At 36.2% G+C, this 72,089-nt stretch overlaps 2 protein-coding genes and 1 non-coding gene across 4 annotated transcripts; 2 read left to right on the forward strand and 1 right to left on the reverse strand.

Moving 5' to 3' along the window:
• Positions 1-2,707: 2,707 nt before the first annotated feature.
• Positions 2,708-2,814, forward strand: LOC131174188 (small nucleolar RNA R71). The gene has a single exon (XR_009144436.1). It is a non-coding gene; the product is annotated as a small nucleolar RNA R71 (small nucleolar RNA).
• A 13,405-nt stretch (positions 2,815-16,219) lies between these two features.
• Positions 16,220-19,075, forward strand: LOC110656488 (homeobox-leucine zipper protein HAT5). Of its 2 annotated transcripts, none has more exons than XM_021813309.2 (4): positions 16,220-16,799; positions 17,038-17,180; positions 17,636-17,875; positions 18,522-19,075. In XM_021813309.2, the coding sequence occupies exons 1-4, from the start codon at positions 16,715-16,717 to the stop codon at positions 18,876-18,878; spliced, it is 825 nt and encodes a 274-aa protein (XP_021669001.2). In that variant the 5' UTR covers positions 16,220-16,714; the 3' UTR covers positions 18,879-19,075. The 2 variants fall into 2 exon arrangements, with proteins under 2 accessions (XP_021669001.2, XP_021669003.2); XM_021813311.2 differs by having other exon boundaries at positions 17,041-17,180.
• A 1,090-nt stretch (positions 19,076-20,165) lies between these two features.
• LOC110656487 (methyl-CpG-binding domain-containing protein 9) lies at positions 20,166-40,263 on the reverse strand. The gene is made up of 10 exons (XM_021813307.2): positions 39,567-40,263; positions 33,383-34,100; positions 32,111-33,211; positions 31,303-31,989; positions 30,674-30,982; positions 29,132-29,467; positions 25,610-25,708; positions 24,574-25,005; positions 21,532-23,808; positions 20,166-21,044 (listed from the first exon to the last, which is right to left on the reverse strand). The coding sequence occupies exons 1-10, from the start codon at positions 40,088-40,090 to the stop codon at positions 20,742-20,744; spliced, it is 6,786 nt and encodes a 2,261-aa protein (XP_021668999.2). The 5' UTR covers positions 40,091-40,263; the 3' UTR covers positions 20,166-20,741.
• Between the last annotated feature and the right edge of the window lie 31,826 nt (positions 40,264-72,089).

Raw genomic sequence — 72,089 nt, forward strand, 5'->3', positions numbered from 1 at the left:
GGTGCTAGAGTTCACTATTCCATTAGACCATTCTACAGTGAGAATTTGGCCAAGTGTTCTTAATCAAAGTTGTTGTTTATTGTGTCTAGTTACATTTCACTTTTTGAATCACCCCATTTGGAGTTTTCTAGCTCAAGATATGCCACTTTGAGTAAGGCTGGGCGGATTGGTGTCTACCTAAAAATTCTGGGCAGAATACCATTCTGCCAGATTTGGTAGTTCAATTTTGGCCAATAATTTCATTTGGTTAAGTCGAGTATTAGAGTTTGTGTTCAACATAAAAGTTGTTCTAAATTGTCTAAGCTTTTCATTGATATAAATTTCAGGTCAATTGGACCTTTCTACACTGAGTTATGACCAAATGAATGAACACTATTCATTTGGTCATTTTGCCCAGGCAGAATTGGTGCTACCCAGATTTGGTTAATTTTTAGGGCATCCTAAGTTTGTTTTCTGGATAGGGTTCCTTCATCAAAGTTGTGCCATTATGTGTCTAATTTCATGTCCAATTGGCCTTGCACCAATTGAATCTGCACAACTCAATAAACATGCTGGACTCACATCCAGACCTGCAGGTCCTATGAGGCAGCATACCCAACCTCAAATCCAAAGCCACAATTCACTTCAATTCCTCATCAAAAAGAGCCAAATGGTCACTAATTGACCATTAGGACTTCCATTCACCAACACATGAGCAAAACCTAAATTTTACCCCAAACCCTAACTCACCTTCTCCCCTAATTCATGCAACTCGTTCAATCTTCCCTTCTAATGCATATATAAACATCCTTCATCATTCATAAACCTATATAAACTCATCAAACACATCAAACTAGCCACATACCAAGGCTGGCTGTAATTTTTATGTTGTTTCTTCATGGACATTTTCTTTGGTTTTTCAAGTAATTTCCTTATAATTCTACTACATTTCAAAGTTGGAAGAAGGAGAAAGGTAAAATTAGCACTAACCTTTTTTGAAACCAAACTTGAGCTTGTTATTCTTCAAGATTTCTCCTAGAATCATAATAATCATAATAAATTATAACTTCACTTTTCCAAATTAAATATCCAATAAAAATTCAACAACATTTCCCCTTAAATTGGACTAAACTCCTATCATAAATCTCAAATCCACAAACCATTAATACCCAATCTGGCAGCTAGTGCATTCAAATTTATATATAATGATCTAACTGTCAGATAAATTCCAAATTTTAACCATATATTCAAGACATCCCTATACAATATCAGTAAAAATTTTAGCATCAAACCATCACTATATCATGAGATATCAAAATATTCATTCAACCCTTTAAAATATGAATTTTTACAGAAATCAGTCTTACTCAGATAGCTCATGCAAAACAATTTATATCTCATAAACCACAAGTCTAAAATTCACTAAATTTTAACACAATAGCCTCAACATCCCAAATATCGTTTGTACCAAATTGTATAATTTTATAAGCATCCTAATTATTTATTTTTCTCAAATTTAAGTAGCCAAAATTTAGAATTCAACTTGCAGACAGCCTGTGTTCAACAATATATTTCTCCAAATCCAACTGTTGAACAATCACCAAATTTTAACCATAACTTCTACACATACATACCTAAAACATATCCAAAAATTAACAGTAAAATTTGAGCCAAACTCACTTGGACGGAAGAGAAACATGCTGCCCCTGCTGAACCCCTGTTTCTGCTACTGTTCATCTCCTTCTCCTTCTTCCTTTCTTTCTTTCTTTTCCTTTCTTTTTCCTCCTCTCCTCTTTCCATATTCTGCTATCCTCTTCTTCTCTTTTATGTATTTATTTATTTCTTATCCCTTAGTAATTATTTGTTAACATTTAATTGGTTACCCATTTTTATGATGTCATCCTTGTGTAATAATTAACTTAAATTTCATTTTTGTTTTTACTTTCTTGTTCTTCTTTCTTTTATCATTTTTAATTTAAGTTTCCTCTCTATTAATTCATATTTTAGGCCATATAATTTATTTACTTAAATGGACAAGTTGGTCAAAAATCGTCTCTGAAGGCAAAATGACCAAAATGCCCTCCATTTGGCTTATTAAGCCAAAATCATTTGTACCGATCTAAAAATTTTTCTAAGCATTTTCTTCACATTCTAATGCCATCGAAACCTCAATGAATCTTCTCTGGAGTCCCAAAATTATTTCATGAATTTTCTCCTGGGTTTAGGGTTTCTAGCTGCGAGGATCGCAACTTCCCACTGAGTTACCCATCGCTAGGGCACCGGCTCATTTAACTTAGTTGTATTTTATTTCTAAAATTTTTCCTAAATTTTTTTTATTATTATTTGAGTTATTTATGACTCCTCACTCTAGTCTAAATATTTTTCCAGACGTTCTAGCTGTCCAGACCGACACCGGTCACCAGGACAGTAGAGTGTACGTAATTGCTACAGTGAGGGTGTTACATGCATTCTGTCGAGTCTCTTTGTGAGCTGATCAAATTGAGCATTTATCATGCTTAGGGCATCCATTTCCAGGACCCCTGCTATTCTCCTTGTGGTTCCTCTTTCATTTGACCATTCATAATTATGGTATGCAACCCTCTCTAGAAGTTCAAGTGCTTGTGTCACTATTTTCTCCATTAGGTCACCTTCTGTAGCTGAATCAACTGTGCTCCTTGTAGAGGGTAGCAACCCATTATAGAAATTTTGCACTAGTAGCCAATCCTCTATGCCATGGTGTGGACATTCCCTCTGCTGGTCTTTATATCTTTCCCATGCGTCATAGAGTGATTCACCTTCCTTTTGTCTGAAGGTGTTGAGCTCAAGCCTCAGTCTTGCAGTCTTTGCAGGTGGGAAATACCTTGCTGGAAAAGCTTGTGAGAGGTTTTCCCAAGTGGTGAATGTTCCAGTTAGTTGAGAAAGTAACCACTTCCTTGCTCTGTCTTGAAGGGAGAATGGGAATGCTCTGAGTCTTCTCTGAGTCTTATGGCTTGATCAGAAACTCCATTCATCTTGAATGTGTCACATAGGGCAAGGAAGCACTGGAGGTAATAGTGTGGATCTTCTGTTGGTGAACCTCCAAACTGGGTTTGTTGAATCATTTGAAGCCATGCTAGTTTTAACTCAAAGTTGTTGGCTTCCACTGTGGGTCTGGTGACACTGGGCTGAAATCCTTAGACAGATGGAGCTCCGTAGTCTCTCAAGAGTCTTGGTTTGTCATTATTATTGGCCATGGTTGGAATTTCAAGATCTTCTTGATCGTGCTCTTGATGTTTCCTTTCCCTCCTGATGGCTCTCAGAGTTCAATCTATCTCCGGATCACAGTCCAAAATTTCTTCTTCTGGCCTTGTTCTTGTCATATACCAGATCAGGCACTTGAGAGAAAAGAAAAGAAATAAAACAAATCAAATAAAATTAGATAATAAATATAATTGCCTAAATCAGCTAAATTGCCTATCGCTTGATATTACTAAAGCCAAACTCCCTGACAACGGTGCCAAAAACTTGTTTTGCTGGTTTTAACCCCACAAGTGCATGGATTGCTAACAAGTAATAAAGTGATGAGTAAAGTATCGTTCCCACGAGGAATTTGATTAGTAAGTACTAATCTACACAGTAATTTTAACTGTTTAGGCTATCGAATAATGCAGTAATGAAAGTTGTTTATTTTAAAACACTAAAATGATAAACTTAATATGAAGTAATCTATTTGAAAACAATTCCGGAATTAAGATTTCACACTTGAATCTTACTATGGATGTTATCTTGTTTATTTACTGGATTGAGAATCATTTGCCTTCATGGAAATCAGTCCTAAGGTATCCTAAGTCCTCTCTCAAGGCACCTAGGGTATATTCTAATTAACTTAAACCCGACTTTCGTGGCAATCAAATTAATTAAAATCTTTTAAGGTCTTTAACCAATTTTGAAATTCTACAAAGATATCAGCCTATGTCTAGGTTAGGATTTCTAGGTTCAAGATCTTGATTTTCTAATATTAATCTTCACCTTTCAGTCCTTCAATTAATATCTACAATCAATACTAAGTGGGTACCGGCACATAGCATGCATTAAGATCACAAGAAATTAAATCAAGGAACAAATTTCAAATCCATTAAATAAAACTTAATGTTTACCCATAACAATGATTACAAGCATTACTCTCACAATTCTAGAATATGAAAACTACTCACTCATGAGTTCAGCAAACATCATGATAAAAAGGTAAAGACAGTAAAAAGAAATCATATAGAAGAAATAAAAATAATAAAATCCATTTAAGGAGATGGAATGAAGGAATCGAAGAGAGTTTGCAGCTTTGATCTTGTGGAACTTCAGCTGAAAAACTCCTCTTGATACTGATATTCTTCTCCTCAAAATGGCTGGAGAGAGTGCAAAATGCGAGTCTCTTTAAAACTCCTAAAAAGTGCTATCAATGGATCGATCTCTCAATTAGATGTTTTTTGCTTCTATTTATAATAGATGTTCTAGGGTTAGGTCATTTTGAGTCCAAAAAGCCTTAAGAGTCTGATTTGAATGTGTAAACAAGAGTGGGAACTCGATTTTAAAAACTGGCTGCTGCATGGTACACGGCCCGTGTGTCACTACACGGACCCGAGCCGTGTAACTTACTGGAGTGGAATTGCGGAGTCTTTCATTAGCATAGAGACTTACACGGGTCTGTGCTGGCTACACGGGCCATGTACTTTTGTTTTCAGAAAGTTCTTCAAGCTTGTGCCTGACAGAGACTTACACGGGTCCCTGCAGATTACACGGGTCCAATTACACGACCCGTGTACTTGTGTTTCTCCATTGGTTCTCTTGGCTTTCTTCTGGTAGAGAGTTACACAGGTCTGTGGCTTTGCTGACATGACCCGTGTACTTTGTATCAGCAGTAATTCTCAGTCTTTTGACCTCTCCAAGCTTTCCTTTGCACTCCTATACTATGGGGCTTTACCCAAACACCTGAAATGATGCAGAAAACATGGAATTAAGGGCTTAACAATAGAAATTATAAAAAAAAAAACTAATGAAATCAACTACTATGCATGAGATTACTTACCTAAATGTTATGAGATAGTATACAAATGTGCTTAAAAACATCTATACAATTCAAATGTATCACATATTCGGCAGAGTATGAGTCTATGTGCTATGCTAGTTCTTTTTGTGCCAAAGAAGGATAATTTTATGCACATTTGTGTGGATTGTAGTGCTATAAACAAAATCACTATAAAGTATAAACATCATATCTGTCACACCCTACCCCTCCGTAATATGTAACATGATCCCGTAGTACACCTAATGAATTACCGTACTTCGCCTACCGGTAACCAATTAAATATGCTACAAGGGATTTTAAAACAATTCTCGTGAAATTTAAATCATCGATTAAAATCTGGTGTTACAAAAATTTTTCAAAATTTCGGCAGAGTGCCGGCTGTATTTTGAGAAAACAGTTCTTCAAACCTGAAAAGTAAAACACTCCCAATATATTTTCTCAAATAGAACTCCAATAAACTTCATTTCATCTCATAATTCAATCTCAATAATCAAATCATTTCATTTTCAAACCAACCTCATCATAAAATCTCAATAATTAAATCATCGATTAAAATCTGGTGTTACAAAAATTTTTCAAAATTTTGGCAGAGTGCCGGCTGTATTTTGAGAAAACAGTTCTTCAAACCTGAAAAGGAAAACACTCCCAATATATTTTCTCAAATACAACTCCAATAAACTTCATTTCATCTCATAATTCAATCTCAATAATCAAATCATTTCATTTTCAAACCAACCTCATCATAAAATCTCAATAATTAAATCATCGATTAAAATCTGGTGTTACAAAAATTTTTCAAAATTTCGGCAGAGTGCCGGCTGTATTTTGAGAAAACAGTTCTTCAAACCTGAAAAGGAAAACACTCCCAATATATTTTCTCAAATAGAACTCCAATAAACTTCATTTCATCTCATAATTCAATCTCAATAATCAAATCATTTCATTTTCAAACCAACCTCATCATAAAAGAAACATATCATTGATTACAAGACTTAAAAACTAATATTACAAAACTATATAAGCAAATGAAATCACAAATTTACATTACAATAATTTGCATTTAATTACATACCAAAATATTTTACAAGAGTTTTTATACAACTGCTCAAATAATTTAAATACATATTATTACATGCATACATTAAAGTTATGTAGATGGGCATACCTATGATATACCTGGAGCTGATCTGAATGTGTTTTCAAAGAAGCTTACTCAACTGCTCTATGCTCTTTTCACCTACAACAGCATACAAAGCTATCGCTGAGTGGTGAACTCAGTGGTGCACAACTATAATTTAAAACATAGTACAATATACATTGACAAAATTATAACAATTAATTTGAAAGTCTCGAAATTCAACAAAATTCCAAAAGTCAAAATCTTCGTTGTCAATAATATAAATCATTAGTTAAAATGACTTTGAGCAAGAAATTCAATTTATCAAATCACAACTGGACATTTAAAGTAATTCCAGCAATCATGAAAATAAAGATTTATTCTAACAAAATCAATTATGCATAAATCCCATTTAAAATCGAAATTTTTTACTATTCAAAAATCATTCTTTATCTCACTAACTATGCAAGACTAATCTGCAAGGGCCATCTTCGGGGTGATTCTAACTCCCTATGGTCAGGGAGGTCGAATCATCGTGCACAGTACACACCACATTAATGAAACTTCCGAAAGGGCCATAACAAATAAAAACTTAGATCTAACCTCTAATAAGAGGAGAATCTAAGCCTGTGCACGTACCATGATAATCAAAACAAAGCTAACTCCATTGTCTCCTCAACAAATGAGAGAGACGGGTAATAACCTAGTCAAGTATCTATAGTAAGATATAAATCAATATCATGAATCTCTTTGTCCTTTTTGTGAGCATAAATCACAACACAATTCGATTCAAAGTCAATTCCAATATCCAATAATTTTTATGCTCATCACAATTCAAAACATAAATTTATATTTTTCCATGCAAATTGCTCATCACAATTCAAAACATATTCTATCACAATTTTCCAAAACATAATTTATTCAATCCACAACAATGCTTAATACTTGTTGAAATACCATTTCACAAAGCTAAATTCATACATACTATAACAATTTCAATAATCATTAAATTAAATCCAATACTTGATAAATATAATACATAAGGAAAATACGTCATTTAGTCATATGAAATTTTCAGAACAAAATCAATTAAAATTTAGTTGTGCACAAACCTCTGATGAGTTGCCTCTTGGCCTTAACTCAATGTTCCTTATGCTTTTCAATATTCTTTTCAACTGAAACACACAATTCAAAGTATTTGAGTACTCAGTTAAATCGTTTCTGACAATAAAATCCAATATCTAAATTTTCTTGATACTATTTCCTTCAATTCATTTCATTAGTCAACCTATAATGTTGACCTTTGATGCACTTTAAGTGAGTCAATTTTAATGTTCCCAATTTGTCACATTTTATAGTCTCTAAGTGTTGGTATATGTTACCAATTTCATCTTAAAGCTTATTGCATTTTATTGTAATTATTCACATTTCATGGCCAATGTTTACTGTCTATTGGACCAAGCTACAGTGTAAATTTAATAGATTTCTCTTCATTAAATTGTTTCTCATTGTGTCTTCTTTAATTTCCTTTTTAAATGATGTCATTTGGATTTGTATAACTCAAGTTATGGTCAATTGACCATAACTAGGTCAATTCTGAATTTTAATTCCCTTACTAGGTAGTTTTAGTATTACACTTTTCCAATTTTATTTGAGTAGGTTGCTGCCATATTTAGGTTTATTACTCTTCATAGGATATGTTACCCTATGTCTTATGGTCACTAAGAATTTTTTATTGTAATTTTTCAAGTCTTGTAGAGTTACTTATGGTCAAGTAATTGGACTGGACTCAATGGTCTTATAGTGACAGGATGTTCAACTAAGGCAGTAGCTTTGACCCAATATTTGAGCTTCTTACATTCATAAGGTGAGGGAGAGGTCTAAAATAAAGTTTAAGGTCTATTTCCTAGCTTTCCAAAATGGTATGACTCATTTTGTTTGAAGACTTCTAGTGGGAGTTATACTTAAAATACTTTACTGGAGTTAATGGTCATTTGAACCATTTCCAGATTTGGTATGCCAAATTAATCAAGTTAATTGACCTAGTTCCCTAAGTTTTTGGGTTTTGGTCAAAATACCATTATTGTAGGCCTATGTCTTAGTGAAAATTTGGCACTAGTTTCAGGGCATTTGGAGTTATATGGACCAAGTTATGGTCATTTTACTATTGCTGGTCAAGTTGCACTTATATTGCAAAGTTTAGGTCATTTTTAGTTCAAAGTCAATTCGGCCAATTTTTGTAACCCAAATTGTGCAAGCATTTTGACTTGGTTCTGGTCATTTCTAGGCTTTGGTGTTTTCATAAGAGTTGTAGCTCTATGTCTAAGCTTTCCATGGTATAAATTTCAGGTCATTTGGACCTGTTTTGAGTGAGTTATGGCCAAAATACTAACTACTATTCATATGATCAAATTTTGGGTTCTTATGTTATGCTAATCCGGATTTGGTCATTCTTTCAGGTCACTTCTAGGCAGAATTTGGGTAACACTTCTACATGAAAGTTGGCCTATTTTATGTCTAGTTTCACTTCCAATTGGCCACATACCAATTAGAGTCACAACTTTACACTTATAACCTAATTTATATACTACCAACAATCACAACCTGCATAAGAGAATTTACACTCCCAATTTGGCAATCCTCCTCCCAATACTTCAATATTCATTCTTGGCACTTCTATATTTATTCAACACAATTCCAGAAAAGTAAATTGGACATAATACTCAAATAATATAGGCTCCCATGGCTATCTAAAATTGGGCAGTCCAATAACTCAACAATTCCATCAATTTTCATCACCAATCAACTCATCTCAAGCTAAACATAAAATTTACTTAAGAAATGAAGTGAATTGGACCCTTACCTCTTTTTGGAGCTTGCTCAAACCTTAACAAAACTCCTTCTTTTTGCTCCCAATATGCTGCCCAAGGTATGAGGATAAAGTTTAATGAAAGAACCTTAAAGATTTCATGGCTTGATCTTGGTGGATGAGAGCTTGAAGCTTTGGCCATCCATGAAGTTTTTGGGAGGATTGGATTCTGCTTGAAGATGAAATGAAGAAGAAGAAGTGGCTGAAGTGGGATATGATTTCCACTTAATCAATATACAAATCCATAGTGCTCCACTAAGGTGGATTAAATGTTTAATAATCCAAATTTTTCCTTAATTGTAATTATGCCCCAAACTTCCATCATTTATTTTATGTGCCATATTTTTAATTTTCATGACATTTTCAAAGTGTGCTATCACTCATTTTTAATGGACATTGAAGTCAAAAGGCAACTCTATGTGTCAATTGACCAAAATGCCCCTATTCGGTTTGTATTCCCAATTTTTCGGTAACACATATTTTTGTTTGTTTCTTAATTTTTTATTTTTTTTTGTACTAATTTATTAATTTTTGTTTGACATTTCTAATTTCATTTATACCTCAATGGATGTTTAATTAGGTCCCAAAAAATATTTTCCAGGGTTCCCTGCAGTCCAAGGCTAGTCAACAGTCCTCGCCATAGCTTCCCGGTGCGGTTACCCATCACTATGGTTTTTGGCTCGTTTAACTTAATCACATTTCATTGCTCTTATTTTTTCTTTATTTTTCTTGTATTTTCCTCTATTGTATTTCATTATTTTATGTCTCCTCACTAACATTTAAGTATAATTCTAAGCATCCTAGCTATCCGGACAGACACTGGTCACCGGAACAGTAGTACGCACTACCGAATATAGGAGTGTTACAATATCCCTCAACTTGATGACATGCTTGATGAGTTACATGGTTTATGCATATTTTCCAAGATTGATCTAAAAAATGGTTACCATCAAATTAGAATGAAATTAGGGGATGAATGGAAAATTGCTTTTAAGACCAAATATGGACTGTATGAATGGTTGGTTATGCCATTTGAGTTAACTAATGCACCTAGTACATTTATGAGGTTGATGAACCATGTCTTGCATGCATACCTAGGTAAATTTATTGTTTTGTACTTTGATGGAATTCTAGTGTATAGTAGGAACATGGGAGATCATTTGCACCATTTGAAAATGGTATTTGATGTGCTTAGAAAGGAGCAATTATACGCTAACTTGAAAAAGTGTACATTTTGCATGGATAAAGTTGTTTTTTTGGGGTATGTTGTGAGTGGAAATAGTATTGAAGTAGATGAGGAAAAGATTAAAGCTATTAGAGATTAGTCTACAAGTAGGACCATGAGCGAGGTTAGGAGCTTGCATGGTTTGGCTAGTTTCTATAGGAGGTTTGTGAGAGACTTTAGTACCATAGTTACGCCCCTTAATGAAGTAGTCAAGAAAAATGTGGGCTTTAAGTAGGGGGTAGAGCAAGAGCATGCATTTAATTTGTTGAAAGAAAAGTTATATTCTACTCCTTTAATTGTATTGCCTGATTTTTCTAAAACATTTGAAGTGGAATGAGTTGCCTCTATAGTGGGTATAGGTGTTGTTTTGATACAGGAAAGGAAACCTATTGCCTACTTTAGTGAGAAGTTGAGTGGCACCTCTTTGAACTGCTCCACCTATGACAAAGAAATGTATACATTGGTGAGAGCATTGGAGACTTGGCAACACTACTTGTGGTAGAAGAATTTGTGATCCATAGTGACCATGAGTCACTCAAGTATTTGAAGGGCCAAAATAAGTTTAGCAAGTGCCATGCTAGATAAAGTGAGTTCATTGAAAGCTTTCCTTATATGATTCAACACAAACAATGTAAAGAAAATGTTGTTGCGGATACTTTGTCTAGGAGGTACACACTTCTTTCCCTACTTGATGCCAAAATGTTAGGATTTGAGCTTGTGAAAGAACTATATGCAAATGATGTTGATTTTGCCAAATTGTATGCTAAATGTGAGAATGTTGCATATGAGAAATTCTATAGGCATGATGAATTTTTATTTAAGGAGAAAAGGTTATGCGTGCCTAGGTGTTCCATTAGAAACTTGTCAGTTAAAAAATCACATGGGGGAGGTTTAATGGGGTATTTTGGTGTGTCAAAAACATTAGACATTTTGAAAGAGCATTTTTATTGGCCACACGTGAGGAAGGATATAGAAAAAATGTGTGCCAAATGTGTGGTGTGCATGCAAGCAAAATCCAAACTGAAACCGCATGGGTTATACATGCCCTTGAGTGTGCCTAGTGAGTCTTGGGTAGATTTGTCTATGGATTTTATGTTGGGGCTGCCTAGGACTAAAAGAGGGTATGATTGCATTGTTGTGGTGGTTGACCAATTCTCCAAGATGGCTCATTTTATTCCTTGTCACAAAACTGATGATGCATCTTACATTGCAAGTGTATTTTTCAAAGAAGTAGTAAGATTGCATGGCATTCCTAGGACAATTGTTAGTGATAGAAATGTTAAATTTTTGAGTCATTTTCGGAAGATACTTTGGGCCAAGTTAGGCACCAGGTTGTGTTTTTCCACAACTTGTCAACCACAATCAGATGGCCAAATTGAGGTGTTCAATAGGACCTTAAGAACTATGTTGAGGGCCATGATCAAACAAAATCTTAAGGCTTGGGAAGATTGCATACCATTTGTAGAATTTACATATAATAGGTCATTGCATTCTTTTACTCGTTATTCTCCATTTGAGTTGGTTTATGGTTTTAATCCTCTCACTCCACTTGATTTACTTCCATTGCCTACTAATGAGTTATCAAGTGTAGATGGAAAGAAGAAGGCCGAACTTGTAAAATCCATGCATCAAAGGGCCAAACAAAACATGGAGATGATCAATGTAAGGAGAGTTAACCAAGTGAACAAAGGCCGAAAACATATTGAGTTCCAACAGAGTGATTTGGTATGGGTTCACTTTAGGAAAGAACAGTTTCCCTCCAAGTAGAAATTAAAGCTTTAACTAAGAGGGGAGGGACCATTTGAGGTTCTTGAGAAGATAAATGACAATGCATACCGCATTAATCTACCCAGTGAGTACAATATAAGTGCTACATTTAATATCACTAATCTTTCTCCCTATTATGCAGATGATGAAAATTCAAGGTTGAATTCTTTCGAAAAAGGAGAGGATGATAAGGATCCAGTCATCATAGTTCATCAAGGTCCAATAACTAGAGCAATGGCTAAGAAGCTTCAAGGCTTGGTACATGAGCACATCACTAGGTCCAACCTCTTACAAGCATTCGGCTTGGACTTGGAGGAGAAAAGCCAACCTTGTTGTACATTCCTTAGCATATTTGAGGAGCCAAGAGACCAAGTAGCATCTGATGTGGCATCCAGGTGGAGTGCCTAGGTGGTGGCACAATTGGTAGCCCAACTCCACCAACTTTTTAAAGATGCCTTTGTCTATTTTGCAAAGATTAGAAGCCACAACTTTGCATAAGAGTTCTAGCCATACTTCAACCATTTATAGGAAAAGCAAATTTTCTACTCACTTCTTTTCAGCTTTTCTTTCATGTGTGTCTTGCTAAATCAGAACATACTATTTATGTTTGAATATTCTATACATTTTAGGGAGAGTGTGGAGTATTAACCAAGCTTCTAATTGTCCTTTGGCCATTAGGGAAGCTTGGCCAAATACCCACCCCAGCAGATATAGCTGCTTTTGTTTTCATTTTTTGGGCTTCAGAATTCATATTATAATTGAGAGGTAGAGAGCCTTCCATGGCATAAATGCTCTAAGGAGCTTTGTTCTTGTATGAACTTTATTTACAACTCTTGCAAAGTTTGTTCTCTTATAAGTTTTAATTGAAATTCAAGGGTATTTCTTCTTGAAAGAATTATTCTTGGATTGAACACCATCTTGCATTTATTTTTTAGTTCTCTTCACATTGGATGTTGAGGGTTGGGAAAGAGTGGAAGATCACTTAAGGCTTGATTAGAGGGACAGTTCAATAGTTTCCACAACAAGAGCGGCTGTTCCTTTGAAAGTTATCAAGGGAGCTTGTATCATCTGGCCTCTCTCAAAGGTGATGTGCTCTTTTGAAAGTAAAAAGGTTAATCCCTGATGAAACCCTAACTTCTTATATTTATGTCTATTGAAAAACTCTTGTTTTAGAGTCTAAATAGGTTTCGGAAACCTCCAAGAGCGACTGAAAATCACAAAAAGTTGAGTTGGAGTTTCTATCATTGAAAATAGCACGAGCTATATAATGCCTTTAGTTTACACAGCCCTACCCTGTGTAACCTTCTGGAGCTTCAATTTTTGGCTTTTCTAGGGCATTGGAGATAACACGAGTCATGTAATTTTTATGTGGGCCATGTTATTTTGTTCCTTAAGAAACATGGGTTGTGCAATTCATTACATGACCTATTTTTTTCCTTTATACACTTACAAAGGCTATGTGATTCATAACACTAGTCGTGTTTCTTATGTAATCTTTTTTGCTGCATTTTCGCATCCTGACACTTCTTCAATCACATTCATAACTTCTTGGAATATCAATACATACCTAATAAAGGCCAAGAACTAAGGAATCAGATCAATTTAATACAGAAATTAAAAGAAAACTAAAAAAGTTGAAAATAAGCATGAAAGTAACAAAATACTTAACAAAGTGCAATGAATCTTAACCCCAAATGCCTATATAATTTGACTATATCAAATACCCTTAAACTCGAACCTTTGCTTATCCTCAAGTAAAGAGAAACTAAATGCATATAAGAGGTATTTTCCTTTTGGTATAACAAGAATTGAAATTCTGGACTTTCTAAGACAACCTCAAAAAAAATCAACATGTCAACAATTCATAAAAATGCTAAGAAATTAAACATCCATTGTATGTATCAATATCTAGTAACGCGTAAATTACCAACTCATAACATATGTACATACACTAGTTATAGGAAAATACTTTACTCAAATAAGCACATCGACACTTAGCAATTTCTAATGTCTCTATATGAATGTATTGAATTTAATTTCCCAAGTCCCATAGACAGACCTCTAACTTTATCTCCACTAATGTAATATACACTATTAAAAGATTAAAAGATCTTTTCACACAGTTGTAATGGGGTTAAAGGGTAATAATGTTGCAATCAAAGAAAATGATAAAAGGTTATCAAAATATGAGAGCAATTAATCTATAAAAGATTAATATACTAGAATTTTTCTTCCTTTTATTTATTTATTTATGGAGGAAAAAAATTTACAAATTGACTCTAGTGCTAGCATACTTCTTGCTACTTGAATAGAGACTTTATTTATAATTTTGAATTTATTACACTTGTCCACTTGGGTGGATTTTTCTTTGTAATTTATTTCCATATACTAGCACTCTTATTTTATTTCTTTATCCATTTTTTTTAGCGCACCTCTCACTTTTACAAACATCCTCTCTCATAACTTTCTCATAAGGGTAAGATAAGTGTTTGTCTAAGGGCTAGGTAAATAATGTGGGAAAATTATATAGGTAAAAACATGAATCTACAAACTGAACAAACATCAAAATAACTTTGGTAGGTGATAAAATAAAAGAAATAAACAAATTCAAAAAAAAATTAAACTTGGATTATCTCCTAAGAAGTACTAATTTAAAGTCATTAGCTTGACCCCTTTTTCATATCATTATGGCTTGAATTTGGAGAAATAGATCCCACACTTAACAGGTGCATCAATGTACTTGTATTTCATCTTCTTTCTATCAATTGTGAAAACACTTTTTATCTTATCTAGAACTCTTATCACACCTTGAGGAGCAACTTTGGAAGCCTTTGATGAGCTAGACTAGTTTAGTTTAGGATGCGGGAACTTAAGATTACCTTAGGAGCTTTATTTACACTCATCAGAAGGAGGTGATAAAGCTAAGTTTTGCACCACACCTAAAGTTGAGTGACTATGAGTGTAAAATTGGCTCATGTTAACTTGGAAGCCTGCAATAACTGATCACAGTGACTTTAATGATACTCAAATTGAAGTTGAATGAGTTTTAAGGAAAAGAAAAATAAAAGTTGAGTGACTTTTATAAAATAACTCATAGAATTAAGTAATTTTGAGTGATAATTACCCAAAAATGCAACACTTTAAGCATTGGGTTAAATTGATCGATTCAATTAATTTGATTTTTTTACTAAATTAACCGAACTGAACTAAAAATAAAATTGTTTTAAATTTATAATCAAAACCAAATTAAAATATCAAATTAAATTAGTTTGGCTCAGTTAGTTAAAACCATTCCGTGCTCACTCTTAATTAAGCACTTTTTTCTTTATAATTTTTATCATAAAAATTAGTCTCATAATATTAAAAAAAGAAATGACTCAAAAAAGCTCTTGAACATTTCAAATAGAGGTGGAAAATTGATAGAGTGGGTTTAGACTATTTCATTGCGGTCATTTGGGTCTTATTAATTTTTAAATAGTTTTGAATAAAGTTATTTTAAGTTGTGAGTTTATTCAAATTACTTCTTGCATTGTTATAGATAAAGAATTTTGAGTTAGATTCAAATCAATTTGTGGATGTAAATTGTTTTGAAGTTAAAATTTTTCATAAAAATTAATTTTTATTAATTTAATTTTCAAATTAAAATTCCAATTAATCAAATTAATTTAAATAAATTAATTTTAGATAAGGTCATATAGGTTATTGAATTGATCTCAACTAACAAGTTATTCAACTTAAATTTTATATATATATTAAAATAAATTTTGGGTTATTGTGAATTAAATGAATCATTTATCATTGAATATCATGGATTTTACATGAATAATTTTATGTTAAAATCGAATTGATTGGTAATAACACCAAACTTGAAATGTAAAAAAGTCGAACTTGCTAATTTGGCATTGAATTGGAAAAACAATGGAAGCTTACCTGCAATTACTTGCAATCCTTTGGTATCTGACAATTCTCTGACCACAATGCATGGATCCTATTTAAAGTCCCTGCCTACGCCCACATTCGCCTCGGGCGCACGTTAGTTAACCTTACCCTAAAGTCCAAGAACAAACTCAAATCACTAAAAACCCCATTCTATTTAAATAGAATAATGCATTCAAAAAGGGCATTTTCGTCATTCGGGAAACATCCTACCATTATAAAATGCTCTCGACTTGACTCCCGAAACTTTATTTGCTAAAAACACCTAGACGTGACACCTTTTGCTTTAAAGAGCTCTCTCTCTCTCTCTCTCTCCCCCTCTCGCCGGAATCCAAAACTTTCCGTTGATCACTTTACTTTGGTTTTTATCTTTTAGTGGTCACATCATCATTTCCAAGGAGATTTGGTGAACTTCTCGTCCCAGTTTTGTTAACTCTTTTTGGCTCTCTCTCTCTAGGCAAGGAAAAAAAAACTGATAATCAGCAAAACGCTCGAAGCTAGCTGGGGAAGGCTGGTCGTGGCGTGATGGGATTTTGCATATGTCCACTGGAGACTCCTGCGAGGTTGCTCTGGACTACTAGCTTCTTTCGCCACAAGCTTATGCTTTTCTAATTTACCTTGTATACATACATATATAACATATATACACACAAACACGCGTTCTGTTAGTTTTCTGTTGTATCCCACTCGCCGGAGGATCCCTAAGCCTGTGAAATTTCGACTGCAAAAGACACCCAAGATCATAGAGAGATAGTGAAGATGGAGTCCGGACGGCTTTTCTTTAATCCCTCTTCTTGCAACGGGAACATGTTGTTCCTTGAGAACAGGGATCCGGTTTTTCAAGGTAACTAATCATATTTCATTTCTAATTTACCTTATAGTGCCTTTCTCTTGCGTAGTTACGAAACAGTTTGGTTACTGAGAATCAAAGGAAAAGAAAAGAAAATGAGTTGACTTTTCTCTATATATATATATATATATTGTTGTTGTTGTTACTGTGATCGTAAGTGGGGTTTGATTAGCTTGTAAATGAAAATTAATCAAGTTGTTAATATACTTATTTTTATCTGTGTGCACATAAGAAGGTCCAAGATTATCAATGTTGAACATGGAGGTGGACACCTCCAAGAAGAGACCATTTTTCAGCTCGCCGGAAGAATTGTTCGATGATGAATATTACGAGGAACAGTTGCCGGAGAAGAAGCGCCGCCTTACTCCGGAGCAGGTAAATTAATATGTGTACCAAGAATTAAAGAATAATATATTCCTTATGAGATTTGGCATATACATGGACACGTCTCTTTAATGTAATATCCAATTTCCTAGCCTTATCAGCATCAAATTCCCTTTCGTCTCTTGTGAAGAAGAAACCTCTCCATGTATATGCATAAAAGAATCAAAACGATACCATAAGCTAAACGTATACATTAAAGTAAATTAATAAAATTAATATTATGATAAGATGATATCAAAATATTAATAATAAATATTCGAATTTTCTTGCATAGTTTTATTTTATTACCTAGCTCTGTAGTTCAAAGAATAAAAAAGAAACGAGATTCCAAACATGAGAATTTTCCTTTTTTAAATGTAATTAATTAATTAATTAATTAATCAAGAAGGGGAGTATAGATATTCGAATTTGTTGTATGGTATGATTAAAAAGGGTGATTTGTGAAGGTGAACCTGCTGGAGAAGAGTTTTGAGGCAGAGAACAAACTGGAGCCAGAACGAAAGACTCAGCTGGCCAAGACGCTGGGATTGCAGCCTAGGCAGGTGGCTGTGTGGTTCCAAAACCGCAGGGCTCGATGGAAGACCAAGCAGCTTGAGAGGGACTATGATCTTCTCAAAGCTTCTTATGATTCTCTTCTCTCTATTTACGACACTGTTATCAAGGAAAATGAGAAGCTTAAATCTGAGGTATATCCTCCTCCTTAATTTCCCTCAACTCTTTGTAGGATTATAATTATTTATATTCATCATTAGACATTAGTAATAAACAATTCATGAAAATTTTTAAAAATTGAATTTTAATCTATCATATAATGCGATTATATTGACATAATAATTTTTTTTATAGCATGCGTGAAATAATCTATTTATCTAGTATATGGTGATTTTCTTTCAAAATGTTAGTAAATGTATTCGAAAACAACTCATTAAGATGTTTAAAAAACAAAAATTACTTTATTATTTCCCACTAAAGAATAGTTGGCAATTGCGATAGATAAAGAACGTGGGTGTCTTTTTCACTGGAAAAACTTCTAGTTATTTTTGGACACCTAGCAAGGGTGATTAAGACTTGCTTGAAGTGGGTCATTCCAATAAGATTCGACCTTAATATAAATTAACATATATATGTTTTTCTAACACATATGTATATTAGGTCTCTGCAGCATCTGTTTCTGAACCCCACTTTGCTTTCAAAAGTTAAAGAAAAGAAATTGGAATATACCCTAATGACTTTCTTGAAATATGCTTATGGACTTGTTCTTTTCAGAAAGGAAAAGATGAGTAGCTAATTTGGACGTTTTCTTTCCGTTTGCACGAACTATTTAAACTGCAGGTCGTTTCTTTGACTGTGAAACTAGAAACCAAAGAAGTGACTGAAGCACCAGTACCAGGGCAAAAATCTGACTCCGTTCCGGTGGATACAGCCAATGCATGCGGTGTTAAAATGGGTGTGAAGGTTGAGGACCACCTGAGTTCTGGAAGTGCCGGAAGTGCAGTGGTGGATGAGCACAGTCCACAGCTTTTGGACAGTGGGGATTCATTCTTTCAGAATGATAACTATGGAGGATGTTTAATTGGAGGCCCAGTTGATGGCGTGCAATCAGTGGAGGATGACGGTAGCGAAGTTTGCCGAAGTTACTTCTCCGATGTGTTTCTGAACACCGGAGGGCAGCTGTGGATGTGGCCTTAAGGAGCTCCTTAAAACTTGTTGATTACGTTAATATAAAAAGAAATGGTAAAAAGCCATTTGGGAGGCTGAGATCCTGTGAAAGGTATCTAAAGACTAAATTAATGAATAAAATTTTCAGGTGTTAATTAGGTGAATCAAATGTTGTGTATGTTTTATAAATTGTATGACCTAATCAGATGTTGGGCTCCTTCTGTGTATCACTGTGAGGTAATGATGGATCTAAGAGCGCAGTCTGCATATTTACATTATATATATATATATATATATATATATATATATATATATATATATATTCATGACATGGGAAAAAAAAAAGTCTCCAAATGATGACAGTTGCACCACAAAAATCAACGAGCTAAAGTTGGTTAGTTGAATTTCAAGACAATGGAAGATTACTGTAAGATATTCGACGGCAAGCATTGTTTAAAATAAAAAATATTATTTAGAAAACAACTTTTTAAACTTTCAGCTACCGAAAAATTATTGGATGTAATCGTTATATGCACACTTTTACTCACAAATTTTGTAAGTGAACTTTTTTGTTAAAAATTTGTAAATATTTAATGTATTTTTTTTTAGTACCCAAATATAAATTTATAATTTGCCACAACTATAAGTAAACAAGAACACAGGTGGGTCTAGTCGTCCACTCAACAACAGCACTTCCCATATGCTTCAAACCTCACGTCACAAACCACTTCCAACTAGCAATTTTACTTCACTAAAATCTGTTCTGTTCTTCCCTATATCCCACTTTCTATTTCTTGTTTTCTTCTTTCTTGTCTGTCATGGCTCATGTCCCCTATATTCTACATCTAGTGAAACAATAGTTTTTCAAATGATGACTAAGTTGGCAAATATGAATTGGAAGCAGAAAATACCATGTGATAAGTTCAACTGTTACCTTATGCACGTATTTCCATTTTACGCAACTTCTGTGAAATACTTCAGTTTCTGCTACCTCGGAAAAAACACTCAAGAACGGGAAAAAAAAAAAAAAAAACCACCACAGAAAAAGGAGGTAGTCTCGAGTCCACAAGACAAGATGGAACAATTGATGAAATCACAAAATGCAGGATTGCATATGACAACTGATGGTACAAGCAATTGATTATTGATTCCATATATGGTGTTTCAACATATCGATATTGCTATGTATATATCTACAAAAATGACTCATCGTCACTGGTAGAATATTCAGATCAAATAAAATCCTCAATGAAAACCAACCAGGAAAAGAATTTTAAATTTAAAAACAGAAACATAAAAGATAATGGCAAAGAAAAATGCAAAATGCAAGAATTTTACTCTTCCATATACTGTGAAATATAAGAGACAGAGATGGAGATCTGTAAAGAATGAAATATTGCCTACACCTACCCAACGTTAAAATCTTTTCATTTTTTTTTTCTTTTCTAATTTACTCCCTTTTTTACATCAATTTCTCGGTATATGTATATGGATCCTGCTCTTCATGTGAAAACCATCTTTCCGTTTCATCTTCTGAGCAACAAACTGAAAGCTGCAGCATAAATCAGTCCAAAATTGGGCACATGCTTCTTTATCCGCTAGTCCTTGTGTCTCCAACTCTGGAAACAGATAACTCTACAAGCCCCGCTTCACAATCCACCATGTGTGTTAGCATGTCAGTTTTGTCTATGTACATGCACAAGAATCAGCAGCACCACAAATGGCAGCCGCTGTACATCAGCCAAATCTGATCAAATTCAACTAGCATTGCCATTTTGATAACATGGCTGCCATGTTCCCAACAACAAAGTCCAGCTGCCATCTTCCAATGTCTCTGGATTCAGTTACACCCAGATCAAATTTCCTCACAAGTTTTGGGATCACGTCTGAAGGTCAACCTTCTGGTTCCTTCCGTTTCTTGTTAGACTTCCTGCCTACCTTGCATTTTTCTACTGAATCCAAACCAGGCAATGGCTTCTGGTTTGATATGCTGCTGGGCCTCAAATTCTCAATTGGATCTGAATTGGACAATGTCTTCTCATAAACAATGGAAGAATCAAGGGAATATATACGCAGGGCAAGGGAAGAAACTGTAGAAGTTTTGGCAGCAGCAGAAAGTGAGGACCAGTACCACCACTCATTTCGCAAATACTCCGTCTTAATCATCTCCTCCAACATAATTGTTGCTTGGACCATCTGAAGAAAACAAGGAAATTTATTTGCAATCGGATGTAAACTGAAAATAACTTTATTTGAAATTTTGAAAACAACTTGAGTTTCTTATCTCAGGAAAAACATGGCACTAGATAGAGCCAAGTGAGGAAAAAGAACTCAGGCAGCCAACCCCAATTATTTTTGGAAATAAGACTTGCAATAGATAAAAAGTTTACTTTCAACAACACAAAAGAAAGCAAGGGAAAAAACAAAGACATGACTCACCAGCAAATATTTCCTAGTAATGAAGATATCTGAAAAGCCAATTACAATTTTAATCTAAACATCAGCGCAAATATACCCAAATCAAAAACCTTCCCCAGTACCACATCACCATGTGTCATAACTATTTTATAGTATAAGCTAATAACCATCACCACAACAGGTTTGATATGACACATGTATAATGCATTACAATAGCTATAATGGACCAAGAAATACCTTAAGAATAAAATGCAATAAGACCAACCTGATATATTGACTCTGCAGATTTAACATATGCACGCCAGGCCCACCTTCTTTCCAACTGCGCTTTCGATGGCCTCAGGGATTCTTCTGGAAGTGCAGCTTCCATGTCAAGCAAATTGATCTTTAGTTGCCTTAAGATAAATGATACTTTCCCAACCAATGGCCTTAATGAAGACTGCGGGACCACACAAAAGCGACTGGACCCCATTTCAGCAAAATATTTATCTGAAGAGGACTTTCTCCCTCTTTGTTGCATGCATCCCAAAAGAGGTTTATTGGTTTTCAATACTTCATTGATTTCCTTTGCAGCAGTTTCCTTGGCAAAATTGTCAGATAAGCTCTGAAGGCCTACATTACTCTCACTTCTGTTTCCTTTTGTAAAGGTCAGCCTTTCATCATCATTGAACTTGTCACAAACACTGGTATCCTTCTCAGGAGATATCAACATTAACATAGAATCACTGAGGTATGGAGAAATAGTTGTGACAAATGATGGAATCCCATTTAACCCAATAAGACCTATATCCTGTACCAATTCTTTGTTGGAATCCTTTGTCACAAACTTGGAACATATCTCTGAAAAGTCATATGGGCATTCAATTCTTTCATTTTGAAATTTAATCAACCTTGAGCCAAGCTCAGACCAATCACTTTTAGAAGTATTAACTTTATCCATTTGAGTGACAAACTCTTTCGGGTCAGATTTCAAATTCCCCTTTGCTTTGAAGGAATCATTACTCACTTCACTTTTCTCATGGGACGATGGAACAATAGAGCACCTACCATCATTATGCCCCCCAAAATCAACATCATTGGAGAAAGTTCTATGGCAAGAGGAGCAGTGGTGTCTGGAAGGCCAAATGAGCTCAAAGCAGTCACATCGGTACATTTTCTCTTCACTGCTCCCTTTGCCTTTCTTTCCTCGCTTCTTCAACATGTTAGTGCTGTCACGCTCAGCACAGGCGCCATACTTCTTCTCCAGAAACAACGCAGCCTTGGCAACAAGACAATTAGAAAATGCAGTTTTATCATTGTTCGTGACCGTTGGCAAAGCTGCTTGGCATTCTTCTTGAACCATGTTTCTAGTTTGTTGAGTCTCCTGGAATCTTAGCTTTAACCATTGCATAATGGACTCTTTTAGCTCTCTTTCCTTTTGGTCATTATCCCCCAACCAACCAATAAGCTCTTCAATCTCTGCATTAGTTTCATAAGAAACCCAGAGTGAACATTTAGCCATGTTACCATTTGGATTAAACAGGAACGGAAAACAAGCTCTTGACTCCTCCAAATTCAAACAAGTGTTTATGCCAAATGAAGAAGAATGATGGAGCATTGAACCATTGCCAGATAAGTCCCTATGATCTGCTATTTTTCTGAGCTGCAAAGTCAAACTCCCATCAACAACAACCCGAGGACGCCCAGCAGATGTAGCTGAAGCCCAATACAAACGACCTGTGGAATCACTCCCCAGAAACTCCCTACGCGTAGCTTGTTTCAGAAGTTGTGATTCAATGCCGGTAATCAAATTCTGCAGATGAAGAATGTCATCCTTAATGGTGCTCAACTCAGGACAGTGGGCTTGTGACTCGTTCAAAGCAACAGAAGGCACATTCTCAACAGCATGAATATTCATGTCTGATGACAGAGAAGATCCTGGATGATTTGAAGGAGCTGAAGAGTCTTTCTCAACATGTCCTTGCAAGTTATTATGGTGGCAAATTTCACCCGTGTGATCAATCACTTGTGGCAAATGACTTGATAAAGATAACTCCCTAGGTCTAAAGGACTTGTCATTTTCTTGATATGGTATGCTACTACCATCCATGACAACATCTTTCACTTGCCCTTTAGTATCCATCGTATTACCAGTTTTGCTGTCACAATTGAGCTTTTTCTCATAATTCAGAACAGAAGGATGTTTACCAAAGCTACTAATCCCACATCCCTCTTGACTGTCATCTATTGCAGGCACATCATCAGAGCAGGCACAGAAGTGATTAGGTCTATCACTCAAACTAGGTGGCTTTCCCATACAATTACTCTGATTTGTAAATGCAGAACCAAGTCCTTCCCTTGCATCTCCAGATGCGCTGGTATCCAACTTCAAAGTTCTCACAGCCAGAAATTCTTCCCTGGACTTGAGATTTTTTAAATCCACAGATAATGAACGCAATTTCTGCTGCAATTCATTTGTAGTTTCTACACATTGCTCAAGGTGCTGACGAACAAGAGCAGAGTTGAGTAATTCATCACAGAGAAACTTAAGAAGGAAGGTTCGCTGCATTCACAATAAAAGGGAACTTTGTTAAGTGAATAAGACCAGAGAGACAGAGAGCGCGTTACAAACAGTAGTGTCTGAGCCAACCACATGCATTAATGTTAATTACTTGTCAAATCAACAATGCAGCAAGTAGCATACATAGACTTCATTGCAATCTCCATAAATGGGTTGTTTCCATAAGATGTTTCTTCTTTCCAGTTAAAAAAGTCACTTCAAAACTTACATAATAATTCTGGCAAGTGAAATTCCATAATAATTACAGTATAACAGAACAAAAATTTTGCAGGGAACGAAATTATGATTGACATAAGATTTTATCAATATCCTTATCATTAAGATTGTTTTGGAACAAGACTGTTTGGTTGAGGAACAGTGCAAAGTACATTTGAGTTTGTGCACTTGTATCACAATTCACATAGTTCTTTATCTTTCCAGAAAGAAATTCACTTCAGCTATCACATATTACATCTGGTAAGTGAAATTCCATAATAATTACAATATACAAGTGATAAATTTGTCAAGGGAGGAAATCATGCTTGATGTAGAAATTCATCATTATCATCATCATTACTAATTCATTCTGCTTTGAGGGACAGTGTAGTTACATCTGAGTTTGCAAACTTCTGTCAGTCAGTATAGTGTGTGCAGCTTTTGGCTGTTGAAAAATTAGCAAGGACCATAGAACTACGAAAGATAACATACTTGATAAGACCTATGAGGCACATTACAGTAGCAAAGGCACAAGAAAATAGGTACACAAACCTCATCTATGCCAAAATGCCAATAATCTTTTTCTCCCATTGAAACTGCTAAATGCATTAGTGTCTCCAAGTAAGCACGGGTAATTTCTCCCTGGTACTTTTTACTGTGGGTTTGGCCAATGACCTCAGAACTTACTGACGCCTCTTGAACCATATTTACACCAACACAAGACGGACAATACCAATTTCCTTCGGGAATCCTTGCAAGTGGAGGATTTAAGCAGTAAGTATGATACTCAGCATCACAAGTATCACACAACAGAACACTATCATCATCTTTATCAACACCACATACTTTACAGACACCATCATCCCAAGGAGCTTTTGGAATCTCATTAGTTGATGCAAGAATATCATCTAATTTTTTCTTGGCTTCTGCACTTAAGTGATCCAATTTAGCATAATCTTCAAACTTCTGAACAAGAGTAACCACCTACATCAAAAAAGTGGATTTTCAGACAGCTAGAAAGAGAGGGAGAGATAATGTGTAGAAAGTGGCAACATCTATACAAACATAAAGAGGGATGGACAGAGGTCAAATAGCAAATATGCATGTAACAATCAACTGAAAGATATCTTCCCTGTTTTTCTACATTTTTGTCAACTTCTTAGTGTCCTGGTCAACCTTCTAAAATGAATGCTCATATTACTGTGAATTTCAATCATATAAGCAGGTGGTAACAAACCCCGTGTTCCATTCTGAAGTTATAAGTAAGCAGCCCCAGCTTCATTATACATAATCACAATATCATATCAATAGCAAACTTAAAGGGTACATGCAAATAAAGAAAATCATTAACCACAAGGCCACATCAATAACTAACTCTGAATCCACAAAACTGCAAGCAAACATGTCTATCTTTAGGTCTCATGCACTATAAAGATATGAGCATTTAGTAGATAAATAATCACAAAACAACTTTAGCAAGCTAAGGAGAGAGGGGACCACCTCTTCCTATGATAATCAAAGTTACATCATAGTTAATGATGAAACAAATGTAGAACTATCGGCAGAAGAAAGCACTAAAAGAAAATACCTCCTTTTCATATAAAGTTTCAAAATTTTGTGATAGAGTCTCGGCCAATTGAACCAAATCAGGCTGGTCTCTAAATGCAGTGTGGACATTGTTCCATAACTGCCAGGTAAAAGTAACAGTTAGCGCATCTTACAGATCTTGAGTATTCAACATATAGAACGAAAACATGGGATAATTTTCCAATCAACCAAAGATATTCATTAGCAGAACTCAGCATAAATAGACGAGACAATTTGAAATGATGCAAGATTATGGAAAAAATAAAATGTGGTCCCATGAATATTTCAGTATCCCTTGGAATACAAATCTATAGGCAGCTTAACATTCAAAAGAAGCATATAATGAACTTAAGTTGTGAAATTCCAAAATATGGCTCGAATATAAACGTCAATCAAACGGAAAATTTTGCTAATCTTCAAGATTGTAATAGGTCTTAATAGACCCTTCCTATAATTATGAAGAAATATAACATTTAGGTAAAAGAGGGTGGCTCTGGTGCAACGGTAAATTTAATCCATTTGTGGCCTAGAGGTCACAAGTTCAAGCCATGGAAACAGCCTCTTTTGAAAGCAAAGGTAAAGCTACGTAAATCAACCCTTCCCCAAAGCCCCCAAGTGTGGGATGCTTCGTGAACTAGGTTACCCTTTTTTATAACATTTAGGGTAAAAAAAGAAAAATAAGAATAATTATTTGCATCAATGGCTAATATACTAACACAATCTCAACATTTGCTAAATATAAATAATTTGCACAATAATTAGATTTAAAGAAATGTATAATTTGTACCTAAGACTTTATCCATTACAACTAGAGCCTCTTAACTGTATATTATGCACAGATGTAGAACAAATAGGTATTAGGGGATTCAAGGTGAGAAATAATTCTCTATATGAAGAAAAACTAATTCTAGGGTTGCACAAATTCGGTTTAAACCAAAAACCAAACTGAAACAAACCAATTCGGTTCAATCAGTTTGGCTTTTCAGTTTAATTGGTGCATTAATTCAGTTAAAAAACTGAGTTAACCAAACCGAACCAAAGTTGCCCCCTAATACTGCATCGTTTTTATATGCATGTATAAATACTTCAGTGTCTTATTTTTACTGTCACTCACTCTTCCTCTCAAATCAGAGAACCATGACCCCTTCCTTCCCTCTCCTAAAACTTCTTTTCTGCCCCCTCAACAATGCCGCCCCTCCTCCACCTCCTTTTTCTTCATTTCTAGCTATCTCTCTCTCTCTACATGCAGCATCAAGCCATCAATGGCCACTAGGTTCATGGGTTGCTTAGGAGAGGACTTGCATGTTCCGTTGGTCTTGCTTCGCTGATCTTGCTCACTAGATGCAGCATCATCCTCCACTGATCATCCTCACTAGACACAACATCTTGCTTCGCCGATCTTGGCCACTGTTTCTGGGTTATTTTTGTGATGGATTTTGTTATTGTTCTAATTTCTGGGTCAACTGCTATTTATGATTTAGAATTTTTGGGTTTTCTCTCAATACTATTATTCTTTTCCATCTTTTATTAATAGCTTATTTTAAACCATTGAGAAGTGATTAAGTTGGAAATTTGTTTCTGATTATTATCATTTCTTATTGATTTTCTTATGGCTTTTTCTGATTCTGAATTTCAGATTGTTTCATATGGGTAATTGGCTAGAAATTTGTTTCTTAAGGGCAAGTGTAATGGTTTTTTGTTGATTATGAATTTCTGACTATTTCTTATGGGAAATTTGTCGATTGCTTAATGGATTGTTTGGGTACTTGTCAAATAGCCCTAATTCCATGTTTGTTTTGGTGACTTTATGAGAATGATTGGTTGTTTGGCTGAACAAAAAAATGGAGATTGTAAAACCAATCTTTTAAACCAAACTGAACCAATTTATTTCAGTTTTCTTGGTTCGGTTTCAATTTTAATTTTTAACGAAATTTAGTTTTCGGTTTTTTCAATTTAGAACCGAACCGACTATTTGCACACCCCTAACTAAATTCTCAATTTATTTGCTCAAAATCAATAATCATAATAAAATCTCTAAATAAGTAGTGATCCTAGGCCCTATTTATAGAGTTTTGTAACTCTAATTATGTTAGGATTAAGAACCTAATTAGGAATCATAGAACAAATAAAACTACTAACCTCTAAATAAAGTAAATTACTATCTCCTATACTTTTCCTAAAATAAGTAGTCCTAATAGTCCAAAAATCTTTAGGATTTCATAAATCATCCCCGCCCAGCACCCCCCCCCCCCCCCCTTTTCCTTGGTTGAAAAGAACTAGACTCCAAGGAGTTGAACTGCAACTAAGAATAAATCATTCCCCCCCTTGGTTGGAAAGAACTAGACTCCAAGAAGTTGAAATGCAAGTAAGAATCCAATAGAGAAGGATCTAAAGTGCAAAACTCGTCTTCAATGATTCAAGTAGCATTGGAATCGACTCGGGCATGCCACTCGACAAGAAATATTCAAAAACCACTGTGAGAGGAGGTAACAAACTCATCATTTATCACAATGTCAATGGAATCTCATTGTTAAGGAAAAGATGGTGGCTTTGGCACTTGTTGACCTACAAAAACCCTAGATAGCAAAGTAGGAGGCTAAAAAGTTTCCAACTCAGGCTTATCAACTTGGATTTCAAAATGCACAACCACTAGAGCTAAAAGCGTAACAACCAAATTTTCACCAAGCTAAGACTCTTCAAACTGCTCTTTTTGTTCCTCAATTTCAGATTCAAGTCGATCTTCAAATTCTTCTTCTTGTTCATCTTCAACTTGAAGTTGCTTTTCCTGCTCAAGCTGTGATTTTAGACATTCTTCCTTGCATTCTTCCAGTTCTCTTTTCCTAACTTGTAAAATTTATTGGATATCTCAATATTTTCTTTCCTTAAAATTTGTTTGAATTCTCAATATTGATCTAGTAAGTAATAACATACTCACGATCACAACCATTGTTAGGGTGAGAAACAAATTCTCAATTTATTTGCATAAAATCAATAGTCAATAATCATAATAAAATCTCCAAATATGTAGAGATCCTATGCCCTATTTATAGGTTTTATAACCCTAATTACATTGGGAATAGGAACCCTCATTCAAATTCTAATCAGCAATCACAAATCGCATAAAACTACTAAATAAAATAAACTACTATTTCCTATATTTTTTGCCCAAATAAGCAGTTCTAAAATCTTTAGGATTTCCTACATCATGTACCTTCCCTAAAATCCCAAAACGTAAGAAATCTCACCAAAAGATTCAGCAGTACTAGAAGATAACCACAAATTTTTTGGCTGAAGCACAATCACATTACTAAGTATAATCACATTACAAACATATAATTTCATAGGAATTCATATAGTAATGCATTCCAGCAGCTGCTTGAATGAAACACCCTTTAGCAAAAAATAATGAAGTCATTAGCAAATCTTATTCATGTCTTTCTGCAATATTCATCAAAGAAATATTGCATAGTCAAAGGAAGCAAAGGAAAACTAGTTCAAATCGATTTGTGATAAGTAAGCAAACCTCTCGAACATCCTCAAGAAAAGATTCATGTGATCCACCATAGGCCCCAACTGCCAATCTCAAATCAATTGTCCTAAAATCTAGAGGACGGGAAACCATGGCTGGAGATCCAAGAAGTCCCTCATCATCATGGTCACAGGGATTTATTAGATTTCTTCCCAGCAAGGTGCAGAAAATTTTTGAATCATCAGCTGCAGCAGCACGACGGAGTACGATACGACATTTTTTCATTATAATGTCAGATACAGGTATAGTAATCTTCCTTTTATTTCTCTTCTCAGATTTCTGAGGCAATTCTTCATTCAATAAATCTGCTAGCACTGAAAGAACTGCTTTCTGTGTTCAATCAACAACCAGCATTTAATTCAGAATCATGCATATAAATAAACAGCTCTAAAAAAAATTGAACCTAACTCAGGAAAATAATATTTCATATATCAAGTGCTCAAGGTGCATTTAACATGAGAAGCACTATGTAGAGAGTACAAGAGATGGCAAGCACATCCAAAAATTACTCTCTTCTTAAGACCTACATGAAAAGTTCACACCCTTGGCAGTAGCATATGACCACTTGAGTACAGTAAAAGCTTTGCTAAAAATTAATATCTAAGGGCATCCCCTTCAGCACACAGACTTATCAAATTACTGCAATGGAATTAAGGAATCAAAAGCAATTGACTAATTTTGTGCAAGAGACTAAAGCAGATCGTAGGCCTCCAAATCACAAGTTTCAATGATAAAAGAGCACAACTATACTAAGCTTTGGATGCAATCAGGCAATCTGCAATAACATTCTCCTTTCTTAAAAGCACTAGAGTACATACTAGAGCACATCAATGGTTCTAAAATTTCTAATGAATATGTTTAAGGGATTTTAGCATCACCTTTGGTTCCTGACATGAAAATTTTGACACTTGTTCAAACAATTGATGAAGATTAATGCTTGTAGATTAAGCATCATAAGTGAATATCATACAATCAAAAATTGTGGTTTCACATTACAATCTTGGCTCAAGTTTAATTTAATCATAGCTCTTTGAAAAAGCCAGTGCACATATACATTCAAAAATAGGTACATAAATATAATTTTCTGCTCAAACTGCCTCCATGCTACAATTCTGGCTTTTTAAATTGAAGTTATATATCTTATTTCTAACAACACTATCCTATCACAAATCCGAACTTTGAATATCAGTTTCCCAACTTCTAAAATTGAAGTTTTAGGTACATAAATATTCATATACCTTTAAAATCAAGAATTTTTCAACAAGTTCAGAACTGCTGAGAACTGTCTGAAAAATAATATAAAAGGCTTCTGCTTGATGTGGCAGATAAGAGAAGAAAGCATGTAAAGTAATTACCCTAACCCTTATTTTATCAAATGGAATCACCACTTGCAAAGCAAAGCTTAAAACAGCATGTACTAAGGAAAAAAGATAAAATGAACAGTGGGATATTGTGTAAGCAAATTATGGAATCCAAAACTAGCACCACTAAATACTGAAATGATTTCACCAATAAAAACAAGTTTCTCTAAGCTACCTTGGTAGGACCTGATGCATTGCCCTTGTAGACCTCCTTACTTATTGAATGTTCTAATCTTTTCTTCGCCCATTCAGGAGGACATTTTGCCAGTGCCTCGTATACACACTTTCTGATTCTAGTCCCCACATTGGTGGGTAGCTTTCTAACAGGTTCCAGAACCTGTGCCCACTCTGGGATATTGCCATCATTCACACTATTCTTTTCACAAGAAGAACCACTTGAATTAGTTACTTCATCCTCCATTGTAAGAACATCTTTTTCTCTGCTCAAGGAACCATAAATTTTCTTTGTAGCCTCTGCAAGCAACTGAAAACAAAGGATAGAACTTTAATAAAAAAATTCCATTAATTTCTTTTTAACTTTCACAACTAGAAGCAAAAAAAAAAAAAAAAAAAAAATGAATACAAGACAAGGCATGCAGCATGCACATATACATGCATACATGGCACACCACACACATATATGATATCTAGAGCAAAATTGAGAAATAACTGCAGACAAATAAAAAATGGATTGGCCAGCGGAATCAATAATCATACAGAAGTCTACATAAAAAATTAAAAGAAAAAATACTTCTAATGCTTTGAGTTAACAAAGCAGAATAAAGGAATGAGAGCCAGTCTTACGAGTGCATCTGCCTCCATCCCCGCAACTCCAGCAAGTGAGCCACAAAGCACCCCACCATCACCCTGTAAGCAGCGAAAAACTTTACCACTTTCACGACCAGTAACATCGGCAGAGTCAAGGCTACCATCCATGGATAAGACAGCCAATATATATCTCCGGGCTAATTCAGGCCAAGTCAGTTCATTGATAGGAAGAGTAGTAAGCTTATTTCTCAATGGAATTAAGTTGTCAGCATCTTTCCTCCTCCCCCGTTTTGATTTTGATTCACCAGAATCAAAATTTGGATCGACAAGTGCAGCAACCTTTGATTGCATCTCAGTTATTAGCACTGATAGCAGTGAACTATGAACCTTTGTCAATGCTACTCCAGAGCATCTGCTATGAGAAACAGATGCAAGTCTATCTTGGGCTAAATCATTTGTCCCACCTTTTTCCACTTGTATCAAAACATGTGAATTATCCCCTTGGCCCGTACATAATTCTTCACATGAAGATAAGATTGGTCCACTTATGCCATCAACTTTATCTAAATCAACAATTTGAATCCCAGGGACCTTCCTCTCAAGATTTTCTGAAAGATTTGAGCCATCAGTCCATGGGTTGATAAGTTCTTCTTCAAGTTCCCCTAACAACAAAGGCTCTTTTAAACCCAATATTTCATGGAATCGCCATAGTAACTCCCACACCTGCATAGCCAGACCCAGAAATTATGAGGCCTCGTAATCATACAAACTCAATTTCATATACAGAAAATACGAAATGGATTCTTTGAAACCAACATGCTAATAGCAATTAGCATACAAGTACCTGATATAAGTCGCCAACAAGAACAGGTGGAAGCTTGGAGCACAACCACCTCCCAGGAGGAGGAGGATGATCACCTGTCCCACAATCCTCCCCGAGCCTGGGTTTTTTGGATCTTTGAAATAAATCATCTAAATCTGCTCCATTTTTCCTTTTAGCCATTAGAAGTCCATTTCCAACTGTTTGGGATTCAGAATAATCACTTCTATTAAACAGAAATTCATAATTTGGACAGGCGCCAACACCAGGAAGCTGTTCTATGATTTCTTGCACAAAATCTGTGTCCAACCCAAATCTGTCTTGATCCAACCATTTTGACAGAGCAGCAGCCAAATTGTCAACCTCACCCTCGTATTCCAGTGGCATGCCAAAAGACCCAGGGGAACTGCAAAATTTGGCCAATGAAGCAAAACCTACTGAGCTCTTTTTATCCTCATCGCAGGTTAGTGACCCAATTTCATTATTGACATGTTTGCAGTACAACTTAAGGATACCTTTCCGATTGCAAATTTCAGAATAAGCATCAATTAATTTCTGAGACACCATTCTCCATGCTGAAGATGATGAGCATTCTTCTGCTGAGATCTCCCCAATCTCATCTCCTAATCCCAAATCGCAGGATGAAAAGTTTCCAGCCCTGCTGTGAGAGGAACTACTTTGCAAGCTCTCTGTAGTCTGAACACCATAAGTCCCATTTGAACTATGATCAAGACAGGTCAAGATATCATCTTCTGTTGGTGGGGAAGCATCTGCCAGAATCATCTCAACAGTGCCATCTTCATCATAATCCATATTATGGCAAATCATATCATTATACTCTTTGCTTTTTTGACCAGCAAATTGGCCAGAGTTTTTTCTACATAGAACACTTGAGCCTTCAGGAACAGGCAACACTGAGCATGAAAACCTCCTGACTTTGAAGACTGGTCCAGAATCACCACCGTCCAGCACTTCACACACGAAAAGAGACCCAGTAACTTTGTCATGCCAACAGGATCTATAACCTACCGGCCAAATTAACTGAGTATCATGATATGAAGGTCTCGCATCAATTTTTCCCAAAGAAATAACAAAGAAATCTTCAAACTGGACAGGAAGTTCTTCCTGAAATATAAAAGCAGAGGCATCCACAAGAATCAGGCAATTGAGGAACATACAACTTTATAACATGAACACATCAAAATGTCTTAACACCATCATGAAACAGGTAAAAAAGAACACTGGAACTAAATCAAAGTGGACAAAGTATTAGTATTAAATAGAATGCATTCTTACATCTGATGACAGAGATTTAGTGATATCGTCTTCTTCTGCATCAGCTTCTCCAACTTTACCAAATTGAGTATCACCAATTTCTGTACTTTGACCATTGGACAAGAGATCCTTGTGATATCCATTTACCAGAGCTTGTTTATTTTCAGTAAAACCATTGGCAAGTGAAGATCTTTTTGACTTTCTTCTTTTGGGTAAATGCAACCTCTCTTGCAGAGGAGACCCATCACTTCTCTTGTCACTGTCAATTGAATTGCAATTAGGTGTCAACCCAAGATAACAAGCAACCTCAGACATTGAACCAAATGTCTTTCCATCTGGAGAACAATAAACAGCATATACTTCATAACTAGTCATGGAATGTTTCAATTCCACATGCCAACCTTCATCCAACATGCCATGCCTTTCAGAGATGAATTCTCTAAGACCCTGCAGAAGAATCTCATTTGGACTTCGAGATGGTAATCTAATGGCAGTATTATTAGTACTTCTAAGCCTTCCTAGAGGGAAACCTAAATCTATCTCCTCTAAACTACTATCCACAGTCTGTGCATGATGCAATATATCTTCAAAACCCACTCTGAAAGCCTTCATCATAAGTCCAGAACCTTTTCTACAGTCAAAAGGTCCAAACCCATTTCTCGCATACACAAGGTTAGAATATGTCACTGGAGCAACAAATGCATCTCTACTAGAAGAATTACCAACCAGAGTGTGCTTCCTAAAACAAAGTATATGTGACCAGTAAATATTTCATGTATCTCAATAAACTAATGAAATAAAAACATGAAATTAAGAAATATAAAGTTTCAAAAGAAGACAGCAACAAAATAAGCAAGAAATTATACATTGATAGCTAGCAAGAAATGCTACATTGATTACTAACAACAAATAATGTTTTTCCTTTTAGTTGATGAACTATAAATGTTTTCCAAGTGGCCAGAAACAAATTTAAAAAATAGGGAAAGAGAATGGGGGAAAATAGAGCTTTGGAAACTGTAGTGTCATGAATAACATCTTGCCTGAAACAGAAAGCAAGTTTGGAAGAGAAGAGGACAATACAAAGGGAATGAGAATTGATACTCATTGTAAATGGCTTCACAGTGGTTTAGCCTAGAAATGGAATATCAGGCCTTCAGATGATCATTCTGCTGGTTAATCAGCTCGAACATTTTTGTGCTAGCACAACATTCATGTCAACAAGCACACGTACAAAGCTCTCCTGCAAGTATGTAGTGATGTTTTGATATTTGACTATGAACAAAATGTGTAACGGTAACCTTGCTTCACAGGTTAAATTATATCATCACTGTCAAGTATCCCAATCAGAGGAAACTGGTGACTATCCACCAATTGAAAGAGCATCTCAAGCATCATAGCACAGCAAGGAACAAAACTATAATACCATTTCAAGCTTTGAAACACTAAATATTATCATACCACAAATAATCCATGCTAAATTCTAAATATGGGACCTAAAAGTTTTAGAATCCATGGATGAACTTTAACAAACAATATTTATGTTACATGATATTCAAACTTGTATGAGTACGAATTTAACCTTAGGCCTAAGGCTGAGATCATTAACCATAAAGAAGATAAACTGAATAGAAGACATAGTTATTAAAGGCTCAAGGCGCACCAAGGGTCCTGAAAAGCCTAGGCGCAAGGTACAAGCTTGAGCAAGGAGAGGCACAAAAATAAAAAATTAAAAGAAATCATAAAAATAAATTATATAAGCAATATAAATTTAATTGATATAATATTAATTACATATAAAATATACATGTAATATATTATTTATTTTATTATTTACATTAATTTTATTTTTATTCAAATACAACTCAACTCAACTCAACTAAGCCTTTATCCTAAAAATTTAGGGTCGGCTATATGGATTCTTTTTTTCCACTCTAAACGATTTTGGATTAAATCCTCGAAAATGTGTAATGCTTCTAAGTAATGTTGTACTACTCTCATCCAAGTTAGTTTAGGTCTACCCCTACTTTTCTTTCTATCCTCTAACCTAATGTGCTCTACTTGTCTAACTGGAGCCTCTGTATGTCTACGCTTCACATGACCAAACCACCTCAATCTCCCTTCTCTCAACTTATCCTCAATTGACACCACTCCTTCCTTTTCTCTAATACTCTCATTACGGACTTTATCTAGTCTAGTATGACCACTCATCCAGCTTAACATTCTCATCTCTACAACTCTTATTTTAGACACATATGGCTCTTTCAGTGTCCAACACTCACTACCACATAACATGGCCGATCATATGGTTGTACAGTAAAATTTTCCTTTCAACTTATTGGGAATTTTGCAATCACATAAAACTTCCATGACACGTCTCCACTTCAACCATCCGTCTTTAATCCTATGACTAACATCCTCCTCACATCTCCCATTTACTTGAAGGATTGAGCTGAGATATTTAAAGTGATTACTTTGGGACAATACTGCTCCATCCAAACTAACTCCTTCCCTATCACCAGTTCGTCTTCACAAAACTTGCAATACATGTATTCTGTCTTTATTCCACTTAACTTAAAGCCTTTTGACTCTAGAGTGTTTCTCCAAAGCTCAAACTTTCTATTGACTCCTTGTGTCTCATCTATCAAAACTATACCATCCACAAATATCAAGTACCAAGGGATACTCTCTTGTATATTTTATTTTTATTCAAATATAATATTGAAATGATAATTTTAATTTTCTATGGGATTATTTTTAATTTTTACCATATATTTAATTTAATAATACCTTACTACACAACTTAAATTTATTTAAATTAATATCTATAAACTTGTCAAGGATAATTATGTATTCAATAAAAAAATAATTTACATTTAATATTTAATTTATGAAAAATAGAATTAAGAATACATGCAATAAAAAACTAATAACCACCAGCCCTTTTAAACCATCAATTTAAATCATTAGCCCATTAAAATCCATCAGCCCATTACTCTTTAACTTAGTATAAGTCAGATGCCGGCTGCCAACCAATAAAAGACAGCAGGTAAACAAAGCCAGGTACATTACGTCTCTTCTTCATCATCAACATCATCTTCTTCTTCTTTTCCAATCTCTTTCTGCAATGGTGAAGCTGACCTAGTTAGGTGCACCTAGGTGGACCTCACTGTGGTCGCCCACCTTGGGAGGTTTGAGGCGATGACTTTCCTGCTCGGTGTGCCTCTCGCCTCAAGCGCCTTTCACAACTATGATAATATAGCTTGCCTTTCGATTGCCTAAGGAACCACCATTCCAGAAATCCATATTTTGATCCTATATGGGAAGCTTGGAATGTAGTAGTAATCCCACCACATCCCATTTTGTAAAATATGGTCCTTATCTTCATATTCTGACAGATCCTTTAACAAAAGTTTCATTAGCAAGTTACATGGTAACTGTCTGAAAGGTTCTTTAGGGCAAATTAGGATGGATTTGTTCATTATTTAATGAAGTGTCACATTTAGAAATCCTTTTAAGGCCACTAAGAAAACACAACCTTGTATTGTATATCTAGGGCCTGGTAGGTCTTTGGAGGTTGCAAGTAACAGAATCTATGGGCCTAAAACTACCAGAATTGATCCAGTCTTTTTGGCTGTTCATGGGTTCTCTGAAATGGCTCACTTTATTCCTTCTTCAATGTATCACATGCAGCTAATTTACTAGAATTATGCATGTCAACAAACAAGACTTTATTACAACTTTTGCCCAAAAGCTACTATGTGGAGTAGCTACCGTGATACTAAACGCACTCTTGACCTTTAAGGAGTAGTGAGTCAGCATGACGTACCTAGGTTTTCACTTCAAACTAGGACTCTAAATTTTTATAATATTTTTGGAGAATTTTATGAAAGAAAATTGGAACTAAGCTCCAATTAAACAGAGCTTTCTTCTTCCCTCATCTGATAAATTCAAATGGTCAACTGAAGCCTAGCTGATGTGTAAAGATATTTTGCTGGTCAGACTTATTTCACTATCGCTACAAGCCCCATAACAGGACAGCACATTCTGAAATCTTCTTTTTTTTTTAAATATTCCCCGTATCCTTAAAGATTTCTCTGTTCCTTGCATTTGTTACAGTAGTTATCAAGTGAAGTATACAATAAGTTAAAGTGTTCAACATGTACGTGATGTGCCGTGTTCTAGAAAAGCTGCAAGCTTCCAGTGCCAAATCTGAAGAAGCAACAAACAAGCACCACAAAGACAGCATCTTCAGAGAATATCCAGCAACTTTGTTATTTTTCACCATTGAGAGAGATTTGAGATTGGATTGCACAAAATGCCAAGTTGAAGAAGGTTTGGACTATTTCACATTCTTAAGAAGTTAGGCACAAATTGTGTATCTTCTTAGTACCTATTTGGCCTTGGATTAGAACTGTTTTTCACAAAAACGCAACTTCAAATTTTTGGCCAAAATGCAATCTAAAGCTATCTTTCATGGCCAACACATCCAACAATTTACTTTTCCAAAGCAACTGTAACGGCAATCCAATATATAGTAACTTCCAAGTATGTGCTTATGAATCCAATCTTCAAAATGACTATCCAGGTTTCGCAATTCATGAGGATCCACTTGCGCCTGAGGAGATTGTTATTTTACAGCTGGTGAGACCATACATAATGAGAGATTCCGAGGAGCCAATTACAAGATATTATTGACATCAAAACTGCCAAGATACAATGAGTTAAGAAACAAAGAAATCTAGTCCATTACACAGAAGGACCTAGAAAAATAGTTTCTGAATCAGTGAGGTTGCATTCAAAAGATGCAGAGAGGATCTATTTCAATATCAACTATAAACTTTCTCAATAAAACTGAGTTCTTCTGACCTGAAGGTTGCTAAGTGTAACTTCATTATTATATTACATTGATAATTTGATATTTCATTGAATTTGTCAAGTTATGACAATGTTGAGATGATTTATTTCAACAACTAGAAACTTTCTCAACAAAGTTGATTTCTTCCAACCCAAGAGGAGCTAATGTTGCTTAAGTATCAGGATTATATCATTTAAGGCTTGTGGTTTAATCTTTATCTTGTTTGTTGCTATTTCTTATTTAACTTCACTGTAAGTAGCACATGACCACTTAAATGAGTTGGCTTTTTATTTGGTCAAAATGGTGCTAAAAGACTAAGAGCCAAGTTCTAGAGCATATTAATGGCCAACATAAAAGCTTAATCACAATTCTCCATAGAGAATCAGGAAAGATCTATAAAAATTATAAAATGATATCTGCTGCCTCAATTTCTTTCTTTCTCCCTCTAGTTATCCTCTTGGATCTATTTTTCCCACTCGCTTATTTCCCTTTCCCTAGTTCATTCTCTTCTTTCAACTATCTATCTTCCAATAAGGGTAGTGTGTAACTCCTTCACTGGTTTTTCTAGTGTATGCATGAAGGATGCATGAAATGGGTATGCTAACCATTGCACAAAGGCAGAGTCCAACAATTGCTTGCAACATGAGGGCATAACATCAACGAGGGAAATGTTGAAGTTAATGACATTGTGATAAATCTAGAGCACATCAAAAGGCAGGAATGACACATTTTGAAACAACTTAAACCAAGTATAGAAATAAGCACGAGCATAATGCTGGAAAAATAAGGCAAAAATAGCTGCATAGTACATCAATGGAAACAAAAGTCATTAATGGGCTACAGAAAAACAAAACGTGATCTCCATAAATGATGCAAGATTGATAAATTGAGGCTCAATGGAAATGATATGGTATCTGTTTCTGCACAAACTGCCATTTAGTGTCAAACAAAAACACTACTACCTTAGCCGTTAATTGACTCCTAAAGTGCAGGCATTGTAGAGAATGTTGCAAAAGTTGCATATTTGTAGCCTTTGAGCTAGAAAAAGATAATGTCTTGACCATTCACAAACATGTAACCCTTTAGTCATATACCTGTAGACTCAATCAAATCATTATTAATCATCCTGCTAGTTAAACACCAGTACAAATACTAATAAGAATGAAACTCCACTAAATTTATCCACGAAATTTCATATCACAAAATTGCCAAGCTGCTAGAAATTAAACGGTTAGCATCAACTAAGCAACCATGAACACATTCAAAAAGAATAATCAAAACCAACTATAGTTCAATTTTTTTACAAAATTTTCATTTCTTTAAATTACAATTACATCCAAATAAAAGTACCTCAAATTGACCCGCTCTTCAGAGCTCTCCCCATCGCCATCGCAGTCGCTTGGCGGCGACGCGTTGATATCCAAAATCCGCTTACTCTTAACACCTAAAGGCCACCGTTTACTCTTAACACCACCACTCACGCACTCTCCACATATCCAATCCACCAAATTCATAGCTTGCCTTCCGTGCATTCCCGCACATGTGATATGAAACCCACGCTCACACCCGTCGCACACAACTACATGCCCTCGCACCTCCGGCTTTCCGCACGCCCCGCACGTAGGTAGCCCCTGCTCCCTGGGCAATCTGGCAGCGATTCCAGACGCCGGGTCCTGATTCTCGTGGAAAGAGCGGACGACATCAAGAGAGTCGAGCTCAGAAGGTTCAGGGTTAGGCAGGACAGTCTGGGTGGGTGTGGGTGCTGGTACGGATTCGGATACGGCTACGGAAGAAGGAGAGGAAGAGGAAGGGATCTCATTGAGATCGATACCAAGAGGAGAGCGAGTGGCTAACTCGCTAGAATCGGTTTCCATTATCTGAGTTGGAAGAACAAGAACATTGTATTCGTGTTTCTACTTTTATTTGGATCAAACAAGAGAGAGAAAACTGGAGAGATCGAACTTCAAAGGGTTTCGGTATGGGCTAGAGAGAGAGAGAGAGAGAGAGGGGTTAGGTCGAAGGCAGGGGTTTGGAAGGACTATAGATTATGCGAAGGTTTTAGATGGGCATTTTAGCAGAGGTAGTTTGTGAAAAATCAAAAAAGGGAAGAGGAATAATGAGTTGTACTCGCTTTGTAGTGCTGCCACGCGAGCAACACTAACTGAAATTACTTGAGTCAGGGAGTGGTTATTGTGGAAAGCGGCGTCTAGATTTGCTTCAGCCATTTTTTTTTTCATTCAAATTTGAGACATGTAATCTTAATCTTGTTACAAATTATTGTTAAAAAATTCTTTAAATATGCTAATTAGTAAAATATTAAAAACTTTTATTTTGCATTAATTTAAAATATTTTCTTCTTAACATAATTAAAATAATAAAATAATTTTTAAATCATTTTTCAATAATATTTTAAATAAAATCATATTAAAAAAAATACTTTTTCACTATAAAATTTAATTCCAAAGGAAGACTTAATCAATGTTGTAGACATTATATTCTGGCCGACCTCTGAAGTCAAGGAACTTTAAAATCGACTTTATTATCCACTCTTAATCGATGTCCTTCGATCATAAATGGCTTTTCCGAACTCACCGATTGCTCGACCATAGAACAAACCGATCCCACGCTTAAGTTAATTGTTTTTTGATCTCTTATCAAATGGGTTCGAATCAATATTGAGTCTCCGGACCATCCAATCTTGCCTACTAATACTCTCTGATCTCTCTGTACAAATATTGTAGAACTTCATTCGACTAATGATGAGATCAGGCTTCTCGTTTGAAGACCTCATATTTTCCTTAAAATAAAGTTAAGGTTTCTATCTGGTCTAATGACGATTCCAATCTTAAGAGTTCAAGTCAATGTCAAGTCTTTGCAATTCTAATGTTCTAAAATTTTACCCGGTATTAGGTCATGGCTTAGTCCGATCTCATGCTTACGTGTAATGTTTTTCCGATCTCTTATACTCTGATTAATAATCGCTTTCAAGTTTAATGTTCAAATATGTTCAAACAATTAAGTGCTTATATAATTTGGACGCTTTCCGATCTCAATAAGAAATTGAACAAAAAAAGGATTTCTATTCATTTCAAAGTAAAATATATACAAGTCATTCAGCAGGTGGACCCCCCCCAGCCTGCTCCCCAGGTACATCATCCGCTCTCTGATTCTCTCTCTCTCTCTGGCTTCTCGTCGCTCTCCTCTTCGGCCTCTGGAATGAGCTGATTCATTCAGGAGAAGTCCTCCTCAGGATAACGCTTCCTCAGCTCGGCCAGGAGATCATTATGGGCATTCACATATGCCCCAGCCTCTTTTGTTGTGCTTTCCTCTTCCTTGGCCTGGAGCTCCTCCTCCTTGGCCTGGAGCTCCTCCTCCTTCGCCCGAAGCTCCTCAGAAAAATGAGCGAGATCGGCAGATCGACCAGGCCGAGAGTCTTCAAGTTCTCGCTCCACCTCTACTATCCTCTCTTCGTAATACTTCATCCGATCTTCCATTCTAGCGATGTAGTCATTAGCAGAGGAGAGTTGAGCTTGTGCAATTGAGGCATCCTGGACCGCCTTAAGAATCTCCCTCCTTAAGGCATGGGCTTTCTCTTAGATCACATGTTGATTGGCAATAGCCTCCAAGCCCAAGCTCATTGTCTGAGTTAGAATATTGTCGATGCTCTCCTCTGCCAATCTGTTCTGATCTTCTTGGAAGCAGATAGAGGCTCCCATGACTTTGGATAGGTTGGGGTTCCCTTGGGTGGAACGATTCCTTTGTAGTGATTGGAGCAGGAGTTGAGCGCCCCGAGAAAGAGTCCTAACAGTAGGATCAGAAGACTCTCCTTCCACATTGGAAGAGATCAGAGGAGGCGAGGGAGGGGGAAGTTCGATCTGCTGAGGAGGAGGAATGATGACCTCTACTTCTGGGATCGGCTGCTCCTGAGGTCGGGGAGGGGAGCTCGGTACCTCTACCAATTCTCGCTGAGGAGTCTGAGCAGCAGTAACAGTGGCCTCCTTCATCGCCCGCACCTTTAAGGAGACCTCCCTCTTTCGCTTACGACTCTCCTTAGAAGCGTCGCCACCCGCCATACCTGCACAGAGAAGAAGTCAGTGAGTTTGCTAAGATTCAGAGGCTAGAGATATAGATTGTACTAGGACTGAGGTCAGAGAGCTGAAACTCGTAGTCTTCATTAGTGATCAGCCGCATCATCCACCACTTCAGCTTGGCCATAACCGTATCTAAGCACAAGAATTTATGGGTCGACGCCTAAGACTTTAACTCTTTCACCATGGCATCTTCGTCCTTATTTAAAGTGATCTTCTTCGAAATTGAAGCGACCAGGTGTTGCTAACTCCGTGGGATACCCTCAAAGCCATTCAGAATCTTGCTCCTCAATATAAAGAACCGGTTCTTCCAGTTCTTCAGCGAAGAAGGGAGATCAGTGAAGAGCCCGCAGTTTGGCTTTACCTAAAAGAACCAAAACTCGTCATTCTTCCTTCGGGCAAGCCTGTGCAGCTCGACAAAGACTTTAACCGTGGGCTCCAGTTTCTTAGCTCGGCAGAGACCCCAGAAGGCTACTAAAGTCTGCCAGGAGTTCGGATGCACTTGAGCTACCAAGACATGGTGGAACTTTAGGACGGCCTTGTAAAATTCATCCAAAGGAAAATGGAGTCCGTCTTTCAGCTGCTCTTCATATACCATGATGAGATCGCCTTCATCAAAGAAGTGATCGGCCCAAAGATCGCTATGGCATTTGATCAGCTCAAAAGAGTCGAACCGCAGATTATACTCTTGGCTTATAGATTAGAGATCGGTTTCTCTCAGGACCGAAGGCAACTCATCAACTGGCAGGTTTTCTCTTCTCAAAGACGTTCCTCGCCTCAGTCTAGTAGCCGGACCAGTAACTGGAATGATGGCTGTATTGGGACGTCCGCTTGGCCCAGTCGCATCGCCTTCTCCTGAGGTCCATGAAATATGGACGGAAGGCGGGCTTGCAGCTCTCTAACCCTCATCAACGCTTATTTTCGGAAAAATAAAAGAAATTAACCAAGAAAAGAAATCAAAACCCTTGCCAGAGTGTGATCGGCGCTTGAAAACTTGAGAAAACGAGAGAAAATGCTGAGATTGCTAGGGAAGCTCTGAAAATGACATAAGAAAACAACTGACTCACCTCTCCCCTATTTATACCCATCCGAGCATTAAATGCTCGCAAAGTGCCAAGCGACGCATCGGTTAGCGGAACCGGGCCACTTCTCTAACACGTCGCAAGAAGGTTCCATAAACATAATAAAAATTAGATAAGTGAGATCGGTTAAACTAAGGTCATCAAATTGAATAAATTTCCAAACCTACGGATCTCCGAAAGAATAATTGTCTAGGGATCAGATCAGATACGCATATCAGGGATCAGATCGGATTAAATAAAAATTTCATTTCATTTCCAAAAGATCGGATTACATCATTTGGGTGATCTCTAAAGATCGGATTACATCATTTGGGGGATCTCAAAAGATCGGATTACATCATTTAGGTGATCTTTAAAGATCGGATTACATCATTTGGGTGATCTCTAAAGATCAGCACTACATTCTACCTAGTTTAGGATTACTCCTAGTGCTGGCCTATGTCAAAGCCTAGTCTTGTGGCTGAATCAAAATATGTGTTTGATCAGAAAGCCAGCCGCAAATATTGGATAGATGTACAGCTCAGATAGGGTAACTATGATTCTTAAGATATTGAGCAGAGTCATCGCCGATGTCATCGACCAGAACCGAGTTGCAGTCGGGACTGTAACACCCCCGTTTGTATAGCCTGGTAGATTTCACTATTCTGGTGACCGGTGTCGGTTCGGACAATTAAGGGGATTAGAACCACACTTAAGTCAATTAGAGAAGCCATAAACACAAATAATTAGTAATGTTCAATTGGTTAAGTATAAATAAGAAAAACAGAACATAAGAAGTTAAACGAGCCGAGAGTCACAGCGATGGGTGACCTTCTCGGGAATGACTGCGAAGTCATTTTAAACTCAAATTTCGAACCGTAAAAAGTGACGTTGCGGTCCTTAGGACCCTTATAAACACAGTGGAAAAGAGAAAATCATGAAAAATAACTGTTAAGCCAGTCAAATAATTAGGTCAGGGAGCCGAAAGAAATATGGAATTAATTGCAAACCGGGATGAACCGGCAAGGGGCAATTTGGTCAATTAACCCTGAGAGCTGACTCCTGAACTAACTGTCAAATAAAATCGGAGAAAAAAAAATTTCGGAATCGAGAATTAAATTAAAGAACTAATAGAAAAATAAATAAAAAAAAAGAAAATGAAAAAGTAAAAAGGTAGTGACATCATCATGTGTGACATCAAGGATGATGTCATAATAAAAAAATTCTTTTCCTACCAAATTTGACTAAGTTAAATATATTTTAAATAAGATAAAAACAACATAAAAAAAAGAAATTATTCTCATCTTCTCCACCAAAACCAACTGTCCACTTTCCCTCTCCCAAAGCTCACTCTCAAACCTCTATTAGAGCTCTTAGCTCAAGCTTTATACACTCTAAATTAACCATAAGTTCCCCTAAAATTCTTCACTAAACCTCATCCTTGCATCTTGAAGAGTATAGAGAAGCAAGAAAAAGAAAGAAAATTGGAGAAAAGGGGAGTTAGAAGTTGCTACACAAAGGTGAGTGATTTAAGGTGCAAGATTAGTTTACTTGTTGTGTTTTTAGCTTGAATTAGCTTGTAATATGCTTAAAATGAAAAAAAATATGTATGAGGGACTAAATTGAAATTCATCCAGCAGGGAGGGGAGAGTGATTTGCATGAGTTTGAGTGAGTAAAACATGTTAAAATGCTTGAATGAGTTGAAAGATTGTGTTTATATGCTTTGAATTAGTTAATTACAATGAATTAGTGTGGTTAGGGTTTGAAACCTAGGGTTTTGAGGCAAAAATTTGGAGAAATTGGTAAATGATATATTTGGCCTAATTTGAAGTGAAAAATGGTCATTTGTGACCAAATGAGGTGTGTTAAAAGTGTTGGAATTAAAAGCCAATTCGGATTGGATAAGGTCATGTGCTGGCAACATGACCAAAACCTCCTTTGAGGGATCAAAAATGAAATTTTACAAGTCCAATGGATATGGGACCAATTGGGGATGAAAATAGGCACTAAATGACACAATTTTCATTTAGGAAGCCTGCCCAAAAAGTGACTAAAACCTAGTGAACAAAGTGGCCGAAGTTGGAAAATCACAGGCTGCCTCTGCACAAACTGACCAAATGAACAGTATTTGTTCATTTGGTCATAACTCGAACTAGGCAGGTCAAAATGACCTGAAATTTTACTAGGGGTTAGATGAGATATAGATCTAAAACTTTCATGAAGAACACCAACCCAAATTATTCCATTAACCCAATCAAATTACTGAGCAAATTTGGTGACCTGAATCTGCAGAACTGCAGATTGCCATATGAACAGTAAAGCTTCAATGGCTATAACTCTCTTTAGAAAACTCCAATTTAGGCGATTCTTGAACCGATGGAAACCTAAGACATAGTAGAATATTTCATATGAAGAAAATTAGACCAAATTATAGACCTAACTTGATCAAATTGCTGAACGAAATCGGAATCAATAATCTGCCAGAATAAAATTCTGCAGCATGAACAGTAAACATTATTTGCTTATAACTTGAGCTACAAAACTCCAATTGGGGTGATTCAAAAAGGAGAATAAACTTAAGACAATAAGAAACATTTTTTATGAAGAAAGTTTTGCCAAATTCCAACAGTAAACTGACCAATGAAACAGTATAATTAGGGACACTAAAACTGAAAATTGGCAATTTTGCCTAAAAGACCTAAGTTTTAAGAAAATGACCAAAATCAACAAGTTTAGTGACCAAAATGTGGTATGTGGGTGAAGTTGGAATTCCCATACCTATTAAGCCTTAGAAAGTCAATAATTTGATATGAATAGTGCAGTGAATAGTAACCCGAAACACAAAATTTCAAGAACGTCGAATTTAGCACGTTAGAGCTAGGTAAAAGTGAAGTTAAATTTATTATTGGATTTATGCTAAGTTATGGTGCTGAAACACTGTGAAATTGTGTGTTTCAGTGGAAAAGAATACCGGGACAGAACCCGAGGAGTCGAGTCAAGGCCAACAGGCGACTCGTTTGAGGTTTGTGCACAACGTATACTTTTTATAATTATCTTCTGCATACTGTTTTGAATAATGTGAAATATTGAATTATGGCATTCTTATGATGTTTGATTTAAATTGTGAAAGTTATTGTGTATATTTGAAATGAAAATGTTTAGCAAATTGTTAAGATAAGTTTTGAAACCACAGTGTCATGACCATATATTTGGATACCTCACTAGCACGACTAGTGGGGGTAATTAGTTTCGAATTTTGATTCCTTCTCTGGAGAAGTGTTGAGGTGTGCCAGTAGAAGAGGATGTGAATGGATATCCATATATATGAGCTAGCTAGCCTTGTGATGTAATTTCTCTTTAGCCTCTGACTATTGAGATTCTATTTGTTTCGAATGGCATGATCTAACTGTGGGTTTTATGAAATGTGTTTTGATACATTGAAAAGAACTTGGTTTGCATTAAAATCTCATAATTCATGTTTTGTGTTTAATGCTCATGTTTAGTCAAATTTTTGAATAATGTGATTTAAGTTATGCATAAATATTATTTTAGTATGTTGTGCACCACTGAGTCCTAGTACTCGTGATAGCTTTATTCTTTGTCAGATACGTAAACTAGAAGAGCAGATCGAGTGCTAAGGATTAAAGATCATTCTGCTTGAAGTTATCGGGTATAATTTATACCCTAATTGTAAATATTTCTTTTGATGTATGTATTGCATATAAATGTATGGACATGTAATGGGTCTTGAGCAGCTTGTACAAAATTTGTATGAAGTTTGTAATAAAGTTTAGTTTGTATTTCTTTTGATTGAGTTTGATTGTGAAATTGAAGTAGTGGTTAAGAAAAAATTTTAGAAGTGCTTTTTACAGGTATTTGAAGAACTATTTTCTCAAAATACAGAGGGAACTCTGTCAAAATTTTTATAAAATTTGCGTAAAAATAAAATAGGCCAAAAATATTAACTAGTTTTAATTTTAACTAAATGTTTTAAGTACCTATTAGAAAATGCTCATCACTTAACAAAAGTAAGAAAATTGTTTTAAAATCCCTTGTAGGGTACTTAATGAGTTATCGGTAGGTGAATTGCGGTAGTTCATTAGGTATTCTACGGGATCATGTTATGCCTTACAGAGGGGTAAGGTGTGACATGTTTTAGTGGTATCAGAGCAAATTTTTGAAGTATGTTTTAACTTATAAATTTGTGTCTTTTCCTTGTTAAGTACAACTGCTCAATGTCCATATTTGTTACATACAGTGCATTACATCATGAATATGAACTAACGGAGAGAAATCTCCTTGTGTTACTTGTTCAGGAGATACCCTAACTTCAGCCTAAAATGGAAGAAGGGGATCGCTCAGTTGAGCAGTCTATTGAAGCTGAGGCACAAGGGGAAGCCCCAGCTTTACCGAATGTTAGTGGGTCAGCAGCACCAGCTCCACAAATGCCACAGTTCCCTGCACAGTTCGCACAGTAGATTGCTGTGATGTTTTAACAAATAGCTGGGGGTATGTCTGTTCAAGCTCCACCCCAACCACCAGTGGCACAACCACTGCCTCCAGCCAGACAGTATGATAAATTATTGAAGTATGGGGCTGCAGAATTTAAGGGTACAGTGGACCTTTTAGAGGCAGAGCAATGGCTTGAAAGAATGGACAGAGTATTTAAGAAGCTGCACTGCCAAGATGAATTGAAATTTGAATACTCTGTGTCGCTACTGCAAGGGGATGCGTATGATTGGTGGAAGACCATCCCCCACAGCTTGGTTGAACCACCAGTGCTGACCCGGGATGACTTCATCAGAGAGTTCAGACAGAAATACATCCCAGATGCATATGTTGATCAGAAGTTACAAGAGTTTCTGAGTCTAAAACAAGGGAACCGATCAGTGGCAGAGTATGAGAGGGAATTCTCCTGCTTAAGTCATTATGCTGGGAGTCTCCTTACTACCAGCAAGGCAAAATGCAAGAGATTTGAGACGGGTTTGAAGCCCAGCATAAGGATGCAAGTTGTGGGATTTCAACACAACAACTTCTCAGAGCTCATGTCTCAAGCACTTGAGTTAGAGAGAATAGAATCAGAAGCAACCCCAGTGAAAGAAAAATCAGAAAAAGACAAGGGGGAAAAATCAGTTGAACAGAGTTCTGGTGCTACCTCTGGAAAGAGAAATAAATTTAGTGGACCCAGCAGGGGTCGAGGTGGAAGATTTGGTAGGGGCAGATTTTCTGGACAGAGACCCCTAGGTGCAGTCGTGATTGGCAGGGTTCGCATTACGCCTACTGTGAGACTTGTGGCAAGGTTCATGGAGGGGAATGCTATTGGGCCACTGGAGCCTGTTTTAACTGCGGAGGCAAGGGTCATTTAGCAAGAGACTGCACTAGTGCTCTCTTCGAGATATGGTCTAGCTCCTACTACTGCCGAGGGATCTATTCAGAGTCCTACTCCCAGAGGTTCTGTAAACCCTTATTTTATGATGAGTATGTGCATTGAGGCCGTTGAAAACCCGATGATGAAAAATTATATGAATGTAAGATGTAATTGGAGGCATGGAGCTGAATTATTAATTCCGTGGCATGATCTTGAAAAAAATAAAAATAATAATAAAGTTTTGGGGAAATTAATTTAATTAAATTTAAATAAAATTTTATTTTGTTTAAATTTAATATGGGTAGTTCTTAAATGAATCTAACTAAGTTTAATTGGGCTCCATGAGCCTAAGAAAGCCTAGTTAGGAATTTTAAATAGGATTCATTTAATTATTTTCTAAAAATTAAAATAAAATATCTCTCTCCTCCTTGGCCCCACTCTCTTCCTCACTCTCTATTGGTGCCTTCCATTTTTTCCTGTCTTCCTATTGGTTGAAACACCTCACCCATATCCCAGTCTTATTTGAATTCTGCAATCTAAGTTGTTTAAGTCATCTAAACTTGATCACCCTAAGACTCCAAACCCTACCACACCTCTTCCTCACTTTCTATTGGTACCTTCCCCTTTCCCTCTCTTCCTATTGGTTGAAACACCTCATCCATATCTTAGTCTCACCCAAATTCTGCAATTTAGTTGTTTAAGTTATTTGAACTTTATCACACTAGGACTCCAAACCCTATCACACCTCTCTCCCAAAACCCTATAAATACCCCACTGATAAAAAAAAAAAGGAAAAGAGAGAGAAAAAGAGAAAAAAAAAAGGGGATGATGGGAGGAAAGAGGAAGAGAAAATTCAGAGCTATAGGAAATTTAGAGATATTCAAGACTCTTTGAGTTCTTCCTTATTTTTTCTTTTCTTCAAGAAGATTTTTATACAAGATTTCTGGAAGGTCAGTTTTTATTGTTTTCTTTTCAAGATCTATGCCACATAATATTTTAATTCTATGCTCTTTGTCTTCAATTTATTTTATATGTTCATATAGATCATGTAATCATATTTAATTTGAGGGGATACACAACTCTGTACATGTTTAGTTTCTGTCTCTTGTATTTTTATTATTTTTCTTTATTTTCTGAATCTGTAAAAAATTTGTAAAAATTATATTCATATTCTACACGAAATTCCATTAATTTTAGGCTCAAGAATCACTAAAAAATCTTTAATATTTTTTAAGTTATGGCTGTTTGAAGTTAGGGTTCCTGTAAAACCTGATTTGCAGGATTTCCGACTTGTGGAGCCCATATCTCCCTTGTTCCTTAATATTTTTGTGCAAATCTAGTGTCTAAAATTAACTTCAGAATCTTATGAATCTTTTCCAATTGGATTTGCATTCATATCTATTGTGCTTAACGAGTTATGAATTTTACAAAAAAGTAGTACGATTCTGTCACTTAAAAAAGTTACGATTTATGTAGACCATTCGGCTAGGGTTTTGTTTGATTTTTAAATTTTATGATCTTGTATGATATGTAAGCTGTCTTCTGTAATTTTTTTATGATTTTTAGGCATGTCTAACTATTTTTAAAAAATCGGATTTCTTGCTACCGTTAATCTGCCAGAATTTGAAAATTGTATATTTATGAATGTTCTTGTATTTTCTTGGGTTTTAATTGATATTTGATCTATTTTTCTGTGTTATTTTAATTCAAGAAGTGTTATGAAGTGTTTTGATCATGTTAGAAGACTTAGGCCATTAGGTAGTTGTAACTAATTAGGAATCTTAACCCTTTAGGATACTAGAGTTAGAATCCAATGTAAATTGTTATTAATATTTTCTTTATTTCTATTATTTTCTTTAGTTTCTTTATTTTTTATTACGAACAAAATTGGTAAGTAGCCCTAAGGTAAGTACCAAAGAGGGCATTTGCGTGGAGCTTATATGGAGCTAAACGGGAGTAAGCCAGGGATATTATTGCCATACTAGAAGAGAAGACCATTTTTTAAGGGTAGCTTGCCCCAATGGCAACTGCATTTACCAACAGGTAAGTAGCTCTAAACTCCTGGAACCATTGGCATGAAATTGTAGTAATAATAGAACTTTTATTTGGTAAATTAAAATTAACTTTGTTATTAATTTAACTGACTTTTTAATGTAATTAATTTAAATAAATACTTTGTAAATTAAAATTAATCTTGTTTGTAAATTAAACTAACATTGGCATGTAAATAAATTTAATTTAATACTTGGTAATTGTAAAATAAATTTGAATGTTAGAAATCTTTATTAGGTTGTGATTGTTTGGGCCGTATGTGATATTATAATAAATTACACATGTACATAATTAACTTAGTTTAATTATCCTTAGGGTAACTTGGTGAAAATTAATTAATTAGGTTAAATAGAAACGTAGGGTTATATGAAATTGAATTTGTTTATAAATTAAATTCTCAATAATAAATTAATTTTAGTCATCTGGTGAATATCATTTAAATAATTAGCAACCCCATAGATAGGAATTACTTGTGCATGAAAATTGTGTGTAAACAACAATCCTTTTGTGAATTACTTGCGTGTGTAGGATTAGAATTGCATTTTTAGGATAAAGTTTAATAAAGGAATAATAAACAAGACTTCTAGAAACATTAGTAGAGGACTGGCACTCGAATCAACGAGGTTAGACCAGGTGTAAGGGGTGCCTAACACCTTCTCTTTACGTACCCACTATCCCGAACCTAGACATTGGGCTATGGTAATGACGGTTGTGGAAACTCTGCAAGGAGTAAGTTGCCATCCATGACCCTCGGAAGAAACACTGAATATATCCCAGTTATTACCCGGGTGGTGACTCCTGTCTATCTATGCCTTCGTGGCATAAATCCTTAGTATCGTGGTAGTGTTATGGGAAGACGGTACTTACCAGTGGTTTGGTTCTATTAGGATTGTATGAAGTGCATATCTAGGAAATGCTGTCTAAGGAGGTGGTACTTAAGTGAGACCATTGTGACTCCACCATCTTTCCTGGGCATTACCTGGTGTATTTTATATAATTCTAATGGATGATATTTCGCCTCACGCCCCCACCCCTACAGTTTGGTGACTCCACTGGGGACTAAATGGATAGTTACTCCAACATGTTTCTTTTAGTCTAATATTATTCCTCTGTTAAACTTTTTGCATTGCACTACACTATCACACGGATCACCCTTACCCTTTTAGCCCCGTTAGTACTAGCCAAGGAGACCATGGTTCTACTTGAGCTATGACGAATTGGTGAATGCTAGCACCCCATGCCTGTACCCTCGAGTATATAAAAGAGCCACAGGTCCGGCCGTTGTGCTTAATGCACAAGCTCTAGCATGGGTGACCCTTTTCCTACCCAATAAAGCCCATGAGCCATAGATTTCAACCCTAGGTATCCCGTAGATTTTTGTTGTGCTGGATTCGTATCCTTACTGTTCAAACCATAAGTTCTAGTGGTAGTTGAGATGAACCTAGGCCTATGCATAAACCCAATGTGTGTATAGGCCCAAGTCCATTTCAAAACCCATGTTAAGCAAGAGGATGCTTACTTATGGTTAAACTTTAAGGAAATAAATCCTTTGTTTGTGAGGGAAGGATCGTCCTGGACCACCCCCTATTGGTGTGTCCAGTGTACCATAGCCTAGGATAGAATTTTTTCTTCCTGCACGTGAGAGTTGAAGGTATAAGGGGGCGAAGATTCAGTTCTGGAGATTTTTTTTTTTCTGGTTTTGATTCAGTTTTTGTTCCGATTTTAGTTCAGTTTATATGGTCTAGTTTTGGTTCAATTTTGGTTCTATTGGTATGGTTCGGTTTTGATTTTGTAAAAGTAAAGGCAAAAAAAAAAAAAAAAGAAAAAAAAAAGAAAAAAAGAAAAAATGGTCCATTCATGCCTTGCACTCATGTACATAGCATGTTTAGGTTAACCCTAAAATCCTATTTTTTGAGAAAACATAGCCTCGAAACACACAAAAAAGACTTCCTATCAGGTCACTTAGGTTATGGAAGGGAAAAGATTAGTAAGGATTTCACCTGCACTACTTAAGATGGAAGAAACTATAGTTGTGCTTGATGAAATATTGAACACCAAGATGTTTGAGCTAGAAGAGAAAATTGTGGTCAACTATAGAAAGAGGCCCCTAGGTAGGCCAATCAAATGGCATTAAAGTTATTGAGGTTCAAATTGTGTCACACCCCAAGGGGATTTTTCCAATTCAGCCAAGCCTTATCCAAAGTTTTAGAGCGTCTCAAAGCTCAAGATCTCCTACAACTCTTAGCACCCAGACCATTACCAAATTCACTCTCACCTAGCTATGATATCAACTAATGTTGCCGGTGCTACCAAGCCCACAGTCATGACCCCGACTGATTCTTTCAACTTAAGCATTATATCTAAGACCTAATTGATGCCAAAAGGATAATTGACCCAGAAAATCAACCCAAAAGACCCATGCCTAGCCAAAATTTCCACCTATACCAGGTCTCTACATGATCTCCATCACCCCAAATAACTCTAACAGAATTATTAACTTTATCCAACCCATCCAAAAGCCCAATGAACTTATCCAACCCATCCAAAAGCCCAGTGAACCTATCCAACCCATCCAAAAGCCCAATAAACCTCAGTCTATAATGGTTGTTGACATTTGTGATAATTCTAGCTATGATGAGGGTCCTTTAGACATTTTGATCAATTTTGAAGAGGAGGTAGTTGCATTACAACTAGATGGTTCAGTTCCACTAGTGTTTGATTTTCAAGTTGTTGGGATCTATAAAAACTAGATGGATCTAAAGGTGGCTACTATGAAGAAAGGGATGAAGTTTTTTCTTAGCACAGGCCTAGGAGAAAGTATAGATGGTCTGGTGACTTTTCTTGAGATGAAGGGGTAGATCACAAGGTATGGTTTGGGCTATGAGCCAACTAAAGAGGAAAAAGAGTCAAAACCTCCTAAGTTCTTGAAAGAGAGGGGCAATTACCTAAACATATGATTAGAGGTTACTACATGTGAAAGTGCTAAAGCAGAAAATCAGGACCATTGATCTAAGGACTGCATGGAAAGCTAAGCACCTAAAGTTACACTCCTAAGTTTGAGTTTATCTTTTGTAATGCTCACAGTAGTGATACTGATGTTTCCAATTCTGATGTACTTGATAAAGATTTTGAGGCAAAAATCAATAACATAACCAGTCCTTTTACTTACTTGTTTGATGTTTATTCTAATAGGTGTATGCATGGCATTCATAATCATTTAGAATTTATTTCTATTAATGCATCAAAATCAATCTCTATTAATTTGGGTACACCAAATAATCCTAAAGACATTAAGTTAGCTAAAGATTTAACCTAAGAAGAAAGAGATAAATTTATAGCCTTGTTAACAAAGTACCAAGAAGCGCATGCCTCGAGCTTAAAATCAGATGGCTGATTCCCAAGCCATGCTGGTGTCCCCATAGGAAAAAAGTGATCAAAAGTTAACTTAGCTAGTTATCCTAATGAGGAGTAAAATTTCATGCTATGAAGGATTAATAGTAGCACATGTGGACCTAGAGGGAGAAGGAAAATGATATGAAGACATAAGGAGGTCTCTGAAAGTGAGAGAATACTCGCAATAAGCCTACGAAAGAGATAGAGTAATAATTCGTAGATTGGCCACTCAATTTACTTTAGCTGGGAGGCAATTCTACAAACTCTTATGTGTGATAGAAAGATAGGTTGAGAAAATAATGAAAGAAGTACATGCAGGAATTTGTAGTCCCCATATGAATGGAAAGGTTCTAGTTGAAAAAAAAAATGTTTGAAACATATAAGGATTGGCCTGAAAAACTCCTTTATGTTCTTTAAGGTTATCGTAGTACTACAAGGACATCCACGAGGGCAACCCCATTCTCTTTAGTGTATGGGACTAAAGTAGTGCTATCCATTAAGCAAGAGGTCAAATCCTTAAGAGTGATGCTAGAAGCTAAGATCCTAGGAAATGAGTGGGCCTAGAAGAGATATGAGGAACTAACTTTGATTGATGAAAAGAGGATGTGAGCCTTGTATCGTATGCAGGCTTATCAGAGGAAGATAGCTAAAGCCTTTAATAAGAAGGTAAAGCCAAGAAAGATCAAAGAGGGAGACATAGTTTTGAAACAAGCTCGACCCGTCCCTTTTGATTTAAGAGGAAAGTTTAACCCAAGCTAGGATGGTCCATACACAGTCAAACAGATCTTGCTACTATAAGAATATCAAACCTGGATGGGAATAAAATTCAAGAACCAGTCAATTTAGATAGGCTCAAATGGTACTTTGTGTGAGATAGACTCGCTAGGCTGAAAACTTGCAAAAGGCGGTCTAGGCAAAAGTAAGGGTCAAAGAAAAAAAAAAGAAAAGAAAAGAAAAAAATGCTAGATTGAAAACCTGCAAAAGGCAGTATAGGCAAAAGGAGAGATGAGAGAAGATCTGGATGGAAAACCTGAAAAGGCCATTCAGCAGGTTATAAAGCTTATTTCTAACTTTGAAAGGTTAGAAATTTCGCAAAACTAAATGTAAGAGGGAGTATTGGTGTACCTGAATAAATAAAGAAGTTTTTATTGCATTAACTAGGAATATATTTTATTTAATTATGATCGCAAATGTTTGTGTCTTGAGGGATACATCAAATGATTAAGTAATTGAACTGCATTGTTTTGATTTAATCTATGTCTTCTGAGTATGACAAGATAGGCGCTTGATATGAATATCTTGGTGATTGTCTAATTTCAAAAAAAAAAAAAAGAGAAAAAAAGAAAAAAAAAGAAAAGAAAAAAAGGAGCTCGCTAGGTGGAAAACCCAAAAGGGCCACTTAGGCAAAAGTTAGAGCAAGCCCGCTGAGATGAAAACCCAAAAGGGCATTTCAGGCAAAAGTTAGGGCATAGAGAATGGAGTTTATGGAAGAGAAATGAGTCAAGGCAGAAATCATGGGGGGAGAGAAGAAAAAGAAAAATCAGAGGGAAATAGTATTGTGACCTTAAGGAAGTCTTTTTTTGGTGAATAGTTCTTCTCAAAAATTTTGAGGTTATAAGAAAGTTTTTGCAAAAAGAGGTCCCCCAGAGGACTAAGTTTTTTTAATCTCTAGTAAAATCAGCATGCTCATGATAGGAAGTAGCATACAGGAAACATAAAAATCAGAGAGAATTTTGAGACCCAGTCATCCCAATTTTTTCAAATCATGAATTAGATATTTTTTGGTAAGTCCTTAAACGTTGTTTAGGGAGCATGACATAGTTGTGTAAGGCATAGAAGAACATGCATCAACATGTCACCTGTAGTTGTGTAAGGCATAGCATAACATGTATCACCACAGTTTCAAGTGTCGAACTATGAGGGGGTCTGATTCTTCCTCAGGATAGCGAGGGGGATACGTAGGTAGTTTAAGACTGCGGTCCTAAATACGAACCTACAATATTTCATGACAGATATTTTTTGGTAAGTCCTTAGATGTTGTTTAGGGCATATGGCATAGTTGTGTAAGGTGTAGAAGAACACGCATCAACATGTCACCTGTAGGTGTGTAAGGCGTAGAAGAACATGCATCACCACAGTTTCAAGTGTCGAACTACGAGTGGGTCTGATTCTTCCTCAGGATAATGAGGGGGATATGTAGGTAGTTTAGGACTGCGGTCCTAAATACGAATCCACAACATTTCAAATCACACAGTTGCCATTGTCATGAGACCGTAGCTAGTCTCATGACACAGAGTGTATCGACAAAGTAAGATGCACTCAATTTTCACATGACACAGTTATCACTGTTATGAGACCGTAGCTAGTCTCATGACGCAGAGTGTATCGACAGAGCAAGATACACTCATTTCTCACATGACATAGTTATTACTGTTATGAGACCGTAGCTAGTCTCATAACATAGAGTATGTCGACCAAGCAAGATATACTTGATCCTCATTGCCGATGTTTCATAGTTATTAGAAATTTGAGTTTCGCTTTGACGAAACTTGAGCAATGCTTTCGCATTGATTTCAACTTTCGCCAAAGTGGGGGGCAAACTATAGACCCTTATTTTATGATGAGTATGTGCATTGAGGCCGTGGAAAACCCGATGATGAAAAATTATATGAATGTAAGATGTAATTGGAGGCATGGAGCTGAATTATTAATTCCGTGGCATGATCTTAAAAAAAATAAAAATAATAATAAAGTTTTGGGGAAATTAATTTAATTAAATTTAAATAAAATTTTATTTTATTTAAATTTAATATGGGTAGTTCTTAAATGAATCTAACTAAGTTTAATTGGGCTCCATGAGCCTAAGAAAGCCTAGTTAGGAATTTCAAATAGGATTCATTTAATTATTTTCTAAAAATTAAAATAAAATATCTCTCTCCTCCTTGGCCCCACTCTCTTCCTCACTCTCTATTGGTGCCTTCCATTTTTTCCTGTCTTCCTATTGGTGTCTAGTGCATTTTTTAGGATAAAGTTTAATAAAGGAATAATAAACAAGACTTCTAGAAACATTAGTAGAGGACTGGCACTCGAATTAACGAGGTTAGACCAGGCGTAAGGGGTGCCTAACACCTTCCCCTTACGTACCCACTATCCCGAACCTAGACATTGGGCTATGGTAATGACAGTTGTAGAAACTCTGCAAGGAGTAAGTTGCCATCCATGACCCTCGGAAGAAACACTGAATATGTCCCAGTTATTACCCGGGTGGCGACTCCTGTCTATTTATGCCTTTGTGGCATAAATCCTTAGTATCGTGGTAGTGTTATGGGAAGACGGTACTTACCAGTGGTTTGATTCTATTAGGATTGTATGAAGTGCATGTCTAGGAAATGCTGTCTAAGGAGGTGGTACTTAAGTGAGACCATTGTGACTCCACCATCTTTCCTGGGCATTACCTGGTGCATTTTATATAATTCTAATGGATGATATTTCGCCTCACGCCCCCCTGTCCTACAGTTTGGCGACTCCACTAGGGACTAAATGGATAGTTACTCCAACATGTTTCTATTAGTCTAATATTATTCCTTTTTTAAACTTTTTGCATTGCACTACACTATCACACGGATCACCCTTACCCTTTTTAGCCCCGTTAGTACTAGCCAAGGAGACCATAGCTCCACTTGAGCTATGATGAATTGGTGAATGCTAGCACCTCATGCCTGTACCTTCGAGTATATAAAAGAGCCACAACTCCGGCCGTTGTGCTTAATGGACAAGCTCTCGCATGGGTGACCCTTTTCCTACCCGATGAAGCCGATGAGCCATAGATTTCAGCCCTAGGTACCCCGTAGATTTTTGTTGTGTTGGATTTATAACCTTACTGTTCAAACCATAAGTTCTAATGGTAGTTAAGATGAACCTAGGCCTATGCATAAACCCAATGTGTGTATAGGCCCAAGTCCATTTCAATACCCATGGTAAGCAAGAGGATGCTTACTTATGGTTAAACTTTAAGGATATAAATCCTTTGTTTGTGAGGGAAGGATCGTCCTGGACCACCCCCCTGTTGGTGTGTCTAGTGTACCATAGCCTAAGATAGAATTTTTTTCTTACCCTACACGTGAGAGTTGAAGGTATAAGGGGGTGAAGATTCAGTTCTGGAGATTTTTTTTTTTTAATTTTGATTAAGTCTTTGGTCCGATTTTAGTTCAATTTATATGGTCTGGTTTTGGGTTCAGTTTTGGTTCTATTGGTATGGTTCGGTTTTGGTTTTGTAAAAGTAAAGGCAAAAAAAAAAAGGAAAAAAAATGGTCCATTCCCGCATTACATTCATGTACGTAGCATGCTTAGGTTAACCCTTAAATCCTATTTTTTTGAGCAAACATAGCCTCAAAGCACACCAAAGAGACTTCCAATCAGGTCACTTGGGTTAGGGAAGGGAAGAGACTAGTAAGGATTTCACCTGTACTACTTAAGATGGAAGAAACTATGGCCGTGCTTGATGAAATATTCAACGGCAAGATGTTTGAGCTAGAAGAGACAATTGTGGTCAACTTTAGAAAGATGCCTCGAGGTAGGCCAATTAAGTGGCATTAAAATTATTGAGGTTCAAATTATGTCTCACACCCCAAGGAGATTTTTTCCAATTCAACCAACCCTTATCTGAAGTTTTGGAGTGTCCCAAAGTTCAAGACCTCCTATAGCTCTTAGCACCCAGACCACTACCAAATCCACTCTCACCTAGCTATGATATCAACCAATGTTGCCGGTTCTACCAAGCCCACAGTCATGACACCGACTGATGCTTTCAACTTAAGCATGATATCTAAGACCTAATTGATGCCAAAAGGATAATTGACCCAGAAAATCAACCCAAAGCCTCATGCCTAGCCAAAATTTCCACCTACACCAGGTCTCTACATGATCTCCATCACCCCAAATAACCCTAACAGAATTATTGACTTTATCCAACCCATCTAAAAGCCCAATGAACCTATCCAACCCATCCAAAAGCCCAATGAACCTCAGTCTATATTGGTTGTTGATATTTGTGATAATTCTAGCTATGATGAGGGTCCTTTGGATGTCTGGACTAATTCTGATGAGGAGATAGTTGTATTATAACTAGATGGTTCAGTTTCACTAATGTCTGATTTTTAAGTTGTTGGGATCTATGAAAACTAGATGGATCTAAAAGTGGCTACTATGAAGAAAGGGATGAAGTTTTTTCTTAGCATAGACCTAGGAGGAAGTATAGATAGTCTGGTGACTTTTCTTGACATGAAGGGGCAGATCACAAGTCATGGTTTGGGCTATGAGCCAACAGAAGAGGAAAAAGAGCCAAAGCCTCTTAAGTTCTTGAAATAGGGGGCAATTACCTTGACATATGATTAGGGGTTACAACATGTGAAAGAATTAGAGCAGAAAATCAGTACTATTGATCTAAAGAGTACATGAAAGCCAAGCACCTAAAGCTACACCCCTAAGGAGTTTGTCTTTTGTAATGCTCACAGTAGTGGTACTGATGTTTCCATTTCTAATATACTTGATGCTGATTTTAAGATGAAGATCAATAATATGACCAGTCCTTCTGCTTACTTGTTTGATGTTTATTCTAATGGGCATATGCATGGCATTCATAATCATTTAGAATCAATTTCTATTAATGCATCAAAATCAATCTTTATTAATTTGGGTACACCAAATAGTCCTAAAGACATTAAGTTAGCTAAAGATTTAACCCAAGAAGAAAGAGATAAATTTATAGCCTTGTTAACAAAGTACCAAGAAGCACATGCCTTGAGCTTAAAATCAGATGGCCGATTCCTAAGCCACGCTGATGTCCCTATAGGAAAAAGAGTGATCAAAAGTTGACTTAGCTAGTTATCCTAATAAGGAGTAAAATTTTATGCTATGAAGGATTAGTAGTAGCACATGTGGACCTAGAGGGAGAAGGAAAATAATATGAAGACATAAGGAGGTCTCTGGAAGTGAGAGAATACTCGCAATAAGCCTACAAAAGAGATAGAGCAATAATTCATAGATTAGCCACTCAATTTACTTTAGCTGGGGGGCAATTCTACAAACTCTTATGTGTGATAGAAAAATAGGCTGAGCAAATAATGAAAGAAGTACATGCAGGAATGTGTGGTCCCCATATAAATGGAAAGGTTCTAGTTGGAAAGAAAAAAAAATGTTTGAAACATATAAGGATTGGCCTGAAAAACTCCTTTATGTTCTTTAAGGTTATCGTAGTACTACAAGTACATCCACGAGGGCAACCCCATTCTCTTTAGTGTATTGGACTAAAGTAGTACTATCCATTAAGTAAGAGGTCAAATCCTTAAGAGTGATGCTAGAAGCTAAGATTTTAGAAAATGAGTGGGCCTAGAAGAGATATGAAGAACAAGATTTGATTGATGAAAAGAGGATGTGAGCCTTGTATCATATGCAGACTTATCAGAGGAAGATAGCTAGAGCCTTTAATAAGAAGGTGAAGCAAAAAAAGATCAAAGAGGGAGACATGGTTTTGAAATAAGCTCGGCTCGTCCATTTTGATTTAAGAGGAAAGTTTAACCCAAGCTAGGATGGTCTATACATAGTCAAAAAGATCTTGCTACTATAAGAATATCAGACTTGGATGGGAATAAATTTCAAGAACCAGTCAATTTAGACAGGCCCAAATGGTACTTTGTGTGAGATAGGCCCGCTAGGCTGAAAACTTACAAAAGATGGTCTAGGCAAAAGTAAGGGTCAAAGAAAAAAAAAGAAAAGAAAAGAAAAAAAAATGCTAGATTGAAAACCTGCAAAAGACAGTCTAGGCAAAAGGAGAGATGAGAGAAGATCTGGATGGAAAACCTGAAAAGGCCATTCAGCAGGTTATAAGCTTATTTCTAACTTGGAAGGTTAAAAATTTGGTAAAACTAAATGTAAGAGGGAGTAATAGTGTACCTGAATAAATAAAGAAATTTTTATTGCATTAACCAGGAATAGGTTTTATTTAATTATGATTGTGAATGTTTGTGTCTTGAGGGATACATCAAAAGATTAGGTAATTGAACTGCATTGTTTTGATTTAACCTACTGTCTTGTGAGCATGATAGAATAGGTGCTTGATATAAAAATCCTGGTGATTGTCTAATTTCAAAAAAAAAAAAAAGAAAAAGAAAAAAAAGAGGGAAAAAGAAAAAAAAAAAAGAAAGGATGATGGGAAAAAAGAGGAAGAGAAAATTCAGAGCTATAGGAAATTTGGAGATATTCAAGACTCTTTGAGTTCTTCCTTATTTTTTTCTTTTCTTCAAGAAGATTTTCATACAAGATTTCTGGAAGTTTCTTTATTTTTTATTACAAAAAAAAATTGGTAAGTAGCCCTAAGGTAAGTACTAAAGAGGGCATTTGCGTGGAGCTTATATGGAGCTAAACGGGAGTAAGCCAGGGATATCATTGCCATACTAGAAGAGAAGACCCTTTTTTAAGGATAGCTTACCCCAATGGCAGCTGCATTTACCAACAAGTAAGTAGCTCTAAACTTCTCGAATAACCATTGGCATGAAATTGTAGTAATAATAGAACTTTTATTTGGTAAATTAAAATTAACTTTGTTATTAATTTAACTGACTTTTGCATGTAATTAATTTAAATAAATACTTTGTAAATTAAAATTAATCTTGTTTATAAATTAAACTAACATTGGCATGTAAAATAAATTTAATTTAATACTTGATAATTGTAAAATAAATTTACATGTTAGAAATCTTTATTAGGTTGTGATTATTTGGGACTTATGTGATATTAGAATAAATTACACATGTACATAATTAACTTAGTTCAATTATCCTTAGGGTAACTTGGTGAAAATTAATTAATTAGGTTAAATAGAAACGTAGGGTTATTTGAAATTGAATTTATTTGTAAATTAAATTCCCAATAACAAATTAATTTTAGTCATCTAGTAAATATCATTTAAATAATTAGCAACCCCATAGATAGGAATTACTTGTGCATGAAAATTGTGTGTAAGCAACAACCCTATTGTGAATTACTTACGTGTGTGGGATTAGAATTGCATTTTTTAGGATAAAGTTTAATAAAGGAATAATAAACAAGACTTCTAGAAACATTAGTAGAGGACTGGCACTCGAATTAATGAGGTTAGACCAGGCGTAAGGGGTGCCTAACACCTTCCCCTTACGTACCCACTATCCCGAACCTAGACATTGGGCTATGGTAATGACGGTTGTGGAAACTCTGCAACGAGTAAGTTGCCATCCATGACCCTCGGAAGAAACACTGAATATGTCCCGGTTATTACCCGGGTGGCGACTCCTGTCTATCTATGCCTTTGTGGCATAAATCCTTAGTACCGTGGTAGTGTTATGGGAAGACGGTACTTACCAGTGATTTGATTCTATTAGGATTGTATGAAGTGCATGTCTAGGAAATGCTGTCTAAGGAGGTGGTACTTAAGTAAGACCATTGTGACTCCACCATCTTTCCTGGGCATTACTTGGTGCATTTTATATAATTCTAATGGATGATATTTCGCCTCACGCCCTCCTGTCCTACAGTTTGGCGACTCCACTGGGGACTAAATGGATAGTTACTCCAACATGTTTCTATTCGTCTAATATTATTCCTTTTTTAAACTTTTTGCATTGCACTACACTATCACACGGATCACCCTTACCCTTTTTAGCCCAGTTAGTACTAGCCAAGGAGACCATAGCTCCACATGAGCTATGATGAATTGGTGAATGCTAGCACCTCATGCCCGTACCTTCGAGTATATAAAAGAGCCACAACTCCGGCCGTTGTGCTTAATGGACAAGCTCTTGCATGGGTGACCCTTTTCCTACCCGATGAAGCCCATGAACCATAGATTTCAGCCCTAGGTACCCCATAGATTTTTGTTGTGTTGGATTTATAACCTTACTGTTCAAACCATAAGTTCTAATGGTAGTTGAGATGAACCTAGGCCTATGCATAAACCCAATATGTGTATAGGCCCAAGTCCATTTCAATACCCATGGTAAGCAAGAGGATGCTTACTTATGGTTAAACTTTAAGGATATAAATCCTTTGTTTGTGAGGGAAGGATCGTCATGGACCACCCCCCTGTTGGTGTGTCTAGTGTACCATAGCCTAGGATAGAATTTTTTTAGGATAAAGTTTAATAAAGGAATAATAAACACAGTTATCACAGTTATGAGACCGTAGCTAGTCTCATGACGCAGAGTGTATCGACAGAGCAAGATACACTCATTTCTCATATGACATAGATATTACTGTTATGAGACCGTAGCTAGTCTCATAACATAGAGTATGTCGACCAAGCAAGATATACTTGATCCTCATTGCCGATGTTTCATAGTTATTAGAAATTTGAGTTTCACTTTGACGAAACTTGAGCAATGCTTTCGCATTGATTTCAACTTTCGCCAAAGTGGGGGGCAAACTGTAGACCCTTATTTTATGATAAGTATGTGCATTGAGGCCGTGGAAAACCTGATGATGAAAAATTATATGAATGTAAGATGTAATTGGAGGCATGGAGCTGAATTATTAATTCCGTGGCATGATCTTGAAAAAAATAAAAATAATAATAAAGTTTTGGGGAAATTAATTTAATTAAATTTAAATAAAATTTTATTTTGTTTAAATTTAATATGGGTAGTTCTTAAATGAATCTAACTAAGTTTAATTGGGCTCCATGAGCCTAAGAAAGCCTAGTTAGGAATTTTAAATAGGATTCATTTAATTATTTTCTAAAAATTAAAATAAAATATCTCTCTCCTCCTTGGCTCCACTCTCTTCCTCACTCTCTACTGGTGCCTTCCATTTTTTCCTGTCTTCCTATTGGTTGAAACACCTCACCCATATCCCAGTCTTATTTGAATTCTGCAATCGTAAGTTGTTTAAGTCATCTAAACTTGATCACCCTAAGACTCCAAACCCTACCACACCTCTTCCTCACTTTCTATTGGTACCTTCCCCTTTCCCTCTCTTCCTATTGGTTGAAACACCTCATCCATATCTTAGTCTCACCCAAATTCTGCAATCTAGTTGTTTAAGTTATCTGAACTTTATCACCCTAAGACTCCAAACCCTATCACACCTCTCTCCCAAAACCTTATAAATACCCCACTGATAAAAAAAAAAGGAAAAGAGAGAGAAAAAGAGAAAAAAAAAGAGGGGATTATGGGAGGAAAGAGGAAGAGAAAATTCAGAGCTATAGGAAATTTAGAGATATTCAAGACTCTTTGAGTTCTTCCTTATTTTTTCTTTTCTTCAAGAAGATTTTCATACAAGATTTTTGGAAGGTCAGTTTTTATTATTTTTTTTTCAAGATCTATGCCACATAATATTTTAATTCTATGCTCTTTGTCTTCAATTTATTTTATATGTTCATATAGATCATGTAATCATGTTTAATTTGAGGGGATACACAACTCTGCACATGTTTAGTTTCTGTCTCTCATATTTTTATTATTTTTCTTTATTTTCTGAATCTGTAAAAAATTTGTAAAAATTATATTCATATTCTACACGAAATTCCATTAATTTTAGGCTCAAGAATCACTAAAAAATCTTTAATATTTTTTAAGTTATGGCTGTTTGAAGTTAGGGTTCCTGTAAAACCTGATTTGCAGGATTTTCGACTTGTGGAGCCCATATCTCCCTTGTTCCTTAATATTTTTGTGCAAATCTAGTGTCTAAAATTAACTTCAGAATCTTATGAATCTTTTCCAATTGGATTTGCATTCATATCTATTGTGCTTAATGAGTTATGAATTTTACAAAAAAGTAGTACGATTTTGTCACTTAAAAAAGTTACGATTTATGTAGACCATTCGGCTAGGATTTTGTTTGATTTTTAAATTTTATGATCTTGTATGATATGTACGCTGTCTTCTGTAATTTTTTTTATGATTTTTAGGCATGTCTAACTATTTTTAAAAAATCGGATTTCTTGCTACCGTTAATCTGCCAGAATTTAAAAATTGTATATTTATGCATGTTCTTGTATTTTCTTAGGTTTTAATTGATATTTGATCTATTTTTCTGTGTTATTTTAATTCAAGAAGTGTTATGAAGTGTTTGGATCATGTTAGAAGACTTAGGCCATTAGGTAGTTGTAACTAATTAGGAATCTTAACCCTTTAGGATATTAGAGTTAGAATCCAATGTAAATTGTTATTAATATTTTCTTTATTTCTTTTATTTTCTTTAGTTTCTTTATTTTTTATTACAAACAAAATTGGTAAGTAGCCCTAAGGTAAGTACCAAAGAGGGCATTTGCGTGGAGCTTAACGGGAGTAAGCCAGGGATATTATTGCCATACTAGAAGAGAAGACCATTTTTTAAGGGTAGCTTGCCCCAATGGCAACTGCATTTACCAACAGGTAAGTAGCTCTAAACTCCTGGAACCATTGGCATGAAATTGTAGTAATAATAGAACTTTTATTTGGTAAATTAAAATTAACTTTGTTATTAATTTAACTGACTTTTGCATGTAATTAATTTAAATAAATACTTTGTAAATTAAAATTAATCTTGTTTGTAAATTAAACTAACATTGGCATGTAAATAAATTTAATTTAATACTTGGTAATTGTAAAATAAATTTGCATGTTAGAAATCTTTATTAGGTTGTGATTGTTTGGGCCTTATGTGATATTAGAATAAATTACACATGTAGATAATTAATTTAGTTTAATTATCCTTTGGGTAACTTGGTGAAAATTAATTAATTAGGTTAAATAAAAACGTAGGGTTATATGAAATTGAATTTGTTTATAAATTAAATTCTCAATAATAAATTAATTTTAGTCATCTGGTAAATATCATTTAAATAATTAGCAACCCCATAGATAGAAATTACTTGTGCATGAAAATTGTGTGTAAACAACAATCCTTTTGTGAATTACTTGCGTGTGTAGGATTAGAATTGCATTTTTAGGATAAAGTTTAATAAAGGAATAATAAACAAGACTTCTAGAAACATTAGTAGAGGACTGGCACTCGAATCAACGAGGTTAGACCAGGCGTAAGGGGTGCCTAACACCTTCCCCTTACGTACCCACTATCCCGAACCTAGACATTAGGCTATGGTAATGACGGTTGTGGAAACTTTGCAAGGAGTAAGTTGCCATCCATGACCCTCGGAAGAAACACTGAATATGTTCCGGTTATTACCCGGGTGGCGACTCCTGTCTATCTATGCCTTCGTGGCATAAATCCTTAGTACCGTGGTAGTGTTATGGGAAGACGGTACTTACCAGTGGTTTGATTCTATTAGGATTGTATGAAGTGCATATCTAGGAAATGCTGTCTAAGGAGGTGGTACTTAAGTGAGACCATTGTGACTCCACCATCTTTCCTGGGCATTACCTGATGTATTTTATATAATTCTAATGGATGATATTTCGCCTCATTCCCCCACCCCTACAGGTTCACAGTCAGTTGGCAGAGGAAGAGGCAGAGGTAGAGGCACCTTTCAGCGATCGAGCACGATTGGTCGATCGGGACAAGGAAGTGCTTTAACCAGAATCTACACATTGAGACAGCGAGAAGAGGCTGAGACTTCTGATGTGGTAGCTGGTACATTCTCTATCTCTGATCAAGAAATATTTGTATTGTTTGATCCGGGTTCAACTCATTCATATGTTAGTGCTAGCATAGTCAGTTCACTTGCTGTTCGTGCAAATGGGTTTTGAAGTGCTAGTAACTAGTCCCTTAGGAAAAGAGGTCCGGGTCAACAGAATCTATAGAGACTGTCCTTTGGTGATCCAAGGATATGTTTTTCTATCAGATTTGATTGAAATGCCCTTCAGAGAGTATGATATCATCTTGGGCATGGATTGGTTAACCAGGCATTACGCCATGATTGACTGTAGACTGAAGACAGTCACTTTTGGTCTTCCTTTGTACAGTGATATGGTAATACATGGGGAGAGGCATTTACTGCCATTAAACATCATTTCGACTGCATTAGCCAGAAGGATGATCAGAAAGGGGTGTGAAGCATACTTGGCACATGTGATAGACACCCAAGTGGGGAGTCCAGCACTAAGGGACATCCCTACTGTATGTGATTTTTCGGATGTATTTCCTGATGAATTGCCAGGATTACCTCCAGAATGAGAGGTGCAGTTTGAAATTGATGTTATGCCTGGTGTGGACCCAATCTCCATAACACCATATAGAATGGCACCAGCAGAATTAAAAGAGTTGAAAGTATAATTGCAAGAGTTGCTTGACAAGGGCTTTATCCGCCCTAGTGTGTCACCTTGGGGAGCGCCAGTATTGTTTGTAAAGAAGAAGGATGGCACTCTTCGCTTGTGTATTGATTATCGACAGTTGAATAAGGTGACAATAAAGAACAGATATCCATTACCTCGTATTGATGACTTGTTTGATCAGTTGAGGGGTGCAACTGTGTTCTCCAAAATTGACTTGAGATCAGGTTATTATCAGCTGAAAGTACAAGAGCAGAGTATTCCTAAAGCTGCCTTCAGAACCCGCTATGGCCATTATGAGTTTTTGGTTATGCCATTCGGGTTAACTAATGCTCCGGCTGCTTTTATGGATCTGATGAACACTATCTTCAGACCATACCTCGACCAGTTTGTTGTGGTATTTACCGATGATATATTGGTCTATTCGAGGAATGCAGAAGAGCATGATAGACATCTATGGATTGTACTGCAGACTTTGAGAGAGAAACAACTATATGCCAAATTGTTGAAGTGTGAATTTTGGCTGAAGGAGATATCCTTTTTGGGGCACATAGTATCAGAAGAGGGCATTAAGGTAGATCCAAGTAAGATAGAAGCTGTCCTTAATTGGAGGCCACCCAGAAATGTCCCAGAGATTCGCAGTTTTCTGGGTTTAGCTGGATACTACCGTCAGTTTGTGAAAGAATTCTCCATGTTGGCATCTCCATTGACCAAGCTACTTCGAAAAGATGTGAAATTTCAGTGGACGGATAAATGCCAACAGAGTTTTGATAAATTGAAGAAATATTTGACTGAAGCTCCAGTCCTTACTTTACCTACACCGGGTAAAGAATATACAATTTATAGTGATGCTTCTCACAATGGGTTAGGCTGTGTATTGATGCAAGATCAAAATGTCATTGCCTATGCATCATGCCAGCTAAAACCGCATGAGAGGAATTATCCAACACATGATTTGGAGCTTGCAGCTATTGTGTTTGCTCTTAAGATCTGGAGACACTATTTGTATGGGGAAAAGTGTTACATCTACACAGATCATAAGAGTTTAAAGTATTTGGGCACCCAGAAAGAGCTGAATTTGAGACAGAGGAGATGGTTAGAGTTAATAAAAAACTATGATTGTCTAATAGACTATCAGCCAGGGAAAGCTAATGTTGTGGCTAACGCCTTAAGTTGCAAGACTATGGCAAGTCTACGGGTTACTCCTTTGTCTTTGGTACATGAGTTGAGATCATTACATGCCAGCTTAGAGATTAATGATGATGGGCAGACAGCAGTTGCATGGCATGTACAGCTAGTGTTGATTGATCAGATTAGAATGGCCGCTCAGAATGATCAGAAGTATCAGAAACTGTTGGAAGAAGTCCGGCAGGGCAAGAAACTAGAATTCTCAATCAGAGATGATGGTCTACTGCTACACCAGGGCAGAATATGTGTTCCTAATGATGTTGAATTGAGGAAGATCATTTTGAAGGAAGCACATGAGTCTCCTTTTGCCATGCACCCTGGTGGCACAAAAATGTATAGAGGGCTAAAGGAGCATTGCTGGTGGATGGGTATGAAAAGAGATGTGGCAGAGTTTGTATCCAAATGCCTAACTTGTCAGCAAGTAAAGGCAGAGCATCAAGTACCCACTGGGGTTGTTACATCCACTACCAGTACCAGAATGGAAATAGGAAAGAATAATAATGGATTTTGTGATGGGACTTCCGAGGACACAGAAGAGTCATGATGCAGTTTGGGTCATTGTTGACAGACTGACCAAGTCTGCTCATTTTCTGCCAGTCCGGATGGAGTTTGTGAGACTGCATGGAGTGCCAGTATCCATCGTGTCAGACAGAGATCCTAGGTTCACTTCTAGATTCTGGGGTAGTTTTCAGAGAGCCCTAGGAACTAGATTGAACTTCAGTACGGCATTCCACTCACAGACAGATGGCCAGTCTGAGAGGGTAATTCAGATCTTGGAGGACATGCTACGGGCTTGTGTGATTGAGTTTGAGGGCAGTTGGGATACACACTTGCCTTTGATTGAGTTTGCTTACAACAACAGCTACCAATTAAGCATTGGGATGCCTCCATATGAAGCTTTATATGGCAGAAAATGTAGAACCCCGTTGTGTTGGGATGACGTGGGCGAAAGAAAGATGATTAGACCCGAAATCATTCAGCAGACTGAGGAGAAGATCAGGGTGATCAGAGATCGACTTAAGACTGCATCAGACCGTCAGAAGTCCTACATTGATTTGAAACGAAGGGATATTGAGTATGCAGTGGGTGAGAAAGTTTTCCTCAAAGTTTTTCCTTGGAAGAGAATTATGAGATTCGGCAGAAAGGGGAAACTGAGTCCTGTTTTATTGGGCCATATGAAGTTCTGGAAAGAGTGGGTCCTTTGGCATATCGGTTGGCACTACCTCCAGAGTTGGAAAAGATACATAATGTCTTCCATGTGTCTATGTTGAGGAGGTATCGATCAGACCCATCTCATGTACTACCAGTAGAAGAAATTGAAGTAAATCCAGACCTCACATATGAAGAAGAACCCATACAAATTCTGGCTTATGAGGTGAAGCAGATACCATTGGTAAAAGTGCTGTGGAACCATCATTCGGGCCAGGAGGCTACTTGGGAACGAGAAGAGGACATGAGGAGACAACACCCACAGCTATTCAGAGATTAGTACCAGGTAAAATTTTGAGACGAAATTTATTTTAAGGGGGGGAGAATTGTAACACCCCCGTTTGCATAGCCTGGTAGATTTCACTGTTCCGGTGACCGGTGTCGGTCCGGACAATTAAGGGGATTAGAACCACACTTAAGTCAATTAGAGAAGCCATAAACACAAATAATTATTAATGTTCAATTAGTTAACTATAAATAAGAAAAACAGAACATAAGAAGTTAAACGAGCCGAGAGTCACAGCGATGGGTGACCTTCTCGAGAATGACTGCGAAGTCATTTTAAACTCAAATTTCGAACCGTAAAAAGTGACGCTGCGGTCCTTAGGACCCTTATAAACACAGTGGAAAAGAGAAAATCACGAAAAATAACTGTTAAGCCAGTCAAATAATTAGGTCAGGGAGTCGAAAGAAATATGGAATTAATTGCAAACCGGGATGAACCGGCAAGGGGCAATTTGGTCAATTAACCTCGAGAGCTGACTCCTGACCTAACTGTCAAATAAAATTGGAGAAAAGAAAATTTCGGAATCGAGAATTAAATTAAAGAACTAATAGAAAAATAAATAGAAAAAAAAGGAAAATGAAAAAGTAAAAAGGTAGTGACATCATCATGTGTGACATCAAGGATGATGTCATAATAAAAAAATTCTTTTCCTACCAAATTTGACTAAGTTAAATATCTTTTAAATAAGATAAAAACAACATAAAAAAAAAAGAAATTATTCTCATCTTCTCCCCCAAAACCAACCGTCCACTTTCCCTCTCCCAAAGCTCACTCTCAAACCTCCATTAGAGCTCTTAGCTCAAGCTTTATACACTCTAAATTAACCATAAGTTCCCCTAAAATTCTTCACTAAACCTCATCCTTGCATCTTGAAGAGTATAGAGGAGCAAGAAAAAGAAAGAAAATTGGAGAAAAGGGGAGTTAGAAGTTGCTACACAAATGTGAGTGATTTAAGGTGCAAGATTAGTTTACTTGTTGTGTTTTTAGCTTGAATTAGCTTGTAATATGCTTAAAATGAAAAAAAATATGTATGAGGGACTAAACTGAAATTCGTCCAGCAGGGAGGGGAGAGTGATTTGCATGAGTTTGAGTGAGTAAAACATGTTAAAATGCTTGAATGAGTTGAAAGATTGTGTTTATATGCTTTGAATTAGTTAATTACAATGAATTAGTGTGGTTAGGGTTTGAAACCTAGGGTTTTGAGGCAAAAATTTGGAGAAATTGGTAATTGATATATTTGGCCTAATTTGAAGTGAAAAATGGTCATTTGTGACCAAATGAGGTGTGTTAGAAGTGTTGGAATTAAAAGCCAATTCGGATTGGATAAGGTCATGTGCTGGCAGCATGACCAAAACCTCCTTTGAGGGATCAAAAATGAAATTTTACAAGTCCAAAGGATATGGGACCAATTGGGGATGAAAATAGGCACTAAATGACACAATTTTTATTTAGGAAGCCTGCCCAAAAAGTGACTAAAACCTAGTGAACAAAGTGGCCGAAGTCGGAAAATCGCAGGCTGCCTCTGCACAAACTGACCAAATGAATAGTATTTGTTCATTTGGTCATAACTCGAGCTAGGCAGTTCAAAATGACCTGAAATTTTACCATGGGTTAGATGAGATATAGATCTAAAACTTTCATGAAGAATACCAACCCAAATTATTCCATTAACCCAATCAAATTACTGAGCAAAGTTGGTGACCTGAATCTGCAGAACTGCAGATTGCCATATGAACAGTAAAGTTTCAATGGCTATAACTCTCTTTAGAAAAATCCAATTTAGGCGATTCTTGAACCGATGGAAACCTAAGACATAGTAGAATATTTCATATGAAGAAAATTAGACCAAATTATAGACCTAACTTGATCAAATTGCTGAACGAAATCGGAATCAATAATCTGCCAGAATAAAATTCTGCAGCATGAACAGTAAACATTATTTGCTTATAACTTGAGCTACAAAACTCCAATTGGGGTGATTCAAAAAGG

This window comes from Hevea brasiliensis, chromosome 15 (genome assembly GCF_030052815.1).
Source record: "Hevea brasiliensis isolate MT/VB/25A 57/8 chromosome 15, ASM3005281v1, whole genome shotgun sequence".
NCBI lineage: Eukaryota > Viridiplantae > Streptophyta > Magnoliopsida > Malpighiales > Euphorbiaceae > Hevea > Hevea brasiliensis.

Bases quoted from the DNA above. Each gene is read 5' to 3' on its own strand.
- LOC110656488 (XM_021813309.2), top strand. From the start codon at position 16,715: ATGGAGTCCGGACGGCTTTTCTTTAATCCCTCTTCTTGCAACGGGAAC. The intron at 16,800-17,037 runs GTAACTAATCAT...TGTGCACATAAG, and splicing joins CAGGGATCCGGTTTTTCAAG to AAGGTCCAAGATTATCAATG. The intron at 17,876-18,521 runs GTATATCCTCCT...TTTAAACTGCAG, and splicing joins ATGAGAAGCTTAAATCTGAG to GTCGTTTCTTTGACTGTGAA.
- LOC110656487 (XM_021813307.2), bottom strand. From the start codon at position 40,090: ATGGAAACCGATTCTAGCGAGTTAGCCACTCGCTCTCCTCTTGGTATC. The intron at 33,212-33,382 runs GTAAGAATGCAT...TTTATATTTCAG, and splicing joins CTAAATCTCTGTCATCAGAT to GAAGAACTTCCTGTCCAGTT. The intron at 29,468-30,673 runs GTAGCTTAGAGA...GATTGAACACAG, and splicing joins ATGCATCAGGTCCTACCAAG to AAAGCAGTTCTTTCAGTGCT.